We start from the raw sequence: 72,089 nt of genomic DNA, 5'->3' as shown, positions 1-72,089 counted from the left end.
GCACCGCAGATGGAAATCTGCTGTGTGGAGCCCCACACAACAAGTTGCAGAAACCACTGAAGGGAAAGGAGGATCAAGTCAATTTGCAGAGGTAAAGGCTGTCCAACTGGCCTTAGATGAATTAGCTGAATGGGAGAGTTGGCCAATGATTTATCTTTATATTGACTCATGGATGGTGGTAAATGCCTTGTGGGGGTGGTTACAGCAATGGGAACAAAATAACTGGCAAAGAAGGAGTAAACCTATTTGGGCTGTTGAGCTGAGGAAAGATATTCCTGCCCGAGTAAAGAATATGGTTGTAAAGATGAGCCATGTAGATGTTCATGTGCCCAAGAATCAGGCTACTGAAGAACAAAAATAACCATCATGTAGATTGAGCTGCCAAAATTGAGGTGGCTCAAATAGACCTGGACTGGCAACACAAGAGTGAATTATTTCTAGTTTGGTGGGCCCATGAGACCTTGGGCCATCAAGGAAAAGATGCAACATACAAATGGGCTAGAGACCGAGGGGTGGACTTAACTATGGATACCATTGCACAAATCATTCATGACTGTGACACATGTGCCACAATTAAACAAGCCAAGAGGATGAAACCTCTCTGGGAGGAAGGGCAATGGCAAAAGCATAAATATGGGGAGGCATGGCAGGTTGATTATATCACCTTGCCACAATCTCACAATGGTAAGCGTTATGTGCTTACTATGGTAGAGGCAAACACTGGGTGGCTTGAAACATATGCAGAACCCCATGATACCACCCAAAACACCATATTAGATCCAGAGAGGCAAATCCTGTGGCTACATGGCACCCCGGAAAGAACTGAGTCAGAAAGCAGGACACATCTCAAAAATTCTCTTGTAAGTACTTGGGCCAAAGATCATGGCACTGAGTGGATTTATCATATCCCCTATCATGCACAAGCTTCTGGTAAAATTGAGCACTACAATGGGTTGTTAAAAGCCATATTGAAAGCAATGGGTGACAGAACATTTAAGCATTGGGAGAAGCATTTGGCAGAAGCCACCTGGTTGGTCAATACTAGAGGACTGATCAATGAACATGGTCCTGCCAGCTCTCCACATACTGTCAAGGGATATAAGGTACCTGTAGTACATGTAAAGAACGTGTTAGGAAAAGCGGTTTGGGTCATTTCAGCTTCAGGGAAGGGCAAAACGTTTTGTGGAACTGTTTTTGTCCAGGGACCTGGGTCCACTTGGTGGGTGATGCAGAAAAATGGGGATGTTCAATGTGTACCACAAGGGAATTTGACTGGGGGAGTATAGTCAGTAATTCCATGTATTTTTGTGTGTGCATATGTTTAATGTTTGGTAATTATGTTTTGTTTGTATATATTAAGCATGATGTAGCGATGTAGAATAAGGGGTCATGGTTTTATGATTTTTGGTTATCAGTATTCCACATTGTAACATCAGGCAGTGCACTGGGACTTAAAGTGTTAATGCTCAAGTTCGAGCACCAGAGGAGAACTACATACCCCATTGGGCTTTGTGGTCAGAGAGGAGATATAACCCCTGGCAAGGTCACCTGATGCACTCTTCTTCATCAGGCTCTCTCCCTGCTGCTCAACTGGACTGCACATCTTACCTCAGTGTTATGGTGAGGCCTCTCAACCTTTCAAACACTCTCTCATTGTATTTGATTTATTAGCTTCAATTCTAATTATATTTTATTATAGTGTATTATCTTGCATTCCGATACCCTTTTTTGTAAATTAGTTTGTTTCTCCTCAGATCGTTGCCACTGTTTCTAATTATTTTGGGATCCCCCGTTTTCCTTTTCTGGAGGCGCAGATTTTGTGAAATCCCTCCACCCTGCTAGTCACAGAACTGGGCTGAACCAGCCCAAAAAACATTGACAGATGTGGAATACCAATAATCAAAAATCATAAAACTATAATACACTGAAACCCCTGGGGTGTTTGATTATACCCAGTGAGAACTCTCACAGTCATGGATTCAGCCATAGCGTGAAGCACCTTCAATCCAGTAGTGTCTGAATGAGCTCACATGGCCACCCTTAAGGAGTTAACTTGCTTTCAGTGAGAACCCTCACAGTTATCTTAATAAATAGTTCTCTTTATTGCAGCAACCTATTACAGATTATTTTGGCTCACTGGTGATAAATACACTGTCTGCAGAGCATGTGTGAGTAACAACAATATGATTAACAGCCAACTACAAACATGTTAAACTATGGAATAACTCTATAGAGATTTCTAAGTTTCTTGGTATAATCAAGTGTGCAAATCTTACCCAGTAGGCATTCTTACAGAGGAGAAAGACAGGCTCAGCCTATTGACTCATCCTAGAAGTCATTTATGTTCTCCCAACTAGTCTGCAATGTTTTCTTCTGCTAGAATTTATCTTCTGTTAAATAATTTTTTATACTGTTTTCAGGTGGAGCTTCAGAGATTCTGGTCATACATATTTTTATTGTGATTTGTGTAACAAAACAGAAGCTGCTAACTTAGGGTGACAGCTATGTAGTTCATCACTTCCATGGTACCACCAAGTGCTTCTCAATCCCTGTGTTGTATTCACAGAGCCTGGCCATGATTACAATCCAATCTACTCTCTCTCTCAATCTACTCTGAGCTGTAACAATTAGAGTCAGCATATGAGGCTGCCCTAATGTTACTAACATATGAGGCTGAAGGTTTTTTTTACTTAGGGAACTATCCTGGAACAGACTCCTCAATATTCTCTGTATTTCTCTCCAGAGAGTTCTTCAACTCTGTACCTTTTCTTAGGAGTTGGATATCTCAGTAGATTACCTCCAATAATTAGTCCACATAATTCACACTGAGACCATAGTCACCCGAGCTTCACAATATTTAGAACAAACTGGGAAGCTGACATATAATCTTGCTATGAGGATTAGAGCTGAATGATCTCTAGGGCTGTTGACTATTTATGGGGTAAGATAGTTGACTCACAGTCATAGTATTTACTTAGGAAGGCAATGTTTATCAGTACTGAGCAAGGCCTTGGATGTAACAGGTAGAGGGCTAGGGGCATGGGAGAGCACATCACCACACATGATAAAAAATTAAAGAAATAAGAAACATAAAAACCTTGCTTTTGATGTCTGATCTAGTGCCAAACAAACTAATCTCTGGAACCAGGAAAAGTATTTCTCTGCAGAATCAAGCTTCAGTGAGTGGTTTTGATTTAATATTTCTTACAAAATTAATAAATTTCCTTTCACTTAAAAATTTTCTTTCACAGTGTTCAAAATAATAACTACACGATAATTTAATACATTTGATTTCCAACATTTTGTATAGTTATATGTATTTTTTGATTTTGACGTTGGCTGTCTATGCATTATCTTTTATGTCTCAGAACTTTGTCAATATATGCAGTTTACATGACCCAGAAAGATTTCATGATGTTACTGATGAAATATATCATATCATGCATCTCTGGTCTTTACTCAGATTAGGGAAACGCATATTCAAGCTAGTAACATTATGAAATAAGTATTGATTAGATCATAAATATCTAACTTAGCATGTTTTCTGAATCACTGAAAGATTTATCACAAAAAGAAAAAAGGAAGGAAAAACTACTTTGAAACTGTATTTGTTAAACTTCTGTTACATAGCAGACTATTATTATTGTTATTGTTGTTGTTATCATTATTATTTATAAAAGCAGTGAAGAAACAAATGTAACACCTGATCTGGATGAAGTCAAATTATTCATAAGAGTTCTGTGCTGTGAGGTCATTACAGCATGATGTGATTACATCAGATATTCTAATAACAAAACTTCAGATCTCTCCAACTCTACGGCAACACCATAAACGTAGAAGAATATAAACGAACACTAACAAAATCTGTAAGGCTAAGTAAGTGTCATGGTTTTATGATTTTTGGTCATCAGTATTCCACACCATAACATCATGTAATGCATTGGGGGTGGGGTTTGATATCTGCCGAATGTTCGTCCGTCGGAGAAGAACTACATTTCCCCAGGAGACTTTGCGGTCAGCAAGGGGATATAACTCCAAGCAAGGTCACCTGATCCTTCTTCTTCGCCTGCTCTTCGCTGTCTGCGCTTCGCTATCTGCGCTTCGCCGCCTGCGCTTCGCCATCTGCACTTCGCCGTCTGTACTTCAGTCGCTCAACTGGACTGCACTTCTCACCCCAGCATTGTGGTGAGGTCTATACAATTCAAACAGACTCTCTCTCTCTCTCTCTCTCTCTCATTGTATTTTACTAACACTATATTTAGTAAAATCATTTGTTCCACCTCAGATCAGTGCTGTTGTTTTCAAGTATTTTGGGGTCCCCTGCTTCCCCTTTCCCAGAGGCGCAGATCTGCAGATCCCTCCGCCCTGCTGGTCACGGAACTGGGCCGGACCAGCCCATAAACCGTTGACAGTAAGGGAAAATGAAATACGATTTATATTAGAATTAAAAAAAAAAAAAAAAAAAGTGTTCATTTATCGCTTGTTTGCAAAGTGTTCTACAAATTTCTTAGTACATTTACAACTTATGGTCATGAAATTTTCCTCATGCATATTGAAAAGCAGAGAAAATTCACTCCTGTAATGAGAAAATGCAGAAGCTATTAGGGATTTGAAGGAATATGTATTTATACCCTTTCTCTCTTTTATTTCTTTTTCACTCATAGCTATATGCATGAACTGTGATATTTGTAGAATTTTGTGTCAAAGCTGAAGATTGCAAGAATCACAGAAGTGTTAGGATATGTCAAGAATGTGCTATAATAAAAATGTCTGTTACATTTGAAAAACAATTACCAGTAGAAGGACGAACTTGTAAACTTTCAGATAGAAGTAAGTTCAAAATAGGTAGAGATCTCTGCAACATTTAACAGCAGATGATTGTCTCTTTTCTATTAAGCAGAATGCCAGTTATTTTTATATAATTGTTAACAATGATGGTTTCAAATTTCAGAAGAAAATTCATAATAACAATTCATAACAAACATATTTCCAAAGAAGTGTGAAATTTTTCAGTAAACTCTCTAGCTTATATAAATGTTATTTTTTATATCAATTTATGTTTCTTCTTCTGCATAACCTCCTTTGTAGAGCATAGCATTTTCTCAGGTCCTTTACTCTGATCTTTTGATTTTGACTTGTTTATAAATGATTGTTTCTGTTTTTATTTTATGATACTTTATGAATTATCAGGAATTATAGGCAAATAGAAAACAGTTCATTATATGTTTCTTTAATCCCATAACTCACATATAAATTTGAAAAACAATACAAAAGCTATTGTAGGACAACTTTCTTCCATGATTAACTATATGTCATTTTAAGAAAAGCTCAAGTTTTAAATATGACTCACTGTCTGCAAAATTTAAAAGACAGATGTATTAATAACAAAACAAAACAAAAAACATGAAAATGTATTTCCAGACATTTCTGGACCCTGGATCCAGCTATCATCTGACATACCATGACAACTCACAAGTAGATCCAATTATCCAATTAATGACTTTTAATGAGTTCTGAATGTATTTAGTGACAACACTTTTATACCCTCTCTATATGATTTATTTCACTTTTCAGTTATTGTTTTCTGCCTCATTTGAGAGTTATCCCTTTTCAAGCTATTATGCATATAAAGAGCAGAAATCTATTTTTTAAATAACATTAGAACTGCTTTAAAACATGTGCATAATAATTCCCTTTTATTTTCATTAAAAAAGAAGTACTTTTTCTCCCCCCAGATTGCTTAAAGCAAGGAAGAGATGTAACAAGTAATGCAGACTTTGAAAATCACTGAAGATAGACCTGAAGTAGATATGTCCCAGAGACAGTAGAGGAAGAACAAAAGGACAAATTCCACTAATATTCCACAAATATGAAGAACAAGAATTAAAAAGACAGAATTGGGAACTCGTTTAACCCTTCAAGGAGGGTTAAATGTGTCCTTATTTGAAAGAAATGGAAAATAAATTGTTCTTCAAAGATAAACATATAGTAAGGTTATAGTTAATAAAAAAAACCTCTAAACATATTCATTTTGAAAATGAGATCTTGTTCCAGTTGGTCTATTATGTTTACTATTCCTGACAAAGTTAGGGAATGAAAAATTGTCACTTTTCTTTTACAAAAAGCAGTCTAGATTCAGGTTATGATTTGTTGTTTTTGTTTTGTTTTGTTTTGTTTTGTTATTCTTGTTGTTCTTAAGTTGCCTAATTAATTTTGTACCCTTACAAAGAAACAATTATAAACTAAAAGATTTTTGCACAGTTTTAATGTCATCTGCATGCTTATGATCAGGAAGACTAAGTAAAAATTCATGTCAACATAGATGAGGGCCTTATGCATAAGAGCACTTGAGAAATATGACATGAATAAATGCTCTATATATTATAAAGGATACGTATTTTAGGATACGTCTGAAAATATCATACTTTACACTTCATTCAATATCGTATTTACTACAGATTTTAAAATCCCATAATACTTTATATGAAATATCTGAATTTAAGAACCGATATCAAGCTATGAATCACAGAATCACAGAATCACCAAGGTTGGAAAAGACCTTTAAGATCATCCAGTCTAACCATCCACCTATCACCAATAGTTCTCACTAAACCATGTCCCTCAAAACAAAATCCAAACACCTCCAGGGTTGGTGAATCCACCACCTCCGTGGGCAGCCCATTCCAGTGCCTGACCACTCTCAGAAAAGTAGTATTTCCTAACATCCAGCTTAAATCTCCCCTGGCGCAGCTTGAAGCCATTCCCTCTAGTCCTATCACTAGTTACACAAGAGAAGAGGCCAACTCCCAGCTCACTACAATCTCCCTTCAAGTAGTTAAATGCAGGTAGCTATGACAGTTATATAAAGAAATGAAAAGTGTGAATATGGAACAATGCATTTGCTATGCACTGGACACTTCTAAAGTCCTGGGTAAACTGGAACTTAATATTTTAAGTAATTCTTCTCAAGTACGGCATCAAATATTAGAGAATCATTTGATCTAGTCCCTGGCAGGGAGGTTGAAAATTGATGATTCTTGAGGTCCCTTTCGACGCAATCAGCTCTATCATCCTATGATTCTATGAATATTATTCTCCTTTTTCATCAGTTCAGACACTATGGTATGAAAACTGCAATGTAATATAATTCAGGCAATGAAATGCTTGAAATACCCAGGAAAACTTTACTTTTTATAGGCTATTTGAGTAAAATAACCACACACACAAAAAGAGAAACTCAGTTTTCATTAGTCGTATATTTGAGATAGTAGATATATGTGATAGAATTCTTTTTAAATCATCCAGGCTATTTAATGAATTTGAGATTCATTTTTAAAGGCTAGAGCTGAAGGACTCTAAATCAGAGGAAAATTTAACATGGACTTCCTATCTGGTGCATAAGAATCACAAGTAAGCATTTGAAGAAAATTTGTGTGGATTGAACAGCTGTCAACAAGAACAGAATTTGACTTTGGTACTGAACATTAGAATTACTTTTTATTACAGACAAGGTATACAACTTGCTAATTCATCATTTTGTTGCTATGAATAATTTAAACAGGCCACTGGCCAAAACATTTACCTGTTTGGATAATTCAGGATATAAGTGATATCAGGAAATCTGCAGTCCAACCATCTGGTCAACGCTAGGACATTTGTGAGATCAGACCAAGATATTCAAAGCTATTTCTGATTGGATCACCACAGCCTCTGAAGATGGAGGCTATAAAACCTTCCCAAACTGCAAACTCCCCAAACCTTCTGCTCAACTGCAAAACCATACACTTGGGGAAGAGGTTTCACTTCATTTTCAGTCTGAATCACCCTTATTTCCATTCATCGTGTCTCATCTTCCCAAACATGCCCTGCTGTAAAGTCTGTCTCTGTCACCTTGATGATCTCCCCACAAATGAGGGAGAAAGGTGAAGGTGTCATTGGAAAGATGGTGTTGTTCCCCCCTTACTAATCTCTTCTTAAAAGACCTAGTTCCTCTGCTTCACTTCACAAGGCAAATGCTGCAGTCCTGGCAATCACTGTGACTGTCTCTAGACTTCCTGAAAGTGATCAACACTGGAACAGAGGAGATTCAAAACTGAATGCTCAAGTAAGTTGAAACACTCATCCCATAGTAACACTTGTTTCATATTTGTTGCTTCTGTTTAAGTCTTGACCCTAAGAAGTTTGCTTGTTTTTCCAAATGCATTAGTTGAATTAATAAAATTACAGTATTACCTTCCAAATAACTTAACAAATTGCTTCTGTTAGATCTCTAAAAGGAATTACAGTTAATCTAGTTATTTCTTTTTCAAACCAGCTAAATGTGCAATGTGTTTTGCAAACAGTGTTAAGAAATAGGTGAATTTATTTCCACACATAAATAGACAGCTAAAACAAAGGAATTTAAGTTCCAGAGGATCATACTATGTTATTTAGATCAATCTTCACTTCAGATAGGTTCATTTCAAAGTTGTATACAATTTCATACCTCTATCACCTTCATAAAAACCCTTAAGCAGAATTCAGAGGATTAAAATGCTATTAATTTCATTAAATATTTGGGAACTTTATTTTCTAAAAGTGTGTTATAAAGTATAGCTCTTCTCTGCAAAGAAACAGATTTTGATACTTTTTCAAAGTCAAGAGATTCTTATCTTTTGGCCCAATCTCAATATACCAAAAATGTCAATTCTTTGTAATATATGTATTAATTAAAAGGACTATAGGACAAAAAAAAGTTGCCATAGGCAATCAAGTTGCAATTTGTTTGGAAGGAGCCACACTTCCAGTTATTTTAATGACTGAATTGATCTGGTTTTGTCATTGCTGTTGTTGTTTGTACATTTGTCTCCTTTTGTTTTATTTTAAATCAGTGTTTTTCCTCACTACACCAATTGCAAGCCTACTGCTTTATCTTCCTGTTCATATAGTTAGAAATCTACTGCTAATTTACAACCTAGATGTACTTAAGGCTACTTTTTATATATGAGATTTTGATGAGCATTGTTTTTTAGCTTTAGTGTTTACTTTTTGTGGCATTTCTTGGTGATATATTTATGTACTAGTTATATTACTTCTCAGTCTTCATTTTGCAAAACTAAACTAGCCAAGTTCTATCGTTCCCTATCAGAGCAGGTCTCTCCAGACTCTTATTTGTCCCTTATTTGTCTTATTTATCCCATGTCTGTTCTTTTGTTCGTTTTAATTTAACTTATTTGTACTTTGGTCAACAGAAGAGTAAACATTAGCTTTATAAAGCAGTTTTGGTATCTAATTGCCTCTACTAGTCATCCTATCCCAGTAACTTTTTCTTTTTCATATTGGTGTTTCATCATAATACTAGGAGTATTTAGTGTACATAGTCTTATATGAAAAATTGTCAAACATTATAAAAAGTTCTAGATAACATGGTTTTCCTGAAAGCATATATTTTTTTCCGTTTAAAATTACGGCAAATCTGAGCCAAACAGGCTCAACTACAAATACAAACTACAATATTCCAAAGGAAGACCTGTCTTTAATCATTGATAAAATAAATCAAATATTCCTAAGCAGGAAACCATGTTCGTAAATTCTAGTTGAGGCTTTTTGAAGGGAAAATAAATAAATAAATAAATAAATAAATAAATAAATAAATAAATAAATGGAACTTCTAATTTTTACTGTTAAAATAAGACAAAACAAAATATCTTGAAATAAAATATCAAACAAACTATAATGAAGAATCAAACTTTACCTGGATATTCAGTAACTTCACTAAAATGCTTACCAAAAATATATGCAAAGTAACAATGCCATTTCCAACTTAAACTAATTGAAGAAATGAATCTCATGTACCTAGTCTTGAATCAGAAGTAGTTCACAATGACTATGGGAAGAATATTATTTTCCTAAAGAGTGGTTCAGAAATGACTACTTGGTTAATGTGATAAGAATAGAAAACTCTGCACTTGAGTTGAAAAAGAAAATAATTAAATAACTAATGTATTGCTCAGACTAGAGGACACCAACCAAAAAATAACAGCAGATAGAGGGAAAAACAATCCTGTGGAATGAGCTCCAGCTTCTCCCTTTTTTTTTTTCATCATGATGCCCTGTGGCATGGACTATCATTTTGGCCAGTTTGGGTCAGCTGTCCTTGTTCTGTTCTCTTCCAGCTTGTTATGCAGCTCCAGCCTCTTTGCTGGCAGAGCAGCATGAAAAGAAGAAAAGTCATTGAGTTAGTGTAATCACTGCTCTGTAACAACTAAAAATCTGACTGTTGTCAACATTATTATCCTAAATCCAAAACACAGCACCACATCAACTACTAGGAAGAAAATTATCTCATCTGAAACTGGGATACATTTGCATTTATTGCGGGAAACATTTAAATAATGTTACAATTTTGTGGAGTTCATTCATTATATATATAATCTCTTCATAATCATGCCAAAGTAGATTGCAAGAACATATAACTTTGGATGCTACAGATTTTTCAAATATGCAGTAGATTAATAGTTCTACCACTTTAGTAAGCCTGGTGCTATTTGTATTTGTGTTTATGAGTAAAGCACTCTAAGTAAATGAACTAGAGCTGTAAGTTGAGAGCAACCCAAGTAAGTGAATAACTCAGGAAGTCACCATTGACACATACGTTATTTAAGGTAGGTTCCTCAAGGAAGAGAACTATTCAGAAAATGCACTTTTCAGAATGGAAGTCAAGGAAATAAAACACTTAAAATACTGACTCTTCATGACACTTGAACACTGTGGCAATGCAGTATTCTTTCCAGTTATGTAATATGTAATTTGGATAACTGTATAATGAGTAGGAGAGAAATAACAGACTGCCAAGAACAATGAATAGTATTGCTTGGTTCATATTATTTATTAATTTGTTAAACTACTAACTGAACTCATAGACTAGTCCTTAGCCACATTAGAAACAGTTTAGAGACAAGTACTTTTCTGTAATTTGATTATTCAAGCAGACTCTGAAAGACGACAGGAAGCACAAATTATGCCTCAAATGAATTTTATTCCTGTGTCCAATTTGATAAACATTAGCCAGCACATTCAAAAGCTTCAAAATAATGGACACAAATGGAATTATTAATAAAGTTCTTTATTTATGACAGAATCTAAACATTTGACATTTCGATAGTATAATACATAAAAACACATCTCTTTTCAGTTAAATAGAATACAAGTGTGTTTTAATGTGATAGAAGGTGTGCTGCTATCAATCTTGATGTGAATTGTCGTTGTGTTTATGTTTGGTGTCATGATCTGGATGTACTTGAAAAGGTTCCTCTCATGGCGGAACAAAGACTGAAGTTGTTCATTTAAATTGCATTCTGGAGGGACTCACTTGCCATGATGATGCAAGGCTGACCAGCAGCTAGATCCCTACAGACATAAGCAGTACCGACCTTGGCAGCTTGTAAGAACTTGATTATTGGCTAAGATGCAGTCCTTAAACCAGAATGTGCTGAAGCTAACTTAATTCTGATCTATCTAGTCTTTTCTTCTTTGCATTAAAAACAGTCAAGAATACAAGAGTGCTTAGTTTGACAGTAAGACATCTTTATAAGAAAACTACTAGGGACTGGGATTTAAAACCTTGTACCCATCAATTCAGAGGATGGTGATACAATGGCGTGTACAATACTGTGGTGATACAATAACACTATTTGTGCTTATTACTTCATCAGTGTCTGCAACAGACTAGGTTACTGACTACTTTTTCTGCTTTTACACAAAGCTAGAATGTTGAGCAAAACTAAGTTTTAATGCTGTTAATTCTCTTCCATATGAACAAATAAAAATAAAATTCTTTGCAAATAAAAGAAAGTATCCATAGAATTTTAAAATTGGAAAATGGCTCAGGTGGAAACAGAACTTGAAAGATCACCTTATTCAGCATTTGTGGAAAAGAGTGCCTAAATTTCCACCCTGTTCAGTCCAAACCTCTAGTGATAGAGATACTACCGCATACCTGGGAAGATTGTTCCAGTGCTTAACTATTCTCACTTGTAATATTTCTTTCTTATATCAAGATGAAACTTCTTCAAGTGCAACTCGAACTGGTTGTCCTTTGTTCCCTTTCTGTTCCTAATATTGAAAGACTTTCTATTCTCTATCTGCTTTTTGGTGTTGGAATTACATGATGAGGTCACCCCTGCATCTTCTCTGAGGTGAAAAGATCTGATCTTTAGTCTTTCCTCATAGACCAGGTTTTTCAGCTCTTTGGCCACTTTTATGACTCTGCTTTGAATTCTCTCCAGTGCATCTGTGTCTTTTTTGAATTGCAAGAACTAGTACTGGCTGCAGAATATGAGGCACTGCTGAGTTACTGTAGTCTTTGTCAGTAGTAATTGCATTCCTTTATAAATATATGATACTACATTTCCATTCCAGTGCTTCTAGTGATTACTATACCACCACCACCAAAAACAAAAAACAAAAAACAAAAACAAACAAACAAACAAAACAAAAACAAAAACAAAAAAAACTGTGAAAATCTGAAATTCATAATATGGAGGTAAAAGATTTTTATCTGGTTATAAAAGAAATTACATTTTTTGTAGTACTTCGTACTGTGTTTTGCTTTTAGCCCTTACAATCTTCCTTAAGTATCACAAGTGCTTATGAAAGAATAAGTTCTGAAATTTCCACTATACTTTTTTGAACTTCTACAGACCACTTGTCTTAGCGTACTAGTTTTCTCTAGTCTTTGGATATTTGCTTTGAAGAGTTTTCAGTACATTTAGTCACAGTCCTTATTCCTTTTTGAAGTGGCTCCTACAATAATAATTTTCTCAGAAAAAGAATACAGTTAAGGACCTATAACAGAAAAAATTAAAATCACAAGTTAGCATATGCCTAACCTGCTCAGCAATGCCAACATTAAAATACCGTGCAGAATGACTGTCTAAAAAAAAAATAAAAAAAAATACAGCATCTTCATGATGATGCAGGAAAAAAAGAACATAAGAATAGGAACTTGCAAGTGATGAACTATCCATATAATAAATTACTGTTTATTTTATAAAAACACTAATCTTCCATACTTTGTTGCTTCAGACAGAAAAGACCTTGAGATAAAATAGGAGGGCTGCTTTGAAAGTAATTCTTCCTACTTCATTGTGTTGTCCCACAAATTCAGAGTCAGATGTTAGTGATATGGCAGTAGACACTCAACTTTTCCACTAATATTCTATTAAATTTTTTACTGTATGACAAATGGCAGAAGAGAGGCAGTTTAACAAAAGTGTCTTACATGGAAGTGAATGTGAAGAAAAGGTGTGTAATTGAAATCCACCATACAGAAAAAAAAAATTGCACCCATTGATGCTGAATATTTGAGACCAAACAGTAGATGTTAGCACAATGAGGTTGTGGGTGTTGCATCCCATCAGTGGCAACATTTCCCTAGCAACAACTGTCATAGAAGCTGTGAAACAGTGGGTCATCTCCACTGGTGCAGATTTATACGAGCAAGGCATGCAGCCTTTTGTTAATCACTAATGAAAATGCATAGCTAATGGTGGTGACTATGTTGAAAAACAGTGTTTTGTAGGTGAGAACTTTATCAAGTAATATATCATGGATTTTAAACATGAAATAATATTAACATTATATGTAACTGCTAATATTTTAATGATGAATTCAGTTTATATACAATGTATGGGAAAGACACATTGGTCAACTGGAAGAGCCTGTATCTCTTCTAATATCCATAAGAAGCACGTGGATTTTTGTACGACAAACACATGAACAGTACTCAGGTTGCTATAAAAGTGGCAGCACTAATAAAATCTTCCTATATATATGAATTAATTTATTGAAATTATTTGATTATTTTCTATTTTCTCTCTAAACTACATGTTAGGATATACTCCATGTCATCGTCCTTGTCACGTTTTGCCCTCATCTATCTACTCTCAAGGTATTTTACTGAAAATTTCAACATTACATTATCACACATATGGATAATACTCTCTTGCAAATCACTTCTCACAATTGTCTCTATCACTGAGCTTGTGTAAACTGCTGTCTAAAAATTAGCTTCTCTCTCTTTGTTGCCCAAAAAGATTAAATAGACCTGTCCTAGCAGAAACATCCACTGGGAGTAGGGAATAAGTGAATGACTGCCTGGCAGGTTAAGCCACAACACCTGCTGAGAAAAGAATATATACTAATTTTCAAAAATACATCTGGTCAGATTCAGGTTCATATCCAGACATATAAGCATAGATGCCTGCGACAGAATTATCCAAGTGACTAGATGTATAACCAATGATTATTAAGATGTTAAAAAATAAACAAGAGAGTTTGGCAAAGGAAATTAGGAAAACAAAAAGAGAATAGGTAGAAGGCCTACACCTACATCGGCCTAAACATAACCCAGCCTACCCAGCCTACCCCTACCCCAGCCTACCCCGGCCTACCCCTGCCCCGGCCTACCCCTGCCCCGGCCTACCCCGGCCTACCCCGGCCTACCTCGGCCTACTACGGCCTACCCCAACCCCGGCCTACCCTGGCCTACCCCTACCCCAGCCTACCACGTATACCCCTACCCCAGCCTACAATGGCCTATCCCTACCCTGGCCTACCCCGACATATCCCGGCCCACCCCTATCCCGGCCTACCCCGGCCTACCCCTATCCCAGACTTCCCTGGCCTTCCCCTACCCCGGCCTATCCCGGCCTACACCTAACCCAGCCTACCCCCACCTACACCTACCCCAGCCTACCCCTATCCCGGCCTACCCCTACCTACATGGCCTACCACTGTCCCGGCCTACCCCTATCCTATTCTACCCCAGCCTACCCCAACCCCGGACTACCCTGGCCTACCCCTACCCCAGCCTACCACGTATACACCTACCCCAGCCTACAATGGCCTATCCCTTCCCTGGCCTACCCCGACATATCCCAGCCCACCCCTATCCCGGCCTACCCCGGCCTACCCCTATCCCAGACTTCCCTGGCCTTCCCCTACCCCGGCCTATCCCGGCCTACACCTAACCCAGCCTACCCCCACCTACACCTATCCCAGCCTGTCCCTAGTACGGCCTATCCCTATCCCAGCATACCCCTACCCCATCCTACGCTGGCCTACCTCTACCCCAGCCTACCCCAGCCTACCCCGGCCTACCTCAGCCTACCCCTACCCAGACCTACCCCGGCCTACCACTACCCTGGCCGACCCCCTCCTACACCTACCATGACCCACCCGAATCCCGGCCTACCCTAGACTACCCCTAATCCAGCCCACCCCTACCCCGGCCTACCCCAGCCTATCCCGGCCTACCCATAACACAGCTTACCAACACCTACACCTACTCCGGCCTACCCCTATCCCGGCCTACCCCTATACCAGCTTACCCGGCCTAGCCCTACCCCAGCTTACCCGTATCCCAGCCTACCCCTATGGTGGCCTACCCCTAACACAGACTATCCCGGCCTACCCTTTTCCAGCCTGCCCCTACCTTCACCGACCTACCACTATCGCAGCCCACCCCTATCCCATCCTACCCCTACCTACACCAGCCTATTACTATCCCGGCCTACCCCTATCCTGGCCTACCCCTACCTACACTGGCCTACCACTATCCCAGCTTACCCCTATCATGGCCTGCCCCTATCCCGTCCTACCCCGGCCTTTCCGGGCCATCCCCTACACTGGCCCATCCCGGCCTACCTGTATCCCAGCGTACCCCAGCCTACCCCAGAAAACCCCTATCCCTATCCCTGCCTACCCCTACCCCAGCCTATCCCGGCCTACCATTACACTGGCCTACCCTGGCCTGCCCCTAAACCAGTGTACCCCAGCCTACTCCGGCCTACCCCTACCCTGGCCGACCCCCTCCTACACCTACCACGACCCACCCGAATCCCGGCTTACCCCAGACTATCCCTAATCCAGCCCACCCCTACCCCGGCTTACCCCGGCCTACCCCTATACCAGCCTACCCCTACCCCGGCCTACCCCTATGCTGGCCTACCTCTAACCCAGCCTACCCCTAACCCAGACTATCCCAGCCTACCCGTTTTCCGGCCTACCGCTACCTTCACTGGCCTACCACTATCACAGCCTACCCCTATCCCGTCCTACCCCTACCTACACCGGCCTATTACTATCCCGGCCTACCTCTATACTGGCCTACCCCTATCCCGTCCTACCCCGGCCTATCCCGGCCTTCCCCTACCCTGGCCCATCCCAGCCTACCCTTACCCCAGCCTACCGCAGCCTACCTCTACCACGGACTTGCCCGGCCTACCCCTATGCAGACCAACCCTGGCCTACCTCGGCCTACCCCTATCCTGGCCTACCTCGGCCTACCCCTATCCCGGCCTACACCTTCCCTGGCCTACACCTTCCCTGGCCTACACCTTCCCTGGCCTACCCCAGCCTACCCCGGCCAAAAACAACCACAGCCTACATCTATCCTGGCCTATCCCTATCCTGTCCTACCCCTATCCCAGCCTACCCTGGCCTACCCCGGCCTATCCCAAACCCAACCTACCCCTACCCTGGCCTACACCAGCCATCAACTTTCCTAGCCTTTTCTTATCCAGGCCTACCACAGCATACCCTGGCCTACCCCTATCCCGGCCTACCTTTGCTGAACCCTATCCTGGCCTACCGCGGCCTACCCCTATCCCAGCCTACCCCTATCCCAGCCTATTCCTACCCCGGCCTACCCCTACCCCGGCCTATCCCTATCTCGGCCTACCCATAACCCAGCCTATCCCGGACTGCCCCTACCCTGGCCTATCATGGCCTACACCTATCTCGGCCTAACCATATCCCAGCCTTCTTAGGCCTACTCCTATGGAAGCCTACACCAGCCTAGCCCGGCGTACCCCTACCCTGGCCTAGCTCGGCCTACCCCAATCCCGGCCAACCCAGGTCAACCCCGATCCCGGCCTATCCCAGCTTAACCTCTATCCCGGCCTACCCCTATTCTGGCCTAACACGGCCTACCCCTACCTTGGCCTACCATATCCCAGCCTACCCCTACCCGGACCTATCCCAATCCCGGCCTACCCCTACCCTGGTCTACCCGTACCCAGGACTACCCCAGCCTTCCCCTGCCCCGGCCTACCCCTATCCCGGCCTACCCGGCCTACCCGCATATCCCAGCTTACCCCAGCCTAACCTTACCCCAGCATACCCCTATCGCTGCCTACCGCTATTGCAGCCTAACCGCTCACCAGCCTATCCCTACCCCGGCCTACCCCGGCCTACCCCGGCCTACCCCTATCTTTGCCCACCCCTACCTAAACTGGCCTACCACCATCCCGGCCTACCCTTATCCTGGCCTAAACTATCCAGCCCTACCCCGGCCTACCCCGGCCTTCCCCTACCCTGGCCTATCCCAGCCTTCCCCTACCCTGGCCCATCCAGGCCTATCCCAACCCCGGCCTAACCCCGCCTACCTCTATCACGGCCTACCTCAGCCTACCCCTACGCAGGCCTACCCCGGCCTACCTTGGCCTACCCATATCCCAGCCTACCCCTACCCGGGCCTATCCATATCCCGGCCTACCCCTACCCTGGCCTATCCCGGTCTGCCCCTAACCCGGCCTATCCCGGCCTACTCCTGTCCCGGCCTACCCCTTCCTACCCCTTACCTGGCCTACCCCCACCTACACCCACCCCGGCCTACCCCTATCACAGCCAACCCGGCCTACCCCTATCCCGGCATACCCCGGCCTATCCCTTCCCCGGCCTACCCCTATCAGTGCCTACCCGTATCCCGTCCTACTCCAGCCTATCCCAGCCTTCCCCTACCCTGGCCCATCCCGGCCTACCTGTATCCCAGCGTACCCCAGCCTACCCCGGAAAAACCCTATCCCTATCCCTGCCTACCCCTACCCCAGCCTAAGCCCTCCTACCTCTATCCCGGCCTACCTCAGCCTACCCCTACGCAGGCCTACCCCTATCAGTGCCTACCCCTATCCCGGCCTTCCCCTATCCCAGTCTACCCCTATCTACACTGGCCTACCACCATCCTGGCCTACTCCTATCCCAGCCTACCCCTATCAAGTCCTACCCCGGCCTATCCCGGCCTTCCCCTACCCTGGCCCATCCCGGCATATCCCTACCCTGGCCTAGCCCCGCATACCTCTATCCTGGCCTAGCTCAGCCTACCCATATCCCAGCCTACCTCTACCCCGGCCTATCCCTATCTCGGCCTACCCATAACCCAGCCTATCCCGGACTGCCCCTACCCTGGCCTATCATGGCCTACGCCTATCTTGGCCTAACCCTATCCCAGCCTACCTAGGCCTACTCCTATGGAAGCCTACACCGGCCTATCCCGGCCTACCCTGATCCCGGCCTATCCCAGCATAACCTCTATACCGGCCTACCCCTATTCTGGCCTAACACGTCCTACCCCTACCCTGACCTATCCCTATCCCGGCCTACCCCTACCCTGGTCTACCCGTACCCAGGACTACCCCAGCCTTCCCCTGCCCCGGCCTACCCCTATCCCGGCCTACCCGGCCTACCCGCATATCCCAGCTTATCCCAGCCTCACCATTTCCCGGCGTACCCCTATCACTGCCTACCCCTATTGCAGGCTAACCGCTTACCGGCCTATCCCTTCCCCAGCCTACCCCAGCCTACCCCTATCTTTGCCTACCCCTATCTACACTGGCCTACCACCATCCGGGCCTTCCCCTACCCCAGCCTATCCCAGCCTTCCCCTACCCTGGCCCATCCCTGCCTATCCCTACCCTGGCCTAACCCCGCTTACCTCCATCATGGCCTACCTCGGCCTACCCCTACGCAGGCCTACCCCGGCATACCTCAGCCTACCCATATCCCGGCCTACCCCTACCCGGGCCTATCCATATCCCAGCCTACCCTTCCCTACCCCAGCTGATCCATTACTGCCCCTAACCCGGCCTATACTGGCCTACCCCTATCCCGGCCTGCAATGGCATACCCCTATACCGGCCTACACCTACCCCTGCCTAACCCTGCGTACCCTGGCCTACCCCGGCCAAACAGTACCACAGCCTACCCCTATCCCGGCCTACCCCTATCCTGGCCTACACCTATCCCAGCCTACCCCGGCCTACCCCAGCCAAACCCTACTGCGGCCTACCCCTATCCCAGCCTACCCCTATTCAGGCCTACCCTGGCCTACACCAGCCTATCCCTACCCCGGTCTACCCCTATCCCGGCCAACCCCTATCTCGAACTTACCCGGCCTATCCTGTCCTACCCCTATCACAGGCAACCCCAGCCAACCCACATCCCAGCCAACCCACATCCCGGCCTACCCAGTCCTGCCCCTATTCTGGCTTTCCCCAGCCTCCCCCTATCCCGACCTATCCCTATCCCAGCCAACCCCTAACCCGGCCTACACTAACCCCGGCCTACGCCTGCCTACCCCGGCCGACCCTTACCCCGGTCTAGCAGTCTACCCCTATCAGTGCCTACCCCTATCCCGGCCTTCCCCTGTCTCAGCCTACCCCTATCTACACTGGCTTAGCACCATCCCAGCCTACCCCTATCCCGTCCTACCCTGGCCCATCCTGGCCTACCCCTACCCCGGCCTAACCCCGACTACCTCTATCCCGGCCTACTTCAGCCCACCCCTACGCAGGCCTACCCCTACCCGGGTCTATCCTTATCCCGGCCTAGCCCTACCCCAGCCTATCCTGGACTGCCTCTAGACTACACCTGCCTACACCTCTCCCGGCCTACACCGGCCTACCCCTATCATTGCCTACCCCTATCTCATTCTTCCCCTATCCCAGCCTACCCCTATCTACACCAGCCTACCACCATCCTGGCCTACCCCTATCCCGGCCTACCCGGCCTATCCCGGTCTACCCGTACCCTGGCCTATCCTAGCCTTTCCCTACCCTGGCCCTTCACGGCCTACCCCTACCCCGGCCTACCCTGGCCTACCCCTACCCCAGTCTACCCAAGTCAATCGCGACCCAACCCTATCCCACACTATCCCGGCCTACCCCTGCCCTGGCCTACCTTGGCCTACCCCTATCCTGGCCTACCCCGGCCTATCCCTATGGCAGCCTACCCAGGCCTACCCCTATGGAAGCCTACCCAGGCCTACCCCTACCCCGGCCTACCCTTATTCCAGCCTAACCCGACCTACCCCTTTCCCAGCCTTCCGCTATCTTGCCCTATCCCTACCCCAGCCTACCCCGACCTACCCCTATCCCGGCCTACTCCTACCTACACCAGCCTACCCCTATCCCGGACTACCCCTATCCCGGCCTACCTGGCCTATCCCAGCCTTCCCCTACCCTGGGCCCCTAACCCTAACCCTAACCCTGACCCTAACCCTACCCCTATCCTAGCCTACCCCAGATTACCTCTACCTCGGCCTACCCCTACCCCGGCCAAACACTACTGTGGCCTACCCCTATCCCAGCCTATTCCTACCCCAGCATATCCCTATCCCAGCCTAACCCTACCCCGGTCTATCCCTATCCTGGCCTTCCCCTATCCCGGCCTACCAGGCCTACCCGTATATCTTGGCATACCCTGGCCTAACCATACCCTGGCATACCCCTATTGCTGCCTACCCCTACCCTTTTTATATTCTAACATGTATATTCAGTACATTTCCACTAACAATCCATTGGCTAGAAAGCAAGCAAGTTCCGTAACAAGTCTTCATAATGTCAGAGAGCCTATCTTATGCTCAGCGGCAAAACATCCTGTTACTCAGACCTTCTCACTCTTTCTCAGAGCCTCATTATCAGCAAGTCAATATTCAAAGAGGTAAAACTGACCTCAATTAAATCATGAGATTTATAAGTTGTGCACACAATAAGAGAATGAAATGTATTCCTGTCAATCACAAGAGTCTGTGCTGATTTGGAAAGATGTTTGGTGATAAGAAAGGGATACATTATTTTCCAGAAGGGGGTGAACGAAGTTTTGGAAAATTAAAGGTTCACCTGTTTAACCTAAAACCCTAGAGAATAATGGAACTAGTTATTTAGAATATGAAATCAAATATTTCAAGGAAAGAAATTTTGATTGAAAGAAACCATTGTGAATTTATCATGAGTAGTCTGTGCCAGAAGAACATGATTGGATTTTACGATTAAAAAAAAAAAAAGGTGAGTGTTGTCTGTTCAGACTTCAGACAAGCTTCTTATACAACCCACTCATCCTTTTATTATCCTTGAAGTCACACTGAATAGATACAGTTTGAACAGATATATTACTAACTGAGTGGAGAATTGATTGAAGTGCTGAGCTAGTAGGAGGGAAAAGAAAGGACTGATTCTCCCTGGAAGTGCACAGAAAATAGACAAGAAGCAACAGCCTCAGTTATCAAAAGAAAAAAATTCTAACTGAATAGCAAGGAAAAATATCATAATAAGGGTGACCAAACATTGATGAAGAAATTATTTCCATATAAATATCACAGAATCACAGAATCACAGAATGGCCAGGATTGGAAGGGACCTCAAGGATCATGAATGTCCAACCCCCCTGCCACATGCAGGGCCACCAACCTCCACGTTTAATGCTAAACCAGGCTGCCCAGGGCCCCATCCGACCTGGCCTTGAACACCTCCAAGGACGGGGCATCCACAACCTGTCTGGGCAGCCTGTTCCAGTACCTCACCACTCTCTGGGTAAAGAATTTCCCCCCTGATGTCTGACCTAAATCTCCCTTCCCTCAACTTGAAAGCATTTCCCCTTGTCCTACACATATCAACCCTTTCAAATAGTTGATTCCCCTCCTGTTTGTAGGCTCCCTTTAGGTATTGAAAGGCTGCAATGAGGTCACCCCACAGCCTTCTTTTCTCCAGGCTGAACAAGTCCAGCTCCCTCAGCCTGTCCTCATAGGGGAGGTGCTCCAGTCCCCTGATCATTCTAGTGGCCCTCCTCTGGACCCTCTCCAGGTAAGGTAAATACTTTAAGCTTTACCTTAATCAACCTGATAATAACTTCAGAGATACTTCTGCTTTGATCAGAATTTTGGACCAGATGACATGCAGAAGAGTTACAATATCTGTCTTAGGAACTTTTGAAAAATTTCAAACTAAACTCAATGTAATTTGAGGCAAAGACACATCACTTGGACTGTTCTGTACTTTCTTTTACTCAGCAAGGATGTTTAACAGGATGGGATGTTGCAGAAAGGGATTCATATTATTATCATCCTACCATTTAGTAGAAATAACTTTTTCACAACACCTTTCTACTGCTAGAGTGGAATGAGTTTGAAGACTCAGACTAAATCAATTTAAAACTGAGGCCTAATTGAATTAAAGTATGACTTAATTATTCATTCCATCTCTCCCTTTTGGATTGTTTTTGGACATAATAATGAGGACTGAAATATGCCAAGATACTACCAGGGAATATTCATGCAATGGAAAAAGATCAGTTATCTTTAATTTCTGAATCACTGAAAGGCTAATTAAATTGTTATGGGAATTCCTCACATGAGTCTAAATTCTTGTGTATGTGTTATTTATTTGAAAACATCTGCTTGTTAGTTGCAACACCAGCTTTGCATTTTTTCTGAAGATGAAAAAAATACTGAATATTAACAGGTGCTGAAAGGCATAAAATTCACACATGATTTCTAGCTTTCATGTTTATGGGTAAAAAATTAGTAAGTTTAAGCAAAGTATACAAACATAAAATCAGAAAACTAGCAAAAAGAAGTATGTATTCTACTAAAAATAAGGCAAATACTAACTAGAGTTTGGCTCAATATGGTTTAATAGCATTCTAAGCTTGTTCACTTTAACAGGAATAGCAGCTCTGAACATCATTGATTTTAAACCATAGTTGCATGTTTGTAACTATCAGCACATTTCTTCTGTGCAGCTGGACATTACATCCAAATATCAGCCAGATGCTTTTCTTGTCAGAATGAGGTGTTTAGTCATTGTATTATTATACCTAGAGTTGATGTCTTATTCCAGGAGAAAGATCACCTGAAATTCTGAGCCAGGGTGAATAATGTAGTTTGTTTGTTTGTCCATTTGTTTGTTAATATTTGCACTCTTGAATGGCTGTTACTTGGTTAATTAATAACATTTAGCTAAACACTGAAAGACTTCTTTGCGGAGTTGTGTGGAAATCCATACTATGACAGAACAAGGGAAAAAATGAGAGAGGAAAAGCCACTATGCTGGCTGAGAGAGAGTAAAGGGCAAACCAGTAATAAAGCACTAGTTCTCAGTTGTATTTCTCAGAGTTCTTTTTACCACATTGAGGGCTTCTGAGATATTATACTAGACCAAGGGAAGAGACACTTTTTGAAGTGATAATCAGTACTGCCAGGACATTCCACCTGGAGATAAAAAGAATCAGAAATGCTGTTTAGCAAAATACCCACAATATCCCGACTGGTCTTACAGACCTGCCTGATTTAAAATGTCTAAAGAAGTTACCAGGATATTATCAGATAGCAAGTAAATGCTTTTACAGAAACTTCATTCTAACTCTCTATTGGATTACTTATGTGTTTGTTTTTTTTTTTAATGTCATTGTTTATTTTTTTTTTTCTCTTATTTTCATCTGTGCATTTCTTTCATTGACTAAACCTCTCATCCATTACCTATAGGTTCTAAAAACTATTTTTATTAATATTTTATATCAAGGAGTTCTATGAGGCAATAACTGACAAAAATGCTTTCTTTTAGAACATTATTTTGCACCCTTGCCATTATTTGACAAGACTGTCTATTTTTAATGTTTTTTTAAAGTGATCCATCATGTGGATATTGTTGACACCTTGAACTTTTCAACCTTACACTTGTCATTTTCAGATCTAGGATTTTTTTAAAAAAAAATCTGTGTGAGAATTCACTTGTCTGCATACATGATCATTCCTTATAAGCTCTATCCTCAGTCTACATAGAGGCAGTGCACCCTTTTAATGTTTATAATGCACAAGTCAAATTATTATTTCAATTTTATAAGGTGAATATGAAAATGTTCATCATATATTTTCAAAAAGATATTTTGTTAAAAGTACGTCATTCTACTGAGTAATCAATTCTTACATCTTTTCTGAAATATAATTTTACTCTTTTCAAAAATAATTTCTAGAACTTAAGATTGTCAGATATTGAGTCATAGGGTCCTACTTTAATATTTAAACTATTTTTTTTCCATTTTCATATTAATTTACAATAGTTTGTAAAATCCTGATATTTTATTAGATTTTGAGATGTCAGTTTACACAGATTCATTTTTAATTAAGCAGACACTACTTCAGTATTGTTTCTCATTTTTTCATCTAATAAAAATATTTAAATATATTAGGAAAAAGTTTGTTGTCAATATTATTTTTTATTAGGATTGACATCTCAAATAAGTAATAGAGGCATTATTTTAGTAGTACGAATAAAATTCCTTTTTATTAAAACAGAAATACAATGCAAATATTCCATTTTTTCCAACTGAAAATGAGGAAACCTCTCTAGGATAGTTTATAAGACAGTTAATATTCTTGCCTTCTTGCCATGAAAGACCAAATTTGAAAATATTCCTTTTTTGTTTGACATAAGCACTAAGTTCTTTTTTTTTTTTTTTTTTTTTTTTTAATTTTTACTACTGAAAATAATGGAAAGTATAATATTATTAAGCCTGATTTCTGCTTTACTACATCAACTCCCATGTTTTGTTTTAAAGCAGGAATGAGATGAAAAATAATAGCATTCGAAGAAGAGTGTCATAGTTTGTCACATATGTGTATGTGCCAAGTTGTGTTTTTATCAAATTAGAAAGTTTAGTAGTCATTATATAAAAATGATCTTCAACTTATTCATAAATTTCAACTAATTGAAAAAACAAACAAACAGGTAACATATTTAATTCAAAAACAGAAACTATTATTTTCAAGTTTTCATATAACTACCCATGTTTCTATTCACTCGCCAAGTATGCCTAAGCTCTGTATCACATCATCGATACAGTTACAAGTCATTTCCTAATGCAGTAGATTACAGTGCATTGTCATCTCAGTTTTTTCACTTTTCCTTAAACACGTATCTCTTCAGCACACAAATAAGACACTATATACCATGATCTGCATGGTAATTCAATGTTATTCAATCAGACATTTGCATTTATATTGTAGTCAAATGAAGTTATATATTTTTGTGATGACTGGTGAAGAACACTTTAAAGGGGCAAGGGGCACAAGTGCATCAAGATATTTATGAATAAGGAACCATTTATCTTCTTTTCTTGCTATTAAAAAAAAAAAAAAAAAAAAAAAAAAAAGTGTTTTCTCTTTCTTGAACTAAGGAGATTAAAAAGATCCATAACATTAAAGAGAAAAAAAAAAAAAAAAAAAGATAAAGGGAAAAAAAAATCTGTCATTTCCAGGAAGGAAGGAAGGAAGAAATGGTAAAATATCAAGGTTCTGGAAATACACTGGTGAAAATATCCACATATTTACAGAATATTTACCACATTTGCTCTGACATTCAGAGCACTGGGCAGAAGTCACATCTCGTCAACACCCACCGCAGGCCTTCACAATGCTTTGTTTTAATTAAACAGTCAGATTCCCCTGGTCTGCATCAGTTCTAAGCCAGCTGCTAGGCACCATCCAAGGAGGGGCCCCACCACGGGGACCAGGGTGGCCACTGATGATTCTCTGTCCAGGTGGAGGCCGGTAACGAGTGGTGTCCCCCAGGCATCTGTCTTGAAACCACTGCTCTTTAACATCTTTATCAATGACATCAACGATAGAATCGAGTGCATCCTCAGCAAGTTTGCTGATGACACCAAGATGAGTGGTGTGGTTGACACGATAGAAGGAAGGGATGCCATTCAGAGGGATCTCAACAGGCTTGAAAGGTGGGCCCGGGTGAACCTAATGAGGTTCAACACGGCAAAGTGCAAGGTTTTGCACTTGGGCCAGAGGAATCCCAGGCATCCATACAGACTGAAAGGAGCAGTCCTTGAGAGCAGCTCTGCATAGAAGGACCTGGGGGACCTGATGGATGAAAGCTTAACATCAGCCAGCAGTGTGCTCTTGCAGCTCAGAAGGCAAATGGTATCCTGGGCTCCATCAGGAGAGGGGTGGCCAGCAGGGATGGGGAGGTGATTGTCCCCCTCTACTCTGCTCTTGTGAGGCCCAATCTGGAGTACTGTGCCCAGGTCTGGAGCCCCCAGTACAGGAAAGACAGCAGTTGGAGAGGACCCAGAGGAGAGCCCCAAAGATGGTCAGGGGACTGGAGCACCTCCGCTACGAAGACAGGCTGAGGGAGCTGGGCCTGGAGAAAAGAAGTCTGCAGGGTGACCTCATTGTAGTATTTCAATACCTAAAGGGAGCCTACAAAGAGGAGGGGAATCAACTCTTTGAAAGGGTAGATAACTGCAGGATGAGGGGAAATGGTTTTAAGTTGAGGTTGAATGTCATGGGGAAGCTCTTTACAGACAGAGTGGTGAGGTGCTGGAACAGGCTGCCCAGAGAGGCTGTGGATGCCCCATCCCTAGAGGTGTTCAAGGCCAGATTGGATGGGGCCCTGGGCAACCTGGTCTGATATTAAAAGTGGAGGTTGGCGGCCCTGCCTGTGGCGTGGGGTTGGAAATTCATGATCATTGAGATCCCTTCCAAACTTGGCCATTCTGTGATTCTGTGTGATACTCTGCCTTCTCCATGCTTTTTCAAATTCTGTTCCAAAGCATATTCAGAAAACGTTTTTTCCTTTCTCTATTAGATATTTGTTTTGGGGGTGCAAAGAAAATAATTCATATGTTTAAACACAGATTTATTAACAGCTTAGATATTCTAATCTGTCATAAGATGTTGCCACACTAACATATAAGGCACTGTAATAAAGATCTGCTGAATGAAATACTGAGAACTTTACATTTACACTATATGATTCTAAGGGCATGAACTTAATAAAGTCTAAGTCCTTCCAAAGACTTAAGCTCCATCATGTTAGCTGATAAATATCAAAAAACCAATATGAGACACACACCATTTTGAGACAGTTTCTGAATGTCACACAGGAAAGCCAAGCATTTCTGAAAAGCATGTTTAGGCACCTGAATCTCCCAAAATCTGATAATTATTTTGTAGCTCAGAAGAGTGCATACTTTTCATTTCCACTGTTCTATTCAGTCATTAAAAGGGAATGCCAGAGGAATATTCAGCTTCTGTCACATAGTAATTTTTGTAGTCCTAAAACTTACTAAATTTAATGTGTCGATATATAGTGGTTCTATAAATGCATTTAGATTTAGTTGTATATACAAAAATATAGCAAGGTTGCTTTTTTAACCAAACCAAACCAAACTTTTGCTGTATGTGTGTTGTGCCAACACTAAAACTACATTCTAATCTCAGCCTATAGAAAATTGTCAGTGGTGGAAATGTATTTCAGACTCTGGTTCCAGAAACAATTTATTTGAAAAACCATTCTCAAATATTTGCAATAAGTAAATCAGCTGATGATTTTAAGTTGTTGTTCTTAGTCACTTTCTTGAAAATTCATACTTATTAGGAATCATACTTTGCAAAGGACTTTCATATGAGTTCATTTCATGACTTTTTATCCCTACTGATCATTCTGAAGCTGCTGAAATATATTAGGAACATTTGTAAGCATCAGAATATTCCTTAAATAAAAGATTTTCAAACATCTTAAGCTTTTTTCTTTGGTTTTATCTTAATACACCCTTTACTTTTTTTATCCATTTGTTATGTTGTGTGATACATAGAGCCTTATTCTGTCTGGAGCTCCACTTGCTGAAAGTAAATTACAGAGTTTTTTCACATGACCTAAAGAGGGATTTTTTCACATGACCTAAAGAGGGATGCAAAGGTAAGCATGCATATTTGAACTTTTTATTCTGGTTTCTTTTGAAGACAATACAGAATAACATTTTAACTGGTTATATATGACATTTTTTTGCAGATCAACTGATTTAAAGAATTTATTTATCTTTACTGAATACAAACAGTCTCAACTGAAGCTTTAAGCATGTATCAGGCATTACTTTTACGAAAGAGAATTTGTAAAAGTTTATAGTATGGAAAAATAAGAAACGCTGATTTCTGTAGATGGTACTGATTTCATTGTCCTGTGTCTGAAAATATGTAAATATTTTATAATATTGGCAAATGTGAAAAAAATATACACAAAAAGACCATAAACAGAGAAAACTGCAATTCATGGGAATATCATTAAGAATATCAATAAAAGGATATTCTTTATGTTACATAAACATCTAAGCTATTTATGTACAGAATTTTAGTCCTTTAATTACCTCTGAAAATTCCAGAACTTATTTGTATGTTTATCTTAACTTTAAGATAAAGTTTAAGATAAAGTTAAGATAAAAACTTACTGAACAATATGTTTTGTTTATCAAAGAAAACAGAACAAAACAAACATTCTTGTAAATGTCAACTTGGGTAGCCACAATAAGCATCTAAGAATCAGAAAAAAATGAACAGTCTGTACAAGTTGGGAAATGACAGAATAGAGCACAGTCCTGCCAAAAAAAAGATTTGGGATTATCGGTGGATGGCAAGCTAAACATAAGCCAGCAATGTGCCCTCACAGCCCAGACAACTGTATCCTGGACTGCATGAAAAGAAACATGGACAGCAGGTCAAGGGAGGTGATCCTTCCCCTCTACTCTGCGCTGGTGAAACCTCACCTGGAGTTCTGCATCCAGATGTGGAGTCCTCGGTACAGGAAAGACATGGGCCTGTTGGAGTGCCAGAAGAGGGCCAAAAAATTATCCAAGGTTGGAACATTTCATCTATGACAACAGGCTGAGTGCTGGGGCTGTTCAGCCTGGAGAAAAGAAGGCTCCAAGGTGAATTGACATTCTTCGATGATTGCTGAATGTTTATGGAGGTCAGACAGTGGATGTTAGCGCAGTCAACCTGGTGGACACTGCATTTCACGAATGGTGACACTGACAGTGGGTCACCTCTGCTTCTGCACAGAATCACAGAATCACAAGGTTGAAAACGACCTGCAAGACCATCTAGTCCAACCACCCTCCCATTCCTATCAGTGCCACAAGCTACTAAACCATATCTTGTAGCTCCTCATCCAGGCGCCTCTTGAACACTACCAGGGATGGTGACTCCACCACCTCCCTGGGCAGGCCATTCCAGTGCCTGACCACCCTTTGAGAGAAAAAGTTTCTCCTAATATCCAACCTAAACCTCCTCTGGTATAACTTCTGGCCATTTCCTTGGGTCCTACTATTTGCCTGGGAGAAGAGGCCAGACCCTTTTGCACCACAACCTCCCTTCAGGAAGTTGTAGAGTGCAATGAGGTATAAATAGTATATAAAATAATATAAATAGTGGAGATTTCTATGAGCTTGGCATACAGGCTCTTGATCCTTGCTTGAGAAAATGCATAGCTTAGAACAATTGAAGGTGAGAATTTACTCTGTCAAATAGTGTCATTGTGTTTTTTAAATCTGTTGGATTTTCCATGGATATAAATAGGAGGCATTACTTTTAGAGCTACCTATGTATTTTACATTTTGAGAATTACCATCAGTCCACCTAGTAACTTTCTTGGCAAGGAAAACCTGGGAAATGATAATGAAGTAAACACTTCTGAAAATTATTTTTTGCCTGCTATCAAAAATCTTACTGCCATTAGTTTTCCACACTTGTCTCATTTGTATCAGTTAATTAATATTCATTTTTATGAGAGCAGAATAGTAAAATCAGACTAAAATACAAAAGTAGTGTAGTAAATTCCATACTATTAGTGTATTGATAAAGTAAAATATTTTGTTACTTACTAATCAGACACTGAAAAACCAAGAAATACATTGAATCCTGAAGCTATCAAGTCTTTTCATTTGCATAAAATTATTATGATTCTGATTGCACAGGCGATTTTTCCAGTTGTATCAGAAGTAGTAATATTTGAATTTATATGTAAAAAATACTCCCAATTAGGTCAAGGTCCTGGTTCACCTCAAATTTGCTAATGTTGTATGCTATTGCAGTATACTGTATAGTTTGCGTTAGTAGAGAGAAAACAACAAAAGCCAAAGCTCAGTTTGAATTGACACTGGCCACTGTGGTGTCTTTTAAAGTACATCAATATCAAGTGGAGTTCTAAGGGAACCACTGGATTCATGTTTGATGAAGTTGGTCACTTAACAAGCAGGGTTGAGGTAAAGGCAGAGGCATGTAATGCCTTTTTTGACTCAGTTTTTAATATTAGCAAAAGTTTTTGGGCTGACTGGTCCTCCAAGTTTATTGACTATGACTAATGGAGAAGCAGTGATTTTCTATTTTGGGCCACCAAAATTGTAAGGAAACAGTTTTATCAGCTTAATGTTCATGAGTCCGTGGGGTGTTATGGCATTTGTGCCAGAGTACTGAAGGACTTAATACAGTATAGTTGGATTCCTCTCAACAATCTACCAAATGAAAATTATTTGGAGTCTGTGGAGGTTCCTTTTATTTAGAAGCTAGCCAATGTACTACTGATCTATAAGATAAGAACTTAGGAACTACAGACCTGTTAGTTTAAATGTAGTACCTGAAAAATTGAATAGAAGATTATGCTGGGTGCTGCTGAAAGACAGTTAAAGAACAAAGCTATCATCAGATGTAGTCAACAGGGGTTCATGAAGGGAACGTTCTGCTTTAATAATTTGCATCCTTCTATGCCTTAGTGAATGAGGGAAAGAAAGTGAATTAAGAGTTCTGGATTTGATTATACTGCCCCTATTAATATTCTTCTGGACAAACCTATGAGATGAGGAGGTGCATGTTATGCTAGATGATGAATGGGTTCAATATTACAGCTCAAAAGATCTTAGTGAATCGGGCTAGATCTGGCCTGCAAACAGTCAATAGTGGCATTCCCTAGAGCTCGACTGTTGCGTCATTTCGCCTATAGTACTTTTATCAATGATCTCGATAAATTTTATCAATAATCTCGATGCAGTAGTTGATCGCATCCTTAGCAAATTTTCTGGCAGTACCAAAGCAGGAGGTGCTATTGACTCTTCTGAGTGACAAGACGCCTTGAAGAGGGAGCTAAATAGACTGGATTATTGGGCAATCATGAAGTTCAGCAAAGGAAAATGCTACCTTCTGCATCTGGGATGAAGTAATGACAAACACGAGTATAGACAGGAGAGGACTAGCTGGAGAGCAACCCAGCAGAACGGGATCTGGCTGATAAAGAGTAAGTTCAGTACAAATCAGTAGTGTGCCCTGACAGTCAAGAGGGTTATCCTAGTTTCAGATGGGATAGAGTTAATTATTTTTACAATGGCTAGAAAGATGCTGCCTTGCCAGCAAGGGAGTGAAAGTACTCAGTAAGTTGGGAGGAGACTGAACCAGGAGAGCTGACATAAACTGACCAAAGTGATATCCCATACTATATGGCATCATGTAGGATAACAAAATTGGAGGGATATGTCTGTGTGGGGCTGCCACTCCTTGGGGACTGGGAGCATCAGTCAGTGCGCATCATGGTTTTGTGATTTTTGGTTTTCGGTATTCCACATCATAAGATCATGTAGTGCACTGGGATTTAAAGTATTAATGCTGCAATTCCGGGTACCTGTCCCTGTGCGTCACAGAAGTCATGGGATCTGGCCCTTCCGGGTTGGGCGGTTTCTTACTGCCTTGCAGTGGGTGCTGGAGAATGCTTTTGTAGCTGTACCAAGCTTTTCAGGTTTGACTCGGTCTCAGGAACTCTCTCTCTTTCCTTTTTTATTTTATTTATTAGTCTCAATTTCAATTAGATTGCATTATATTGTGTTATTTTGCATTCCGATATCATAGTTAGTAAAATAAGTTTTCCTTCATAGATCGTTGCCACTGTTTTTTTCCTTCCTTGAGCCAAGCTCCCATCTCCCTATCCCTTTTCCCTTTTCCTTCCCATTTTGTGAGGCCAGGGGGTGGCCAGGGGCCTACTGTCTCCCCTGTCACGGGCACAGATTGATCTAGTTAACTCCGTGACAGTGGGTGGTGAGTAATTGCATCTTACATCACTTTTTCCATATCAGATTTTTTTCTTTGTTCTTTTATCATTATTTATTTCTTCCTTTTCTGTTCTTACAAGTTGTCTTTATACCAACTCCTGGATTTTATATTTTTGTTTTTTGTTTCTTTCCCCCATCTCAGTAGACATTCATTCAGAAAATGGATCACTGTGTAGTGCTTAGCTGCTTGTCAGGTTAAACCAGAACAAGAGCAGGTGATTGATGCCTGATTCTTGTAAAGTGTTCAAGAAGCATTTGGAAAACATCCTTAATAATATTTTGCTAACTTCTAGTTATTCCTGAAATGTACCCAATGATCATTGTTGGATTTCTCCAACTATTACAGTCTATTCCATTTTATTTCATTCTACTTGGTTCCTTGTTAGCACAAAAGCAAAAATCAGTTCCCACTTCCAAATAATGTGAATGTCATTTCAAAATCTTACCATTATTATCACTATTATTATCACTGTGTAATGGCACATTATTGGAAAAGGAAAATGTTTCTGTTCTTGTACTTTACGTATTATAAGCAGCAAATGCTGCTGGATTTTTGTTGTTTGATTCTTCCAACGCATTTCTTCATCTTCTTCTTCTTTTTTTTTTTTTTTTTTTTTTTTTAATACGACTTTGTTCATAATTCTGGTGTCTCACTGCAGCAAAGTCATTCCTCTTAAATATTAAATCAAACTAAATCTTTCAGAATGCCTACACTACAAGGCACAAAATTGCTATGCATGAAAAGCTTTTAACAGTTTTCTTGCAGCTAAAAGATTATTATGGTTCCTTAGAGACTCTCATCATTTCAGAGATCTAAATATTTCTGAGGTTTCAGTTTTTCAGATATAAAATCCGAAGAAAGAATTTCTCATGTAACAGTTGTAGCCCTCTGCATAACTTACAATCTATTTTCTCTGTGCAGGGCAGGTAGAATGTAGAAGTATCAACTTCAAGCTGTAGTTATTCTCTTTTTGTTTCTGAACAAGATGGCAGCTGTCATAATAATCAGAAGTATTGAATCCATATAAACCAATTGTCTGAATAGTTACAAAAGTTTGTTCTCCAAAATTTGTCAGTGTTTTTCATAGTGAGGAATAAAGCATCTCAGTATAAGTGTTACCATGGAGCTCAGTTTAGGATTTGCATATGTTATTGGAGGCCTACAAAGGTGGTCAGGTTTCTAGTATATTTAAAATTTCTGGGAAAAAACAAAAACAACCAACGAAAAAAAAAAAAACCTAATAGAATGAGAAATCTCACATTAGACATTGTATTGATTGTTTCTTTAAGTTGAAAATTAAATCTCAGGAGATAATATTTTGCTATTTCCTCAGAAACTGAAGGAGCTATTGGGAATAGGTGAACGGTTGGACTGGATGATCTTTTAGGTCTTTTCCAACCTTAGTGATTCTATGATTCTATTCTATGATTCTATGAAGATGCACTGAAAATATTTCCAAAAAGTTCTAAGTACTCTGAAGCAGTAATAGATAAATAAATAAATAAATAAATAAATAAATAAATAAATAAAATAAATTGTGGATAATAACCTATTTTAATTACAATCTGTCTTTTTATCATTACTCAAAAGCACTATTTCATAGCATCAAAAACACTATCATAATTTGTCAAGAAAAATGAAAATATACATTACGTTTCAAAAGATAAATCACAAATATTTCCTTCTTTGTAATATCAGTCATCTTTTCAGCCAAAGTGTTTACAAAATGATAATTATCTTTTTATTATTATTACTTTACTTTTTAATTTAATTTACTTGGAGCCATAACAAAATCCGTGAAGCCTAAAATTTGCAGTATGTGAAGAATATAGATACATTAATAAACTACTTCAACAGAGGATGCTCCACGTTTAAAGATACAAAGAAATTATACATTTGTCTGAATCAATTTAAATTTACCTAAAATGATATACTCAGCTTCACAGTTTTATGTTCCATCAACAATTAAATAGAGGACATGCAGGACAGTGAGATAGTTTCTGGAGTAGATATCTTCACATGTCATTCATAGATGCTCAAAGTGACATCAGAGATTTTCTCCAGTAGGATTGATTATTATGCAGCTATCCAAATGGCTGATTTCTCTTATATAGTAACAATGTACATAAGGAGAATTCTTCAAAGCTCTAAACACATCTCCGATGTGTTTTCCTCATACCTAATTTATATATCTAGAGATGTTTGTGACAAAAGGGTTTGCACTATATTCTTAATTACTTTTCTTAGCAAAAATAGCTAGGACTAATAGCTAGGCTAAGCAAAGGTACCACCATAACTCAGTGAATGTCAAACAAAGAAATACTGAGGCACAAAAAAACTTTTTACTGAGTTTCATCATGTTTCTTCTTAGAATGAATATTTCTTTTTTTCTTCATTGAGAGATTCAGTGTTTGATCCTGGTCCGGTGTTACTGAAGTGCTACCAATAAAAGTGAATCTTGGAAAGGTTTCTGCAAAGTCAACAATGACTTCGTTATTTGTACTGTCAAAGATATTCCATGTTTCATATAATCAAGTGAAACATAACACCTTAGCATATGCTTGTTCTGTGTACCTTAATAAAGGATTTGAAGCCAGTATCTGTAAAGATTTCTTAGTTACACCATGATTTTACGTTGTTCCAAAGGGACTGATCTTTGATACTATTAATTTTGCACAGTTTCTGCAACAGTAGCTATTCTATGCACATTTACTTATATAATGGTTAATGACACTGATAGATCTGTACTAGAGTTAACGTCAAAAAACTTCTAGTTTTATTATTCTGGTTCTTGTTAGAACTGTTACAGCAATCCAATGAGGAAAAATGCACTGTAAACAGAACTCTCATGCTTGTTGCAAATTTGAATGTTGAAGATAACTTATCCAGCTTTTATTAGGTATTTTTACTATGACTTCCAACTTGTTCATCTTTTCAATTTACTGAAATACTCAGGAATGACAGTGTGGCCTGATGATCCTTAATAAATCAATTCACACTCAAATTTCACAGCACAGGAATTTACTATCTCACCGTCCTCAGTCTTTTCTAAGTAGGTATGCTATTTCTTCAGTTTCTGCATTTTAATTTCCAGTCCTCTAAATAAAAGATTCCTAAGACTCCAGGTTCAGGTTTAAAGAATTTCTTGATCCTGATCCTGATCCTGTTAAACAAGACTAATCGTGAATACTCTGTCAGATATGGACATGTATGACAGAAAGTATACAAGATACTGATGCTTTAAATACTTAAAAGTACTGCCCTGAAAACAGAGCCTTTAGGGAAATGATCAGTGAGTTTGTTGAAGAGTAGTTTTTGCTGCCAAGATATCTACAAGATAGTTACTAAGAATTATACCACCAAAGTAAGGGAAAATTCACATTATTTGAGACTTCAAGCAAAACCAAACAGTATACGTAAAACTTATGTAAATGAAACTCCTCACTGACTTCTTGTTACATGCTGTACACTAGAACCTGCTTACAGGAACTGTGAGGAGATACAGAAAAGACTAATATTTGTTAACCAACTGCAAAACTTGCTTCAAAATATTCTTAAAAGGTATTGTTTGATAATCCTGAAAATAACAGAAATAACAGAAACAAACAAAGAAAAAAAAAACAACAACAAAAACCCTCTAAGCAAATGTACCCACCAGTTCACTGTCTTCCTCAAGTTTAGGGGTCAATATGATGGTTTGCAATTCACATATTTTATATTTTAAGTATCCATAAAAGGTTTTCTAACAATACTTCCTTTTTATTTTAATTATTTTTATTTTGGGGTTTGAGTAGTTCTGTAAAGATCATATTGGAGCTTTTTTTTTTTTTTTTTTTTTTGGTCATTTAATATCAGCAATGTGTCTGTTTCTTTTTTGCTTGTATTCTTGGCAGAAGACTGGTGCTTTGGTAATTTTTTTGACAGAGTTGTTTATAGAAGTTGACAGATTTTATATACTAATACTTTTGTGTTCCTGATAACAGGAGAGTCGACAACATCTGCAGTTACAGCTTTTGCATTTACTATTAGTACGTGTTTTGTTTCTTATGCATGGCATCTAAGAGATAATGGAATCCACTCAGCTTAGCAAGTTGATTTTGTAAAATTAGTATTTTCATTGTCTTTTGACAATGCTTTTTCATGACAATGCTGGCAGGCAGCTAAGCAGCTGTTTGCTCACTCCCCACACCCAGTAGGAAGAGGGAAAGAAGAATTGGGGAAAAAAAACAACAAAGTAGATCTCATGGGTTCAGATAAAAACTACTAAGTAAAACAGAAAGGGAAGGAAACATAATATTAATACTTATATATATTTATAAAACATTATGTAAAGCACTAGGACTTAAAGAGTTAATGCTACAGTTCCATGGACTGCCTATTTTCTGGGTACATGGTACTCAGAAGAGAAGAAGTACTACATACCGCAGAGGACTTTGTGTTTCTGTTTCCCATTCAGAGGGAAAAATAAAACTTCTCACAAGTCACAAGGCTGCCTTTTTTTTTTTTTTTTTTTTTTTTTTTTTTCTGGTTATCTTGGCAGTACATGCTTCCCATCCATCTTGCCTTCAGATTTAGGGTAAGGCCTTCAGTTTTGGATACTCTCATTTTATTTTATTTATTAGCTGCACTTCCAATTATATTGTATTATGTTGTGTTATCTTGCATTCCAATATTTTAGTAAATTAACTTTAGATAGAGTTAATCTCAGGTAACTTTAGCTACACAGAACTAGACTATCTCAGGTAAGCTAATCATATATAACTCTATAATCATGATGAATCAAGTGGAACCATGGAATCATTTATGTTGGAAGATACCTTAAAGATCATTTAGTTCTAATGTTCTTGACAGGGACAGCTGCCCAAGGCCCCATCCACGTTGATCTTGCAGACTTCCTGGGATGGACTACCAACAGTCCCCTTGGCACACCTCTCACCACTTCCTCTGTGAAGAACTTCCCCGACACCCAATCTAACATTCTCTCCTTGAGTTTAAAACCATTCCCCCATGTCCTATCATTGTCTACACGAATAAAACATTGATTCCCATCGTTTTTACAATCTCCAGTTGAATACTGCAGTTAGGTCCTCACAGCCTTCTCCAGGCTGAACAAGCCCAGCACCCTCAGCCTGTCTTTGTAGGGGAGGTGTTCCAGGCATCTTTGTGGCCCTCCTCTGGACTCTCTCCAACAGCTCCACATCTTTACTGTACTGGGACCTATAAGAAGCTGCAACGATTTTTGGCCTAAAGTTTTTTCAGCAGCACCCATTTGAAACACTATCTGCTCAACAAGCTTTTGTGGTTAATGGTTACCATGAGCACAGTGGTAGGAGAAACATGCATCTAGGCAACAGGGAGAAACCCTTTTGGCTGTTGCTTCTTTTGGGCATTCAAGCTGACTTACGGGGGTTGTCTTGGAGGAGGAGACAACTGGATCAACACAAGGCCCCAGACCAGGATGCTGTAGTCCAGATGGGGCCTCACAAGGGCAGAATAGAGAGGAACAATCACTTCCCTGTCCCTGCTGGCCACCCCTCTTCTGATGCAGCCCAGGATACCACTGACCTTCCAAGCTGCAAGAGAATGCTGCTGACTCATGTTCAGTTTTTCATCCACCAGGATCCCCACGTCCTTCTCCACAGGGCTATTCTCATGAAATTCTTCTCCTAGTCTGTATACATATCTGGGATTATTCCTACCCAAGAGGAAAACCTTGCACTTTGCTATGTTGAACCTCATTAGATTCATTAGGTGGGCCCACCTTTCAAGTTTGTTGAGGTCCCTCTACATGGTATCAGTTCCTTCTAACATGCCGACCACTCAGCTTGGTGTCATCAGCAAAGGGTGATGATATCAATGAGGGTGCATTCAAGACCCTCATTGATATCATTGATAAAGATGTTGAGGAGCACCTGTCCCAGGGCAGACCCCTGGAGGACATTGCTTGTCACCATCTTCCCCACGTATATAGTGCTATTCACTACAACTCTGTCTATGTCTTCCAATTGATTCCTTATGTGTAAAATCCACAACTTAGCTGGGCAACTTATTCCAGTGCCTCACCACCCTCTGAGTAAATAATTTCCACATAACATCTAAGATAAATCTTCCCTCTATTACTTTAAAATCATTCCCCCTTGTCCTACCACTATCTGCCTTCGTAAAGAAGGAATAAAAACAAATAATAAATATCCACAGCACCATGTACATTTTTTTCTTCTTAGAAGATAGAAATCTGCCAGAAATTATGATACAACTTCAAAGATATAATTGAGAAAATGAAATACATTTTAAAAAACTTCACAATTTTCTGTAGATATTTTATCTTTAACCATAAGTATAGACATATTGAATTTCAAAAGTAATTCCCCCAGGGCAGTTTTCTATTTCACTAGAAAAAATATTTCACTGAGACAATATCAAAATGGAAGTGCTCTATACCAAGAGAAACAAGACAAACAAGGAAGACAATCAAACAAACAACAGCAACAAAAACACCACTTGCTTATACAAGAAAGAATAACTGGGACACAGCTCATTTAAATCTACACATCTACATCTGAGTTATACTCTCTGGACATGATTCAAGTGCCTTGATATAAATATTTAATGTTATTTTTAACTGTCTAAGAATTTATCCTGGCTTTCATCATGACACCAGCTGATAACATCTTTCACAGCCATATCATGACCCACCCATTTATACTGGCACTAGATTCCAAAGTTTATCAAATATTACAATCTCTATTTTAATTTGATAAACAACAGAAATAAAAATTCCACTTTTGAAGGGAAATTCTTCTAATCTGCTTTAGAAGTTTGAGGATTTATGAATCAGTCTCTAGGAGGGCATATTTATCTTCACTGATTATAAGGTAAGTTTAGAAAACCATGCTGAATGTAGATGCTTATATTAATGATGACTGAGGTAGGATTTGATATGATGTCAAGACTCCTTGTTTTAAGCATCTGCATGTAAACTAGGCCTTTAAAGTCCTCCTGTAGTTAACAGTGACTTAATAAAGATAACTAAGAAGCTAATTCCATTTATTGTTTTCTAAGGGCTTCTTTTGTTTTGCTTTTTTTGTCTAGTGCCATTTGCCTAGCTTCCAGCTATCAATCCAGTTTTCTTTTGTGACCTGTTCTATATTTCACTGTTCCATGAAAATCTCTCAGTGTTGCATATAAAAGTATCTTGTCTGCCTGAACTTCTTCAAGGCCTTCAATATAGTCCAACACTACATTCTTATCACTAAATTGGAGAGATATGGACTTGAAGGGTAAACTATTCAGTGGATTGATAGAACAGTCACATTCTGAGTGTTGTGGTCAATGACACTCTGTCTAAGTGGAGGCTAGTGATGAATGGTTTTCATAAGGAATCAATCTTGGGACAAGTGCTATTTGAAGTCTTTATCAATGACATAGACATTGGGATGGAGTGCACACTCAGCAAGTTTGGAGACAGCACCAAACTGAGTGGTACAGCTGAAAAAAGGGGAAGAAAGGGAAGTCGTCCAAAGGGATCTGAACGAGCTTGAGAAGTGGGCCCATATGAAAATAATAAAAAAGGATAAGTGCAAGGTGTGGCCCCTTGGTCAGTGTAATCCCAGATATGAATACAGAGTGGGAGAATAACTCGATGAAAGTAGTTCCATGGAAAAGAGCTTAGGGTTCTGAGGCACAAAACCCTCAACGTGAGCCAACAGTGTATGCACGCATCCCAGAAAGTCAAGAGTATTCTGCAGTGTATCAAAAGAGGAGTGTCCAGCATGGCAAGGGTATTGATTGTCCACCTTTACTCTGCCCTTATGACTACATACCTCGAGTATGGCATTCAGATCTGGGATTCTTATCACAAGAAAGTCACAAAGCTGTTGGAGTGGATCCAGAGAAGGATTATGAAGATAATCAGAAGGCTGGAGCACCTCTTCCATGCAGACAGACTCTGGGGCCCTATGAATCACAGCTTCCCATCTTGTTTCTGGCACTGCAACTTTCACAAACATGCACACAGAAAATGTGCCACTTCCATCCAAAAAGGTAACTGGAAGCAAGGTTTAAGACAATGAGTGTAAGTTCTGCCGGAGACAGTATGAGTATATGAAAAACTGAAATGTCCTTGGTTTCATACAGAACTGCTCAGCAACAACTAAAACATTGGTGTGCTATCAACACTTTTTCTCCTAAACCCAAAATGTAATACCATACCAGACACTATGAAGGAAAAATCAGCTGTCCTAGCTGAAAACAGGACAATAATTTTACTGTGTTGATTAAAACTAGTTTAGCATCTCTGTGGAGTGTTTGCCTGAGCATTCTTTCTTCCAGTAAAAGAATTTCAATTTTATTTGAAGTGTTTTTGTTCTCATCAGCAGAAGAGAAATATGAACTACGATGTAAAGAACTTTCATCATCTGAACAGAAAGCCCTCAAGCATATACATTGTATTTTCCTCTTATGATGATGATTTATAGTTGTGGTTTGTGCCTGTTTCCCTGGGGTTATCCAGGTGTACACGACATCATGTACCATTATTTGCCCAATATATTTGGAATTTTTAGTTTCTTGTCTTAAATAAACATCCAAAAGGAATCCAGAAATCACTTCTACCTAATTTCAACTTAAATAAGGACACATTTCATCCTTGAAATCTAGGAATGAGGAATTGTGATTTAGAAGCTTGTTGCAGCATGGTATAATTGCTGAGTTCTGATGAGGAAATTGAAGCTGTTAAAATCTTATTCTTTTGTCTGTTAATTTTTTTTATTTAAGCATTGTTACAAGAAACAATCTGGGAGTCATTCAAAAGCCAAATATAGTTATTACAAGCAAATAGAAGTTCTGCTTTGTGCCTACATTCAATTATCTATCAAGACACATGAAATCAAGTGTTATTTCTCCCTATTTTAGCATTTATAATAACATAATTGTTATCAATGTCTAAAAATAAGCAATAACAACTTAGAATATTTTAAAGACAATCTTATTCTCTGATTTCACCTAAGCTAATGTTCCTTTCTCTGTTTGTCAGGTATGCCAGATATATGGCTTGTTTTTATTGTAAAATCTACCATTTCAAACTTTTCTCCTTGGGAATCAAGATTGGTCTGTAAATCCCCAAGAAAAAAAAAAAAAAAAAAAAAAAAAAAAAAAAAAAAAAAAAAGGAAAAAGAAAAAAAAAAGATTAAATATGAATGAATAAGAAAATCAGAAGCTCATTCCTCTAGAACAAGTACTATCCATAATTGCTGTTTCAAATTATGTCTGGAACTTTTCTCACAATTTCTTTAAAGTTGCCTTAAGTTATTTCCTAAAGTTTTAGAGCAGTTAAATCTCTTTGGCATTAATGCTACCCATAAAAATATCTAAACTGTTCTCCTATGTACCTTTATGATTTTTGTGCTTACTTCTTTTCTGATTAAGAAGATGGGTTAAAAAATAAACCTAAATACATTCCTGTCTTCCTTCCATATTTTTTTCTGAGCATCCTCTAGTAAAAAATCTTAATTCAAACTAAGTAGCATGAGAGAGAATTAGCACATTAAGAATTTGATATGAAACTGTGTTTTATATTTATTTTAAAAATGTTCTTAGACACTTAAAATTAGAAGAGAGTAATTTTTATTTATTTATTTATTTATTTAGAAAAGCCAGGCTATATTTTTCTCTCATGTTGATGCAAAAACCCAAGGAAGTACTTTTAGTCCAACTGAAAAAATTAGAAGAGTGGCAGGAGCAAAGCTATAAAAATAAGCCGTTTTTTTCCCCCATCATTGATGATTATGCAGATGAATGTTTGAATACAGGTATAAGCTTCTTAATATACAGGAATCTTCAGTATGGCAGTGCAGTCTTAAAATTTTTTATTTACTTATTAAGGGGAAAAAAAATGGCAAGTGTACTTGAATGGAAAGTTTAACCATATCAAACCTAACTACCAGCTATTCATTAGTTTTTATCCAAATCTTGAAAGTCATATCATTTCTTAACACAGTTTCCAGGATGATAACATTTGAAAAACAGTGCATAATCCTCTGAGGCTAAAATGGTCCTGATAGCTTGTGTCCAGTATTCAGATTTCTGAGATAAATGCACCTTTATATGAAAAGAAATGATTAAGTATTTTAAAGAAAAAAGGGTTTCTTTCCAAAGCCAATTTTTACTCTTACTTTTACCAGAAAGGAAGGAAGGAAGGAAGGAAGGAAGGAAGGAAGGAAGGAAGGAAGGAAGGAAGGAAGGAAGGAAGGAAGGAAGGAAGGAAGGAAGGAAGGAAGGAAGGAAGGAAGGAAGGAAGGAAGGAAGGAAGGAAAAAGTTTTTTTTTTTGTTTTTTTTTTTTAAGGATTAGGTCACTCATAGGTTGCTATTTTCAAAGGATCAGCTGCTTGCTTTTATTCTTTAATATCACTCTTGTGTTCCCACTTAATCCTTGCTCTGAGACGGAAGTGTAAGTAATTTTCCTCTACTCCAAAGTATTTACTGAGAGAAAGAAAAGGAGGTAGAGTGATTACTCCACCGCTAAGCCATCTTTGGCTTTTCCAGCCCTCCTGGGAAATGTATATTGCCCAAAGGGGAAAAGAAAAAAAAATTGCATTCAGATATTTTTTTTTCCATTTCCCATAGTATCATGCTTTCACAATTTGCTGGACAGCATAGAAAACCAAAACCCAGGAACATCAATTTCTTTACACAGAATTTATCATGTCACAGGAAATCTAATAATACATTTCTTCTCATCATTGGAAAATAATATCTTAGCTGCCCATTTATTTTCTTTGATGCTTTGACCGATGTTTAACTGATTTCTCATCAATTATAAACTGCTACAGATTGAATGCTACTTAAACACCAATTTGCAATCTGTCAGTCATGAGACTGACATAGTTTAGGAAATTGTTGCATTTACTACTTAAATTAACCAGATTGTTATTCTTGTTATCTTTTTTAGGAGGGACTAGAGAGAATTTTGCAGTAAATTTACTATTTCTACACTTCTACTACCACTATCAATTTCAGTATGCTCAGTATGCTCTTTCTCTACACAAATTTTCTTTTTGTTTCACGTGATATGTTTGGCAAATGTTCTTCTTGACTTGATAGATTTTCACTTAATTTTAGTGCAAATAGAACAGATTTGTTGCCACTGTCAGGAAGTGATGGTACAAGCAGCGATCTTCTGACCAAATTTAATTTGGTGTTCTGACCAGACTTGGAGAGTACTGTTGAGAGGATTGCTTTCACAGATGTTTAGACCATTTGGCTATTGAAAATGTTTATTCAGTTGTAGAAAAGAAAGTAATGTATACATCATCAGTTCACTTCTTTGGTCTAAGTGCAATCTTAATATCTGAAATATTTGAGCTGTTTCAGGTTGGGTATAATAGACATAAAAATCCATGACTGTATTCCTTTTTAATTATTGTGAAAGAGAGACATTTGATAAATGATGATAAATGATAATAGCAAGGAATGTAAATGTATTGCATAGCAACATAGCACTGAAATATTATAACAAAGAAGAAGCCACCTTGATTGCATCTAACTCAGTCATATATCTCAGTGATCATACACCTCTCACATTAGTGAGAGTCATATCACAAAAATAAATGCTTTAATGTTTTGTGAGTTCCATGTGTTTAATTTATACCCTATTGTAATCTCACATTTACTTTGATAAAAGTAAGGGAGATAGGCTGAAAAAAAAGAGATCTAAAGAATAATTCCACTTGGAATACGAGATATGCTTTTTTTTTTTTTTTTTTTTTTTTTTTTTCTGTGTACTTGAAAGAATCAATATTGCTTATTTCATGCTTATTTCAGGGAAATTAGCGAAATCAATAGAAATTCAAATGTAAGTATGGTTCAAGTAATCGGAAAAAATTATGGCTGCTAAAAGATTTTTCTTGGGCATAGACAATGTGTCTTGAAAACATGACATGAGTCACTATAAGATTAAGGTAAATAAATCCAAGCAGAATTACTAAAATAATTTGTTCTGAAATTTTTGCTTTCATGAATTACAGAATCAGCAGCCAGTTTAATGAGTTTATCGCTACATTTCTCTGAGGCAACAGCAGCATCCAGTGGTTAGTGAGGCTTGGTCTAGCTGTTGCTGCCTTTGAACTGAAGATGAACAATACTGTCTTTTTGTATTCCAAGATTTTATTCTATCATGTAAGAAGCAGGCATGATTTGGGGAGGCAATATCAGCACCCTACAGATTTTGAATCCGTATGACTCTGAATATATCCTGTACAGAATATTGTTCTTTCATTCCTCTGTGGTATATATAACATTCAAAGACATGAATAAAGTCATTTGGGAAAACTTTGTGGATTTCAGGTTTGTTTGATTTTCTGTTCACTGAGAAGTAGGATATTTAGAACACTGTATGCATAAACGTGGAGTCTGAAGGCTAAATAACATAAATAGGTGTGAGGTAAGAAGCAAACCCTATCTATTTGAAAGCTATCATATGAATTGGAAATGCTATCTAGGGGATATCAGTACCTACTATAGACAGAATGGCAGTAGTCTTTACAGAACTTAAGTGAATTATATCTCTGTTATGTTTGGTGCTGCATATCTGCTTCCTGAGTAGGAGGGGGGGCAAGCTCTTGCTTTCATGTGCTTACAAAGCACTACAAAGAAAAATTATGAATGTTAGCTATGAGTAAAACACAGTAGGGAGAAAAACAAATTAGTCTATATTTAACAATATTGTATTAAGAAGATTCCTCCATGTAAATGGAAGAAGCATAGTAAATATGTGATTGGTTTTCTTTGCTGTAGCAGTATTCTATTTTCAGAATGATTTTTCTTTCACTAATTTATATAGTTTGCATCTATAAGCTGCAAATCTTCTCTACAAAATATAGCTACCAATAGTAGGCTTTTGGAAATGTCTTGGAATAGATTCTTTTTACAAATCAAAGATACAGCTTCTGCAGAATGCTTAATTAAATGAGTCAAACAACATGTAATTGACAGTTTATGTATTTTATACTTCCTCAAATAGCATTCTTCTACATACAGAAGGAGAATAGCGTAAGTGTAAATTTAACTGCAAGAATGATAGAACATGAAATTAAAAAATTGTATTCATTTAATGGTTTTTCTGGTAATTCTTGTAAAAAAATAATAATTTGAGCCTCAATACTTATGCATTTAGATTAGAGATATGTGGCTTTGGTTTTCTTCTCTGAGCTACATATGGTAAGATTTTCTTTGCAGTGCAAAATGGATGTGAAAAACTAGTAAATCAGAATGTTATTATTTTATACCAACTAGACCATCACTTTTCTCATCAATTAAATTCATACATTACAAAATAAAATTCTTTTTACTTTTTCAAGGATATAATTCAAAACTGTTTTTTCAATAGGCTTCTACGCAGACATCTTAAAGATGTTTTACATGTCTGCAGTCTTTTAATGCTGGAGACTCTATTTTTAATTAAGAAATACATCTTTTGAATAACTATTGCACTACATATGATAGAACCAAGAAAATATGTTAAAAAAACCTTCAGCAATTTTGCCTATTTTTTGAGGAAATTAGTAACTAGGCCTAAGGTGAAAGTCAGCAACTAGCTAGCAACAGTTTTATGGGTTCTTATTTATATAGATGAGAAGGTCAGGGCTTTTTCTGTAGTAGTCTCAAAGTAAGCACACCTCTTGCTTTTACTGTTTCATATTAGTCTTAGTCTTCAATAACACAGATTAAGCATTCAAAAACTGCAACTTTTACATGACTGTGGCTAATTAAATTATATTGCAAAAGATATTAAAATCTTCAGCAGAGTTGCAGAGGGAAAACAACATGCAGCATAAGCAGAAATGCAGAATTCCAATCTATAGTAGTCTGTATTTCCTGCTTGAGTAATCTGAAAAAGCACAGACTTTGCATATTTTAGGCAAGTTGCTTAAAAAGTCATAGTGTTTCTTGCTTGTTAAACAGGAAGTATTATTTGTTGTAAAACTGGAAAATTGTTACCAAGTTAGAAGCATTCATTGTTGCTAGCTTCACAGCTTTCGTAAACTAGATTAGTGTATTGATGGATGAGAAGTTTAGTATGCTATATTTTTCTATTTTATTTTCCTGTGTCAAGATCAAATTATTTTGTAAATCATGTGAATTATAAAACTGATGTTTTATAACTGATCTCTTGCTACTGAGGATCACAGTTGAAGAGAAAAGCAGAACATTTAACTTTTTTCACAAAAAAAGAACCAAGTGATTCTAAATGAATCTATTGGGAGTTAGCTTGAAACAAAAGATTATATGTGCAGCTGAGCATGTTATTTTTTAATGTGAACTGAAGGTAAAAAACAAAGGTAATATTTGAAGTTATAGAATAATTTATTGTAGCATTACTATTAATTACTCATACAAAACAATTATATAATAAAAATTGTTATACACAAGTTTCACAGTACTTGTGTGTGTGGTACTGCGCTAATCTTTTCTATGTATTACTACAATGAGTCACCAGCATGCCAAGTTTTTCACTGAAAGCAGTGTAACATTTGCCCTGAAGGTTTCTTCTTCCTTGGTCTTGAATCCTTTCAGCATCATTTTTTATACGCTGCCAGCAATGAGATACCACTTATACCAATCATAAGTATCTGTCATGTGGGGATTTGATAGGTATTAGACCTGAGGAGCTGGGGTTACAACAGGATTTCTTCCTGGTAAAGGAATGGTATGGTGAGGAGTGCACACGCAGCAGCTCTTTACCATGTTAGCTTTTACTTTCTAAATTCCAAAACGTGTTTGTGTGTCCAAGGTGTGGCACAATGTTTTGGTTCAAAAACAAGAAGAAAGAGGTGATGATTCCTATGTGGGAGGTGTGAATGTGAGGTTGTGTTCCAGATTTTTTTAGAAAGAAGTATAGAAACTGGTGGTAACAAAATATTAATTAGACAAGCAGGTTAAGTGCTCCTAGTGGGGAACCAGAGCAGTGGGGCAGAGAAATCTAATCCTTCTACGAAGATGAAGAGGGTTTATTTCTTCTCAAGCATCCCCCATCACATTTATTAAAGAAGAACAAGAGAAGAAGGAGGCCTACAGACCCACCCCCAGGAGACAGGAGATATATAGGAGGAGAGAGTGTGATAGATGTCTGACTGTTGATGTGGAACCCAAGTAGCTCCAGCAACTCACTGCTCTAATCAGTTCTGTACTGTGCTCTGAGGCTGACAACTAAAAAATTTAATGTTTACATTTTAGTCATCAAAAAAGTATGTGACATAAACCTCTCAGTAGTTCTAATAATTCCTCTGTGCAGTGGTTAAACCCCTAGGGAAGTATTATTTCTGTGTTTCATTGTCTCTTATGCTTTACAAAAACTTTTAGATCAGTTAAAGAAAATATGAAATGAGAAAATCTTTTAATACTATTAGGTTATTAGCTGTGGTAAATTATCTGTTCTGCAGAGATAGCTTGTGACAAAATAGTTCTGCAATTGCACTTCTGAGGGGAAAACTTTTAAGGAAAGATTGGAACTCTTTAGTTAAGCAGTTTGTTATAGGGAAATTCATTAATAGATACATTCTAGATAGAATAAAGAATAGTCAATCTCTTTCAAAACATCCAGGCTTGGGGAAAATCTGCAACTGAAGTCCTCTCTTCTTCCATTTAGCAGAATTTCACAATTCAGGTAAGTGTCACTTATCTCTTCCTTTAATTATTTGATCAGTTGATGCATTATTCAGCATAGCAGTCACTGATTAAAATAAGCTCAATCTAATCATCGTAAATATGAAAGAAAAAACATATATGTGTTGAACAAATGTATGTCTACAGCAGTGGAATTTACCCAATAAAGATTCATAGTTTTCTTTTTGACAGCAAATAGTTAGCCGTAACCTCTTCTATTCTTCAGTGAAAACAATTATAAAAAGTAAATATTTATGTAGCTCCAGTGCACTGGGTGAAAGGGATGGTTATTTCTTATTATCTACTTATTTCTAGAATATTGTACATGTTAAGTATTTGTTATGTTTCTGACTTTCATGTAAGATGGCTTCAAAATATCGAGCAAAAGATTAGTTCAGAGTTCTTTTATTTCAGTGAACATACTCTCATTTAACTCAATAGACTTTATTTACATGAAATTCCTATTACGTATATTTTAAAATGAGAAAAAATGCAAGATCAAAATATTTTTTAAAATAAGTTAAGCCATTTTGTGTAAAACTTAAACAAACAACCTACCTACACCCTACAGAATCACAGAATATTTGAGATTGAAAAGGACCTTTGAAGATCATCAAGTCCAGTTCCTGGTAGGGTGACCAACCATATCAATTATGTTCGTAATATTTCCAAGGATTCTATATCCACATCTGAGATCTTCTATGATAAAAATTCCCCAGTCCCCAGTGTAGTCACCCTCAGAGTGATTAAGCTCTCTTTCTCTCTTTCTCTTCTTTCTTTTCCTTTTTTATTTTAAAAGTTTAACTAGAATGTCTTTTATCGTAGCTTTTAGTGTTTGCCTCCTATATTTTCACTAGATACCACTGAGAAGGGTTGATTCTATCTTCTTACTTCCCCATCTTCCCCCTGCCAACAGTTAGCGATTTACACAAACTGATAAGCTCCTGATTCTTCTCGAGTCTCAACAGTTCTATTTCTCTCTCTAATCTATCCTTATAAGCAATTTTTAAAGTAATTCAATAAATTTTTTAGCAGCCAAATTCAATTTTCAAATATTTACCACTTGTTTCAATTGGTGGAGATTTTTGATGCTTAAAAGAATTTAATCAAATCTGACAGTAGTGCTCTAGTGTTAAAATTCAGGTTCAAATATAATTATAATTTATTTCACAGCAAGAATTCGCATACCTGAAATATACTTTCAAAAGCATTTAAAAGTATAACATATAAGTCCTAAATTAATTTTTTCTTGTGGCATATGTATAATAATTCATTATATATAATATATATATTATAATTCATTAGCTAAATGTATACCTATTGTCAACTCTTATTTTGTTCTGATGAATCTACAGTTTTACATTGCACATCCTTTATGTGAATGTACTTTGCCACAAATTATTTCACCAAAAGGAAGTTTTTACTACATTAAAATCACATGAAATATGAATGAGATCAGAAACTTGCCATCAGAACTTTCATATCAATTTGGAAATTTTTACTGTGCTAAGTAACACAAAGGGAAAATGTTCAAATTATGACAGGTGTTCTCACTATCACATAATAGCAAATGACAAGCTATTTCTGTAACATATGTCAGAGAAATTAAGTCATAAGCATGTATTTTGGCCATAAAAACGGTGTTGGTTCAATTATGAAAGAATGCTCTTAAAGTCCATAATACAACACACTTAATCATAAAATTCTCACAAATGTAGTTTAAAGTTTTAAAAATAATCATAAAACAGAGCTCGCAATGAATCTATAATTTGATCAAAGAAAACACATTCTAATTTTAATGTTCTTCTTATCAATTTTCCCTTTTTCAAACATCTTCTCAATTTTGATCAAATACATACATCACATAAACAGCACAAATTGCCTTAGTGTAATCACTGCAAAAATTATAGCTGTGTATTAAATCATTTATATTATCTTTTAGAATTGTTCACATCTCCCTGCCCTCAGAGTTGCATCTGCTGCACTTTATTGAACAATGCTGGAAAATAGCCTGTGGCAACTGACTGTCTCTCACATAAGCAGGTTTTCACTTAGTTTAGCCAAGACGATCTTCTAGCCCAGTCAGAATTTCTGTGCAATTAATCTGGCTGCAGCTTCTTATCTGGGAGATCTTGTAACTGAGAATTCCTCATTTGCTTGTTTGTTCCTTTTACAGAGATACACTAGATGCTTTCTCTTATGCCTCTTCTCCTTCCTTGTCAGTATTTCCTACAGATATTCTTCTCCACTTCTTCAACACTATAATGTGGTATCCATTGTTTGTATATATTCCCATGGAGGATGTAACTAAGCATCTTCCTCCTCATTCAGACTGTTTACTTTTAAAACATTTTCATAATTCATAGATTTGCAGCAAGTCCATATGACTGTTATTCAAATCCCCCCAGCAATGTAACTCAAATTCGCATCAGGCAGCTTCCTACTTAAATACAGCTTGAGATTTTCCCTTCTGATTCATTCAGTGAAAATCAATATAAACTTTTTTCTTACTTCTTTGCATTCTGTCCTTCAAAATAAGCACTATATCTTGACATTGTAGTTTTCAGTGTCTGAATTCATATTTAAGTCAGTTTTCATTAAAAATAGAAAGTTTATGGTTCTCTGAAACAGAAACTGTACAGAAATTTTGTATGCATGTAATTGATTTATAATTCTTATAGTACTTTTATTTCATTATACCATTTTTAGTATGTTCTGAGTTTAGTACTGTTACATTTAAGTGGACTCCTAAGAGAAACTAAAGGCGTTCAGAGTGATTACAAGGTTACATTTAATATATGTTATGATTTGCATTGGATCCTTCCATGCTATAAAGAAAACCATGCACATTCTTGTCACAAAATCAATCTTGTAATTTATCTGATAAAATGAAAAAAAGCATCCTGGAATTAGGTACAGTTTTCAACTCCAAAAAATCAAAACTTTATAATGTATAATTTCTTATTTTCTTGTCCTTAATGGGATTCTGCTTCAGAATTAACACTATCTCTATGCATTCAAAGGATACATATCCAAGACTTCTGCATATTTTACATTCATTGCAAAAGAGATAAATAGATACTTATAGAACATCAATAATTTGATCCATGTAGTATTGATTTTCATTTGATCGATTTCCCTTTTGATGTATTTATTTATCTCCCCCAGTTATAAAGGAAAATTTGAATAAGACTGAGAATTTGAGATAGAATTTGAAAGTACCTTATTGAAGTCAGATGAAAAATGCAGATTTTTAGTAGGACAAGAACAGGCAACCACTTAATATACTCAGTATTTGTAATAACTATTTAGCTACTCAATTTAATTATTGCAGTCCTAGTTGTAGTACAGCCTTACCGATTTTCAGGCTACGGTCACTCAGGAAACAATTCTTACGTCTTGAGTAAAAGGACTGGTTTTATCTCGCCTTGTTTTCCAGATTCCATTATCCCTCATCAGATGGCACAAAACATTCTTATATCATAAAGTAGGTAAATCATTTTCTCTTTTACTCCCAACTTTGAATCCCAGCTTTATTGTTCTGTGAATCTTAGGTTGGATTTACAATTGAAATCAAAATTTGAAATGGAAATCTGATCTTGTCTTCTATGTATTATGTGTAAAGGAACAGTTTTTGCGGGAGAGCACAAAGCAGACAGACTGGAGGTAGGTAACTATAACAATATCCTTTATGGCAAATCAGGGCGGTACTTTTTCCCATCCTGTCAATTCAGTAATGTTCCCAACTTTGTCCCATCCTCTCTTTCCTGAATCAGTTGGTGTTTAAGTGGCAATGCAATCTTCCTCTGAAGTCTTTCTGAAGTCAATCTTAAGTTATACCATCTGCTATAGACTCATGTGCTCTGGGCAGGAGCAGATGCTCAGCTATGGGTGAGATTATATAAGGTGTCTACTGATTTCACATGCCTCCAGAACAATTCAAATACTGTACATTTTGATTTATTTATCTGTTTGTTTGTTTATTTTTAAGATTTTGGGGCTTATATTTAAGCACCTAAGTAGGAGATAGTATGTTTATCTTAACCTCTCTGTCCTTGGCACCCCTCTCTGAAGTAGCTGGTATTTTAATTATGTATCCTAGTTCTTAAAAAAATAATTTTAAAAAATGAGCACCTAAGTCTTCTAGAACAATTTTTTTTTTACAGTTTTGTTTCAGACATGAAATATTAAGCTTGCAACCTACCACAATAAATAGCAAAATTTTACTGACAACTTTGTTGTACTTTATCGCTGCTACTAAATTATTGTGTTAGCCATGGCAGAAAGGAACAGAGACATGCATAAGTGGGCACACAGTTTCTAGGACTAAAGATTTATGTATTCTAACTAGTTTTTAAATGCCATGCAAAAACTGTCTTTCTCAGAAGACAGATTTGTTTTAGAGAAATTACCCTAGATTTCAGAGTATAAAGAAAGACAGACAAAACTTGTTCTGTTATTACCAATTTATTTGTAATTCATATGACATTAAGAGTTTTAACAGCTAATTCTGAAGGTTGAACTTCAAATTATGTTTGAAGCTGTTAAAGAGAGAATGCTCATTCACTGCAATCAGTGGATTACATCAGAATTAAAAAAAAAAAAGCCTTTTTATGAGATGTTTTCAGTATGTCTAGAACTGGCATTTATTTAATATAATTTATGGACCCTCAAGATGATATTCTTCTGATGTAATCTGAGTTATTAATCATTGTGCCCTTTATAGCTAATAAAAAGACATTTATCTGACCTAGTTAAGGATTATTCCTGTGTTTTGATTTATATGTGAGGATTTTGTTGAATTAATTATACCTTTGAGACAAAAACAGTGGTCTATTGAGGTAACATCCTCAGCATTATTTTTTAATAGTAGAATGCTTAGTCTCTCAGTAAAGGAGTTTCAATCCTCTCAGCAAAGTAGTCCTCCTTTAAAAAAATTGTGTTAAATAAGAACAATAGATACATGCTTAGAAATAGAAGATAATTAGTAGGAAAATTTGGAGAGGGAAGGAGTGATTTGTACAATTAAGCTGTTTGTATCTTTAAGCTGGGATGTATCTTTAACATTCTTTTTTTTCTAAGATGTATAGTTTGCTATATGATTAATTGTAATACTTGCAAAGCAAAATTGCCATTCAGAAACACTGAAGAGAAGCCTGTAAAATTATCTCTATGGTGTTATTTTCTAGAGTTCAAAAAGACACCCATTCACTATCTGGTATCTATGAATAATTGACTAACTGGAGGTGCTATTAGACAAGGAAACAAGCACATTCCAAAAAGTATTGCTATATATTTTTAATGCAGAGTGATAGCATGAGTTCAGTAGAATTTGTTGACAATTTGGTCTCATGGTTGGTCAGGGCAGTGCTGTGGGGAGCTGGAGAACAGTCCTGCTGTGTCCTCCCTGGGGCAAGGACTGACATGCCTGGAGGTTAGAATATAATCTTGGGCTACAGCAGGGTCAGTGAGCCATAAGGAAGGCTGGGCAGGATGAGTGAGGCTTGCAGAGCCCTGATAAAAATGTTCTAGGTCACTGAAGCTGATAATCGCACTCTGGAAATTCCTAATTATTTCTGTATATCAGAATCAAGACCTAAAGAATCTGTTCCTCAACTGGGCATTTATGGTAGATGCCTGTAATGTTGGGTGTGCTTACTTCAGATACTCACTTTGAAATGTTGCTGCTGAAACCAGCAGCTCAACTTAGAGCAATACTGGTGGTTATTATGATATTTTGAAAATCTCTTTGACATCACAAAATTGACAGGAAAAGACTACTTGTGGAAAGAGAAAGGAGAGAGAAGCAGGGAAAGAACAAACAAGCACAAGGAAATTCTACCCACCCTAGATTAATATGTGACTTGAGAAGATTTTGGGAATCATAACACTGACAAGATGAGAATACTTTCTTATCTAAACTCCAGTGAACTGTACTGTTTGTTCAGGTTTTTGTTTGTTTGTTTGTTTGTTTGTTTGTTGTAGCATTCTGGTTCTTTTTTTAATTTATACTGTTCCACTTCATTCAGATGTCATAGGTCCACAGGAACATTTTAGGTGCCTCTACATTCCTTCTGTTTGGCAACATCCTTTACTACATGACTGCAGCCCCTCTCCAAATGGAAAGATGGATGTACTCAAAGATCTTGAGAGATCTTCAGGTGAGCAAGTGAATGTACAGAGTTGCAAACAGACTCCCTGCTTAGGCCTTGTGACAATCTACTATAGTCCATTCATTATACAGGATACTTGCACTTGACTCAGTGGCAACAAATAAGCATTGGGAGCCACCAGGGAAGCCATAAATGAACATAATAGACATGCTTGGGCTTAATTTACCTGAAGTATATGTGCCTGTCCTAAGTTGTCATACCTGGAAGACCCAGACAAAGGTGTCAAATATCTTAAGACATATAGCTGTAGTAACTTATCTCAGTTCAACCTTTTTTTAATTTTTTTTTTTTTTTTTTTTTTTCAGGACTACTTTAGTGAACATCTAAAATCTAATTGGAGGTGTAAGTGTGAGATTTTTCTGTGTCTCTCTGTCTGCGAATTTTTTAATTCTCCTCACATGTTCTTTTTTCTTTTTTTTTTTTTTCGGTTTAACAGAGAGTATGAATAACTATATTGCAATCTTTTGTTTTTTACTTTCTAGATATTAATGTTTCAGTCCCAAAGGAAAGGGAAACTAACCAGTTTGCAGATATGTAGTCACTGTAAGAGTGAGTTTGTAGTTTGTAGTTTGACGATACACAGGAACACGGGTTTTTTCTCTAAAGATTTGTATTTATTAAGTCATCACCAGCAAGACTGCTATTAGAGTGAAAATTTTTATGATTGCAAACTTATCAAGACTAGACTTATGACATATTATAGGCATGTGTATCTGTGGAATTACCAGTAGAGAAGCAGAACAGATCCCAGGGTGGAAGAAGGAGTGTTAGGCACCAGTAAAACAATCTCCAAAAGAAAATCAACTATCAAATAAAATAACTCAAAAATAAAACAATTATCTAAAAGAAAGCTGGCTACTGAGGGTTCAGGAGTAAACCAAAGAGTCACCAAATGACTCAAGACCCAAATAATTATCAAGCAAAAAGACTGACCACCCCAGGAATGGGCCCAGAAGAGAGAGGAACAGACAGTAATTCACTTCAGAATTGATCCATTGGCTGGGCCTTGGTTGGCAGGTAGTGAGAACCACTGTGTGCATCAATTGCTTTGTGTATATATATAATATAATAATTATTATATAATAATTATTAGTAATAATTATAATAGTATATATAATAACAATGATTTATTATATTATTATTATTATTATTATTATTATTATTATTATTATTATTATTATTATTACTATTATTATTATTATTATATTTAATATGTATATATATAATGATTGGCATTTTTATTGCTCTCTTTTTTTTCTGTCCCAGTAAATAATTTTCATTTTAACCTATGAGTCTATCTTTATTCTTTTTTTTCTGATTCTCTCCTCCATACCACTGGGAGATGAGGGGGAATGAGTGAATGGCTGTGTGATGTTTAGCTGCTTTCCAGACAAAACCACAACAGTCCTTGTGCTGCCCAGTGTAGGGCCAGAAGAGTTGACACAATGACAGATCTGATCAGAATATATTAAAACAAAACTGTTTTAAGTGGTATAGTAGATTAGTAGCTGCTGGTCATAATGCTGGTTTTTCATTTACAAAGTATTTTGTTTTGTAAGTTGTTTTTGTTAACTCCAGCTGCATTCTTTACCTAATTGTTATTCTTAGAAAGAGAAGTTCTCCTTTGGGTAAAAATCAGGCCATTTGTATATCACTGAGACATAAGAGGGAGTAGGACACCTCTGCTTAGATAAACAAAAGGTGCTGTTATTTTTGGTCTTCTTCCTGAGGCAGCCAATAGCAAATATTTGTTTCAACAGGAGTTAATTCTTCAAGTTTGTCCCCACTTTCTCAGGTAATAAATTGTTCTTCCATTTCTCGTGTGGATCTAATCAATAAAGTGGTATCTTCAGGATGCATCTCATGTGAAGTATTAAGTTGCTCTTCAAGGTCTCTAATTCTCAATTTAAATTTTCAAGCAAGTAGGCTTCCTTTGGTCTATATTTTAGCTGCCATTCTAAGTCAGAACTTTCTTACAGTCAACTGCCACTTCTTTTAATTATGAAATATATTATCATTTCTATAGTCTTATGTGAGGTTTTGTTTTCTTTGTGACTTATTTATGATGAAATTTTATACCATCTCAGTTGGACTCAGAAATGACAGAGGTAATGGAAATTTTGTGGGTTTTTTTATTCTCACATAATTCTAATTATAGCTACTTAAAACATTATCAGCATTCTTCTCTGTCAACATTACTCTCCTCCCCATAATATATATTTATTAAAAAGCTTATATGAGAACTGGGAGATTGACTTCAATAACTCACACTAGTGATCTAAATCACTAATGACAGAATCTTAATTTAAGAATTCTTATAGATGACATGACACCAGATAAGTTTATTTTTTCTCTTTCTCAATTGAATACTAGTAATAACATCATTGTGACGTGCGGAATCAAACTCTGTAACCCAAGTAAGATTACAAAGCAGGAATGGTTTTATTCAGTGCTGCGCAGACACGGGGTACAAGGGGTATAGATCCACCTAGCTTGCACAGTCTAGAAAAATCGTGCTATAGATATAGGCCAAACTAATACATAATCAATAGTTTTCCCGGAATTCAGATACATATTCATTACAACCCCGAGAGTTCGTTAGCATGCAGACCCTCCCCTCTTGCGTGTGCATAGAGGGTCGTGGGATGAAGTTTTGTTGTTTTCCCTCACGAAGGCTTCTGACCATTTTTGCTGTAAACTCCTGGCTTTTCGGGTGGGCAACCCCCCAAACCAGTTTCTTCTGCTCTGTGGACATCTAATCACCTCCCTGCCAAATGTTCTCAGGCTGTTCTCAAACCCTTATCTTTATGGCCTTCATCTCCCTCACTATCCCAGACCCAGTGTCTGCCATCCTTTATTTTATAACAAACTCTACATTCCTGCTTCTATAAACTATCTCTATCTATTGCCCTCCACACCCCTTATTCTCAGTCACTATGAAGCCTTCTTGCCTTTTTACTTTCACTTGTGGGGCCCGTCTCACCTTTCAATTAATTGATAGTTGAAAGCTGCTGTATCATTTTTACCTACATTTCTTGGGCTACAAGATGGATTAGTGTGCAGTACAGAACAGATGATGGTTCTCTGCAAGAAAATGTCATTTGTCATAGAATTATAGAGTGGTTTATGTTAGAAGGGTGAAGATCATCTAGTTTCAAATCCCCCTTCTGTGGGGAGGGTTGCCATCCACTAGATCAGGCTGCCCAAGGCTCCGTCCAACCTGGCCTTGAACACCTCCAGGAATGGGGCATCCACAACTTCCCTGGACAGCCTGTGCCAATGTCTTACCACTCTCTGAGTAAAAAATATCTTCCTAACATCTAAGCTAAATTTCCCATATTTTATTTTAAAGCAATCCCATTTTGTGCTATCATCATTAGAACAGGTAAAAAGTCTTCCTTCTGCTTATAAGTACTGTTACTCAGCTCTGGTGAGGCTACACCTCAAGTACTGTGTTCCATTTTGGGCACCTCACTACAAAAAAGATATTGAGGCCCTGGAATGTGTTCAGAAAAGGGCAACGAAACTGGTGAGGGGTCTGGAGCACAAGTCTTATGAGGAGTGGCTGAGGGAGCTGGGACTGTTCAATCTGGAGAAGAGGAGGCTCAGCGGAAACCTCATTGCACTCTACAACTTCCTGAAGGGAGATTGTGGTGAGGAGGGGTTTGGCTTCTTCTCCCAGGCAACGAACAGGGCCTAGGGAAATGGCCACAAGTTGTACCAGAGGAGGTTTAGGTTAGACATTAGGAAGAACTTTTTCTCTCAGAGTTGTCAGGCACTGGAATGGCCTGCCCAGGGAGGTGATGGAGTCGCTGTCCCTGGCAGTGCTCAAGAGGCATCAGGATGAGGATCTATGAGATATGGTTTAGAGCGTTGTGGTAGCAATGGTAGAGGGACTAGATGATCTTGCAGGTCCTTTCCAACCTTGTACTTCTATGATTCTATAAGCTTCCTTCAAGTATTGGAAGGCTGCTATGAGGTCTCCCTGGAGCCTTCTCTTCTGCAAGCTGAACAATCCCAACTCTCTCAGTCTTTCTTCATAGAAGAAGTGCTCCAGATCTCTGATCATCTTCATGACCCTCCCCTTGTACAACAGTTACGCATCTTTCTGATGCTGGGGCCTCAGGCCTATATGAAGTATTCCAGATGAGAATTACAAGGGTAGAGTTGAGTGGGAAAATCACCTCCCTCTCCCTGCTGGCTACTCTTTTTTTGATGCAGCCCACAATACCATTGTAGTTCTGGACTCCAAGTGCATGCTGCTAGGTTCATAAAAATAGGAAAAGTACTCATTTCTGTTAGCTTAGAGTCTGACTCTTCCTTTTTAGAATGCAGATTTGAGATGTAAAAGACTAATCTTTATTAGATTCTTCTACTTCCATTCTTCTACTGGAAATCGATTGATGGTTATGGTTACAAACATGAGTGCATGTGGCATAAGATGTATGTAGAAGGGACATGTCAATATATGCAACATTTTTGCCCTACTTTCCCACACTATAGATGTTGATACATCAAGTAATTTCCTTGGTTTCCTCCATAAACAATCCCTTGATATGAAGGGGAGGGGCAAAAGAAAAACAAATAGTAATCCTATGAAATGAGAAACAGAATAACTACTAAGCACCATAAGTAGCAATTTGACTACATCAAGGAAAGGCTATTTTTTAATAGTCAGAGAACTATTAGAATATTCAGAATCAAAATGTGAGAAAGATAGGTATCTATCCATCATTGTCAGTAAGATAATTTCCTGGCTTATTGAAGACTCTCCATTCAAAATGAACAAAGCAGGAACTTAATAATTTTGGTTTAATATCTTCATCACTAATCTGTTAAGGGAAGAAGAGATGACCAGACATGATGTATGTGCTTTCCCCTTTGTTATACTACCATTCAAACTGTCAAAGTAACTTATCCGTTCTCCAAAGTTGAAAGGCATGTGAAATAAAACACGTCCTTTGGCAAGTTCAGGGTTTTAATTGTTAACTTTCACTGAGAAGAGAAGGAGGAAGAAATAAAATCCTAGAAATATCAGAGATACTTTAGAGTTATTCAATTAAAAGTATTTTTAGTGCATTCAGGCAAAAATATAACATAACTCAGTCCCTTACTAAATCAACTCAGAAAGCTGTAAGCATGGAATCTTTGTCAGGTTGGCTTCCAAATCAAATCTAATTTTGACCATAAGAAGATTAATTTGTGAATTATATAGCAGAGGCAGTGATGCTGGAGAACGCTTTTCTTTGTATTTGGATTTCAGATACAAAGATAATTCTGAAAAAGAAATCAGACTCAAAGAAACAGATGTTTAAAAATTCTAATATAAAGAAAGCAGTGTAAAGCACATAGCATACTTCAAATACAGGTATAAAATATAAGTGCAGTGCAATGACACAGTGTTAACTGAGCTCAGGAACATGCCACATGCCACATCCTCTAGCCACTTTAAACCAGAACTGCTCCTGTCTGGCTGCCAGTGATCAGCCCAGCATCTGGTTACCCAGCTTTCTCTTCACACTGATAGTGTGCACCTGTCACTTTCCTGTTTGGAGGTCCAACCAGTACCAAAGCTGAATATGTATTCTATACACATAAAATAGGAACTTAACCTGACCTGTCACAAAGTATGTCCCAGCCAAAGCCTGCTTTCAACTGGACTTACATTAAACACTGGCTAGGCATCCATGATCCATATTCTCCATCTGGAAGAGACATAAGTTTACTACTGAGACCACGCCTGCATAGCACAAGCACACATACATTCAAAGATCTTTCAATCCTGGTAGAGCCCCTCTGTGTGCCCAGCACTCCTATGTGGATCCTATGTTCTTATAGCCATTTGCCATCTAGTCCAGCTTCAAGTTCTCTGCGAACATGCAAGCACTAGTCTCTCATACACTCCACATTCACAACTCCCCATAGGCATACCACTAAAGACATACTATCCACCTGAATTCCCAGCCTGGGCCTGAGGTCCCTGCTACTTGTTAGCTAACCCAGTTTTAAGTTTTCTAGTGAATTTACGTTCATTCATGTCAGACCCCTAGTAGCTAGTTTCCTTAGCTGATTTCCTAATGTCTTACTGACATTAGGACCCTCACTTACTCCAGTAATTGGCACTAAATAATCCTACTCAAAAACACACATAGGTCCCAACAGTAACTGGTGCTGAGATGTTGCACGAACTCTGGTAGTTGGTACCACAGGCTAGGGTTCTTGTTCCACAGCCTAACTCCAGGAGCCAACACTGACTTTCACTCATCTTCATCCATATCTCAGCAGTAGTTAGTATGTACACACACAGGAATGTGTAATACAAATCATTAAGATTTATGAGAAAGATAGAATTAGAAGATAGAACTGCATGGATTGGGCACAGGGTTCAGTCGCGTCAGCATACAGACCCAGACAATTTTATAAGCTACCAACTCTTCTTTATTTATCCTCTTCCTTCTCCCCCTTTCCCCTGTACATCTCCCTGTGATTTTGCAGAGCTCTGCATTTTCTGCATTATCTTAATCTAGACCTCTCCTGCACTGTCCATGACTTTATAAGCTGCAAAGTCCAAGCTGATTTTTCTGAAAGTAGCACTTACTGTGGTTTAACAGCTTATCCATTAGTATGGCTAGGAGTTTTGTTTCTTGCCATTGTCTCCATTTTTGCTTCATCAAATCTGTGTCTCAGAATTTTGTTTATTGTCCCCGTTTTATTGCTTATTATGTCTATCCAGAGATCTTCAGCTAGGCATTCCTGTTTGAATCAACATTCTTACATTTTGTGACTTTCCTGGCCAGGTTTACTTCCCATCACTTTCTGTCTTTATTATTCTTTTCTTGCTTTGGAAACCATACTTGATCTAATACCCTTAAAGATTAAAGATGCACACACTCTCCTTCTACATACCAGCTGGATAAATGTCTTACTGGGCTACGTACCTTTAATAAAACAATTAAAAAAAAAAAAAAAATCTAAAAAAAAAAAAAAGGAAAAAGATGTATTGTTATAATATATTTATGATTCTAAAACATATAACTTATCTGTTGAATGCTCACTGCATTAGGTGTAATGACATGGAAACTTAACAATTATGAACCAAATAAAAGATTCCTTAATATTTGTTTGTTTCACAGCTTCTTACTGTTGGTGTTTTTTGTTGTTATTATTATTGTTTGTTTCTTTTTTTTTTTTTTTTATAGCTACAAGAAGCAAATCTGTTAAACTCTTTCTTTTTGACTGTTCTCTTTTCTTAATTGATAATTGATTAATTTTCTTCTAGTTTCTTTTAAGCAAAATGCAAAACCAATCAAGCTTTATAGTTGCAGAGATTAATCTTTTAGGCAAAATTAATAGATTTCAGATCAAATTTCAAATAGAAATTAGTGTTGCTACTACTATCTGTGGGCCTTGAAGCAAAGTCACTGTTGAAATTGAAAATGCTGAACATCACTGTTCTAACCTTGCTAAAATAATTCAAATGACATACTGGCTGTATTGAAAGTCACAGCTGCCCTGAATTACTGAATATTTCTGCTCCTGGGGTTAAGTGCCTTAAGGCCTCACTACCTTAAAGTTCTATTGAGCAGGAATTGTTGGATTGCAACATGGAGAACAGGAACTACTTTTCACTCCATTCACTTTACTTCCATCCCCTCCTAACCTCTTTGAGGTGCAGAATTGTGAGGAAAGAAACAAAATGTTCACTTAGTAGGACTTAGCAAGGCTTTTCAGAATAAAGCATGTAAGGGAAGAAGATATGTAAATCACTGAAAAGACATCTGAAAGAAACAAAAGATTCAGACACACAGTATTATTTGTATCTCTCTTGAATTCAAGTCAAATATACTAAATAGCATAGAATATGATCTACACTCAGATCTCCTCTTGGGAATTCAGAAGCAGCAACTTTAAGTATAGTCATCTTAAAATCTTTGAAACATGGTATGTATTCACTGCAGCTGAACACAGAACTTAGAATTTTACTGGAAATTAATGCATGAAAATTCCAAAGAAGTTTTGAAGTTACATAAAGATCACATAATATTAACTGAGAAATTTTCCACTTTAAGTTTGTACTCTTATAATTGGAAAATTATTGTCATTTGATTTTTGAATGAATTCTACCAACAAATTTTCTTTGTTGGCGTGGAAAGAATAAGATTTTTTATCAGTATGTAAATGAAGAATTATCCTGAAAAGACCAAAAGGCTCTGTAACCCAGATACACGTTTCTGACAATGACAACTGTTGACACTGAAAAGAGTGTAAGAACAAGACAACTGTATCATTCTGGGGCATTCCGGTGTTTTGACTTTTCTGACCCAGAAGTTGTAGCCCCACTATCCTTGTGTTATGCAGTCATTCTTTTAAACTCATTTTAAAACATTTAACATTTGAATGAAGGGCCTCAAATAAATTATGTTTTATGTTATGTGAAAAAGCACTGCATTGAGTTTGGTTTATAACCTGCAACTTATATCCCAGTGCGCTACATGATGTTATGATATAGAATACCGATAACCAAAAATCATAAAACCATAACAAACTTGCAAACCTTGTTTCTGTCAGTTAGGATTTTTTGACCTTCAGTCAGACTTTCTTTAAGTCATTCATTTAATCTCACGTCACATCATAATATGCATGCAAATACCTTGTTGCCTATATTTGATTTCTTTAGTTTTACTGAAATTTAGATGAGTTGCCTAGAATGAAGCATGGAATTAAAAGATGCATAAGACAATACTGACCGTCATTGTAATCTGTCTATTTTTTAACTAGTACTTCCTGATTATTTCCTCCTTTTTGGTGCTGCCAACAAGTAAATATATGCTTGTTTAGGATATCTGTAAAATACATTTCTGAGGAATTGTCTGAACCCTTCTTTGTTTTTGGCTCAAAGCTTGCTTTTTGAGGTGTTTCTTGCGATAAGTCTCTGACTTACCTAGGAGATCAGTGATAGATGTCACAGTGTGGCAATTAACATCACTTTGTGGACATTTGAAAGCATTTCTCTAGAGCTGTTTGAATCTAGAAGAGTGCTCAGGAGTGTTTACTGGAGAAAGATCTGACCTGTGACCAAATAACTCCAGCCTGGCATGAGAGATTGGAGGACAATACCATTATATCCTGCAAAGGCAAGATACAAGTGGACGCTTCCCTGCTTCCTCTTATCTTCCAGCAAGGCCCAGAAGATCGAAACAAAAGAAGTTCCTGCTAAGATCCAAAAGCCAGAAGCTGTCACTCCAAAAGGAGCTGACTTGACCACTTTGGACTTATAAATAAGTTTGTACAGTCACTGTCATCAACCGAACAACAATCCTTGGAGACCCATCACTACTGAAGATCAATGTCTGAACTACAAACCACCATAGTGATGACTATCTCAGTCTTGCTTCTTACAAAGACTCTTTGCTTTTATTTCCTATCTTTTCTATTGCCTGTCTTCCCTTCCCCATCTCCCTAAATGACTAGGATTTCTAATAAGCTGTTTGAGCTAACATTTGACCTCTTATGTCTTAATCTTGCCATTGGATATACATATAACAAAAGAAACTCCTCTCCCTCCTTTAAATAGGAGTGAGACAGGAATGCTGGTTTTTTACTATATTGCTAAATAGAGTCATTATCAAATTCATAGTTCCAAAGATAAATAATACTAAGAGAACCATATCCACAATACTTAGAATTAGCATTATCTTTAGCAATTTTTTATTTTCTTTAGAAAGCTCAAATGAAAGACTGGAAATGAAGAAACAGTCATGATTCTAGTGTGTAATTCTTTTTTTCCTTTCTTTAATAATAAAGGAGATGTACAAAAGTAACTTTAGTGTTTACTGTTATGATAGGTGGTTAGAAATAATTTTCTCTTTATCCATCTTTAATATTCCCAGCAATTTCTTGCCTTCAGCTCATGCTATCATAACATCTAGCTTTGATTACTTTAAAAAATGTTGGAATGCGAAGGACTCTATTCTTGCTATTTATCTTATTTTTTACATCACTTTATAGTTATGTTGAATGGGCCAGTTTGCAGTACAGGTCACCATGTACACTTCTCTCTATTTTGAAATGTGTCTGTTCATCCACTTGCTTTCTTGTACCAAATTTACTAGTCTGTCAGAATGCAATAAACAGTTCATCTAAAAAATCTTTGAAAAGTTTTATTCACTAAAATCTCTTAGGAGAATAATTTTCAAATTCAATAGCTTTCAGAAAATTCAAGTTAATTCTGTCAATAATGTCAAGCTTACCTATAAGGTATTCACTGATAATTTTTACTTCTTGAAATAAAATTTCTTGATATAAAAATATCATTGATTCCTCCTCTGTCTTCTATTTCTCTATTTACTGACAAGTTTTGTTGTATACTAATTAATTAATTGATTGATTGATTACAATTATAGCTAAACAGCTGTCTCCTAGTTTTCTTAATCAATCTGATCCCCACATTCATAGAATCACAGATTCCCCCTCCTACAGGCAGAGTCACCTCCCTCTAGAAGTTGCTCACAGCCCCATCCTGTCCACAAGGCCACAGCCTGGCCTTGAACCCTTCCAGTGAGTGGTTATTCACAACCTTTCTAGGCAACCTGTTCCAGTGTCTCACCATCCTCACAATAAAGGATTTCCTCCTAATATCTAGTCTCCTCCAGTTTAAAATCATTTACCCTTGTCCTGTTGCTACATGCCCTTATAAAAAGTTCTTTACCAGCTTTCCTGTAAGCCCCCGTCAGTACTGGAAGGCTATGAGGCATCCCCAGAGCCTTCTGTTCTCCAGGCTGAAGAGCCCCAGCTCTCTCAGCCTGTCTTTGTAGGAGAGGTGCTTCAGGCCTGTGATCATCTTCATGGCCCTCCTTTGGGCCCACTCCAACAGTTCGATGTCTTTCTTATGTTGGGGGCCCCAGAACTGGATGCAGTAGTAGAGTTGGGGTGTCATGAGAACAGAGTAGAGGGGCAGAATCACCTCACCCAACCTGCCGGTCACATTTCTCTTGATGCAACCCAAGATACAGTTGGCCTGAGCTGCAAGAACACACTGCTGGATCATGCTGAGTCTTTCATTAACCAACATTCCCAAATCCTTCTCCTCAGGGCTGCTTTCGTGCCATTCTCTGCACAACCTGTATTTGTGCTTGAGATTGACCTGACCCAGATGCAAGACATTGCACTTGGCCTTGTTGAACTTCATGAGGTTGGCACGGGCCCATCTCTCAAGCCTGATCAGGTCGCTCTGGATTGCATTCCTTCCCTCTTGCATGTTAACTGCACCACTCAGCTTGGTGTCATTGCAAACTTGCTGAGGGTATGCTCAACGCCACATCCATGTTGCCTACAAACATGTTAAATAACACCAGTCTCAACACTAATGCTATGTATATGGTAGCAGTTTCTAAAAAAAAAAAAAAGAAAAATAACAAATTACTTACTTTATTGCATGAAAGTCATTTAGATGATAGATTGTATATTGATTAACAGTTCGGTAATTCTGTATGTTATTTCTTTTAGAACTATTGATTGAAACAATTTATTCTATTCCTTTTATTGATTTGTTCTAAAAGTATGCTATTAACATGTCAATGTCTGGTATTTTCTTAGATTATTCTTCATGAAAACAGAATACTGAATAAGAATGGCCCTATACTCCTTTCGTGAGAATTCTAATACAGATAATTCATTTAACTTTTCTAATGTTTTATCTTTTCTATAGCACTCCATTTTTGAGATGATCATCTATCACCCTTGCCAGTTCTCTGGAAAAGATCCTATTTCTGATGTACTGGAAAAAAGTTTTTAATATTAGTTTTTAATGCCTATAGCAAATTTTTTAAACTTTAAATTGTGTGTTACTTTAGGTAATGTTTTGTTTGTTTGTTTGTTTGTTTGTTTGTTTTTAATACAGTCTTACATCTTCAAAGCTTTACATTTCCTTGCCAGATTTTATGTTCCACTTATGAAAGATAATATTTTGCTTATTATCTTCTTTGTCACGTATATAAACACTTCAGCTGTCTCATCTCGTCCTCTTCTCTCCTCCTCTCTCCCCTCCACTCCCGTCCCTTCCCCTCTCCTCCTTTTCCCCCCTTTCTCTGCTCCCATCCTCCCCTCTCTGTTCTTCTCCCTTCCCTTCTCATCCTCTCCTCTCTTAATTCTATAGGGTACAGAAAGAGAAGAATTTTAATGCATCTTGAAATTCAGTTAATATAACTGAACAAAATGTCAATGGAGGAACACGCTGTATTAATTCTGATGATGTTGATTATTCTAGAACTTGACAAGCAACCTCAGAACTCCCTAATGCACAGTCTGAAAGTAATAAAAAAGTAAAAAGCAAATAATTTTAAAATGATTTTTTTTTTGTCATTACAAAATACTTAGTTTTCACATTTTAGAACAGTAAAAAAATTGTTAATATTCCCAGCAGTTATCAAATTTCCCTCTTGAGACCATCTTAGACAATAGATAAACATATTTTCTTCCTTCTCTGGTCTTCTATGCACTCCTGGGATAAAATTGAGAAAATAATCAGTAAAATAAGTTGAATTTCAAAGGACTCATATTCTCACATTTTGCAATCTGTCATCTTCTGTCATCTTACAGTTCTTAAAACAACACTAGTGTGCATCTAAATGCCATGTGTAAGTAAGCACAGTGTTTTCATAGTAAATATGTTAGCAGTATTTAGGAAGCCATTTTATAAAATTACCACTACATAACTCCTAAATTTCTATTTTTATTCAGAAACACAAACCAAGGTTTTCCGGTTGCTGGTTATTTGTTGCAGGCTCTGAATCTTGCTAGGAAGTTATGTTTCCATGCTTCTCTTTATTTTTAGAAAAAAAATAGCTTGAAGCTTTATAATGGTTATTTTTTTTTCTATTTTATAATCTTTGATCCTCATAGTACTATATTTCAAATTTCTGACATGCAGTAAAGCAGAATATGAAATTAATATCCAGTTTTCTTTCAAAAAAAGATCTAAAGGAGGAAGCACAGACATTTTCAACTGAGATCAGCATTCCTAGAATAAAACGTTCAGTACAGAAATATTAACTGGCTTGTTTTTGTAAAACTTTTGTAATTACTAGGGAAACATGATGCATTACTTGGATATTTTTAAAGAACTTTTAATAATTAGGTACTTATACAGAATGATATCTGAATCCCTTAGGCTTTAATTAGACTTTCAGCAATTACTGTTTTTAATACGATACAGATCTTGCAGAAGCTTCAACTAGAAATTATCTTGTAACTATTTTTTTTTTCCCTTTGGAAAAGTAAAAATAAGCACAAACAAATAAAAGTAATTATTTTTCATCTTGAGTTTGTTATTTATTTTATAGAATAATTTGTGCTGTGGTGGTGATTTTCAGCAAGCAGAATGGCATTTCACACTGAACGCATGAACCTTTTTCATAACAATCTCAATTTTTCACTTTCATAGGAAAAATTAATCAATGAGGTAACCATTCCTTCTATCATAAATAGCTGAAGTTGAGAATTCAGAGAGATTATGCAATGCCATTGGCCTTTTTGGCCATGAGGGCACACTGCTGGCTCATGGCCAACCTGTCATCCACCAGGACACCCAGGTCCCTCTCCGCAGAGCTCCTCTCCAGCAGGTCATCCCCCAACCTGTACTGGTGCATGCGATTATTCCTCCCCAGATGCAAGACTCTACACTTGCTTTTGTTAAACCTTATCTGGTTTCTTACTGCCCAGCTCTCCAGCCTGTCCAGGTCTCACTGAATGGTAGCACAGCCTTCAGGCATGTCAGCCAATCATCCCAACTTCGTATCATCAGCAAACTTGCTGAGGGTGGCCATTATCCCCTCATCAAGGCCATTGATGAAGATGTTGAACAAGACCGGACCCAGCACAGACCCCTGAGGAACACCGCTGGTTACAGGCCTCCAACTGGACTCTGCATCGCCAACGACGACCCTCTGTGCTCTGCCAGTCAGCCAGTTCTCAACCCACCTCACTGTCCACTCATCTATCCCACACTTCCTCAGCTTTGTTATAAGGATGTCGTGGGAGACAGTACCAAATGCCTTGCTGAAATCAAGGTAGACTACATCTACTGCTCTCCCCCCATCCACCCAGCCAGAGACAACATCATAGAAGGCCACCAGGTTGGTCGAGCACGACCTCCCCTTGCTGAACCCGTGCTGACTACTCCTGATAACCTCCTTTTCTTCCAGTTGTCTGGAAGTGGCATCCAGCACAAGCTGTTCCATCACCTTTCCAGGGACAGAGGTGAGGCTGGCAGGCCTGTAATTACCTGGATCTTCCTTCTTGCCCTTTTTGAAGACCTGAGTGACACTGGCTATCCTCCAGTCTTTAGGCACCTCCCCCATTCTCCAAGACCTCTCCAAGATACAGAGAGCGGTTCAGCAATCACCTCTGCCAGCTCCCTCAGCTCCCGTGGATGCATCCCATCAGGTCCCATGAATTTATGAACACTGGTGTTGCCTAGGTGCTCTCGGACTGCCTCTTCCCTGACCAAAGGGAAGTCTTCCATTCCCCAGACCCTCTCACTAACTTCCAGAGACTGACATTCCCAAGGAAGCACTTTTTCACTGAAGACAGAAGCAAAGAAGGCATTCAGTATCTCCGCTTTCTCAGCAACCCCCATTACCAGAACACCCCCTTCACTTAGTAGGGGAGCCACATTCTCCCTAGGCTTCCTTTTACTGTTAACATTCTTAAAAAAGCCTTTTTTATTATCCTTTATCACCTTTGCCAGATTTAATTCCAGGTGGGCTTTAACCTTCCTTGTTGCATCCCTGCAGGTCCTGACTACATTCCTATATTCTTACAAACTCAAAGGAGAGAAGAAGGCCCATGAAATGTGGAAAAAGGGTCTGACTACTTGGGAAGAATACAGGAATGTTGTCAGGGTCTGCAGGGATGCAACAAGGAAGGCTAAAGCCCGCCTGGAATTAAATCTGGCAAAGGGGATAAAGGATAATAAAAAAGGTTTTTTCAAGTACATTAACAGTAAAAGGAAGACTAGGGAGAATGTGGCTCCCCTGCTAAGTGATGGGGGTGTTCTGGTAACGGGGGATGCTGAGAAGGCGGAGATACTGAATGCCTTCTTTGCTTCTGTCTTCAGTGAAAAAGCTCCCCCTCGGGAATCTGAGACCCTGGAGATTAGTGAGAGGATCTGGGGAATGGAAGACCCCCCTTCTGTCAGGGAAGAGGTGGTCCGGGAGCGCCTAGGCAACATCAATGTTCAGAAATCCATGGGACCCGATGGGATTCATCCATGGGTGCTGAAGGAGCTGGCAGAGGTGACTGCTGAACCGCTTTCTGTCATCTTTGAGAAGTCTTGGAAGACGGGGAAGGTGCCTGAAGACTGGAAGATAGCCAACGTCACCCCGGTCTTCAAAAAAGGCAAGAAGGCAGACCAAGGCAATTATAGGCCAGTCAGCCTCACCTCTGTCCCTGGAAAGGTGATGGAACAGCTTGTACTGGATGTCATCTCCAGACAACTGGAAGAAGAGGAGGTTACCAGGAGTAGTCAGCACGGGTTCACAAGGGGGAGGTCGTGCTTGACCAACCTGGTAGCCTTCTATGATGTTGTCTCTGGCTGGGTGGATAGGGGGAGAGCAGTGGATGTAGTCTACCTTGATTTCAGCAAGGCATTTGATACTGTCCCCCATGACGTCCTTATAACAAAGCTGAGGAAGTGTGGGATAGATGAGTGGACAGTGAGGTGGGTTGAGAACTGGCTGACTGGCAGAGCACAGAGGGTCGTCGTTGGCGATGCAGAGTCCAGTTGGAGGCCTGTAACCAGCGGTGTTCCTCAGGGGTCTGTGCTGGGTCCGGTCTTGTTCAACATCTTCATCAATGACCTTGATGAGGGGATAATGGCCACCCTCAGCAAGTTTGCCGATGATACGAAGTTGGGAGGATTGGCTGACACGCCTGAAGGCTGTGTTGCCATTCAGCAAGACCTGGATAGGCTGGAGAGCTGGGCAGTAAAAAACCGGATGAGGTTTAACAAAAGCAAGTGTAGAGTCTTGCATCTGGGGAGGAATAATTGCATGCACCAGTACAGGTTGGGGGATGACCTGCTGGAGGGGAGCTCTGCAGAGAGGGACCTGGGTGTCCTGGTGGATGACAGGTTGGCCATGAGCCAGCAGTGTGCCCTTGTGGCCAAAAAGGCCAATGGCTTACTGGGGTGCATTAAAAAGAGAGTGGCCAGCAGGTCAAAGGAGGTGATCCTCCCCCTCTACTCTGCCCTGGTAAGACCTCATCTGGAGTACTGCGTCCAGTTCTGGGCTCCCCAGTACAAAAAAGACAGGGATCTCTTGGAAAGAGTCCAGCGGAGGGCCACGAAGATGGTGAAGGGCCTGGAGCATCTCCCCTATGAGGAAAGGCTGAGTGAACTGGGTCTGTTCAGCCTTGAGAAAAGGAGACTGAGAGGGGACCTGATCCAGGTCTATAAATATCTAAGGTGTGGGGGGCAGAATGGCGAGGCCGGACTCTTTTCAGTGGTGAGTGGAGACAGGACAAGGGGAAACGGCTGGAAACTGCAGCATAGGAAGTTCCGCACAAACATGCGCAAGAACTTCTTTATAGTGAGGGTGACGGAGCACTGGAACAGGCTGCCCAGGGAGGTGGTGGAGTCTCCTTCTCTGGAGATGTTCAAGACCTGCCTGGATGCCTACCTGTGCGACCTGGTGTAGGGAACCTGCTTTGGCAGGGGGGTTGGACTCGATGATCTCAGGAGGTCCCTTCCAACCCCTACAATTCTGTGATTCTGTGATTCTTCCCAAGTGGTCAGACCCTTTTTCCACATTTCATGGACCTTCTTCTTCCCTTTGAGTTTGTGCACGAGCTTCTTGCTCATCCACACAGGTCTCCTGCCACCCTTTCCTGATTTCTTGCTCACAGGCACTGATCCTGAGCTTGGAAGAAGAGTTGTTTAAATGCCAACCAGCTCTCACAGGCCCCCTTACCTTCTAACACCCCAGCCCATGAGATAGCTCCAAGTAGGTCCTGGAAGAGACCAAAGTTGGCTCTCCTAAAGTCCAGGGTAGCAATCCTACTTTTTGCTTTGCTTCTTCCACTCATGATCTTTAACTTCACCATCTCATGGTCACTACAAACCAAGTTGGCCCCAACATTTACTTCCTTGACAAGCCCTTCCTTATTAGTGAGAATAAGGTCTAGCAACACCCCTCCCCTCATTGGTTCCTCCACAGCCTGCATCAGAAAATTGTCTTCAACAGACTATAGGAGAGTACTGAAGCACAAGCAAAACAGTAATTTTGAAAGCTATTCAATATCTAGAACCTGCCAACTACTTAGTGTTTGATTTACTCTTAAAGTTATTGCTTTTTTTTTTTTTTTTTTTTTTTTTTCCCGTTACATGTAGAATCATGATATAGAGATTAAATGTCAACATTCAAATCAACCAAGGGATGCACATTTTGTTAAGCAATCTGACTGGAAAAGTAATTAATAGTTACGAAAATAGTTAATTATGTGTGTAAAACCTGAAATCTGAATTTAACCTCATTCATATTCTGCTTCCTATACAGAATCAAATCTCTTTGATTTGTTGGTTTTGAAAACTAATATTAAACTATATGTGATGCTGAAATTTCTTGTGTTTGCCATCAGTTATGTAGCCTATTTTCATTTCATTTGTAGTACATAATTATTTGTTGTCAGAATAATTGGTTAGGATTTTGTTTTAATTTCTATATTTGATTTAGCTATTTCTAAATCCATCATTAAATCAAAATCTATATTGATTTTATTTCCTTCCATTACTATATAGACACTATATAGTGAAATGAGATTTCTCATGCACCAATTAAAATGTTCAGGTTTATTGAAAAAAAAATAAGAAAAAAAAATGCAGTTCATTATAGATGATTCACAATTAGAATACTGTCAATTCCTTGTAACTTATAGTGTTTTATAGACATGTGTACTGCCAAAGCAATCTTTCTTAGGTGGGAGAGACAATTATCTCCAAATTATTTCAGCTACTTTAGCTAATTACTGAAGTATGTGGTACAATTTTTTTTTTTTTTTTGTGCCTCTTTCCAGGTGCACTTAGGTTTACATATGATTCTCTATTATCTGACATTCTCATTAAATGTCTACCACAGCTAATCAAGCCAAAATTCTTCTTTTCTTCACTGTTTGAATTATTTCTTTTCTGGTATGTTTAGATTTCTTCTTTCTTCTTTGAAAAAGATACACTAAAGATTTTCCCAGATTCAGTTTTGTTACTGCTGAATTAGGATAGTACAGAAAA

This window comes from Lagopus muta, chromosome 1, assembly GCF_023343835.1.
Source record: "Lagopus muta isolate bLagMut1 chromosome 1, bLagMut1 primary, whole genome shotgun sequence".
Classification (NCBI taxonomy): Eukaryota; Metazoa; Chordata; class Aves; order Galliformes; family Phasianidae; genus Lagopus; species Lagopus muta.
The sequence above is the reverse complement of the archived record's forward strand: the minus strand, read 5'-3'. Positions refer to the sequence as shown.